Below are 72,089 nucleotides of genomic sequence, written 5' to 3'. Positions count from 1 at the left end.
TGTCGCCTTTTCGGTGCCTGTGAAGGTTTTCACCGATAAGACTCTCTCATTTTATTTCTTTCGAGGACTCGGGGTGTTGTCGACACGACCCCCTCTTCTGGAGATTCCTTTGACCATCAATTCACTCCCAGTCTTATGATCCTCTTCTTTGCTGGGGATCGGTGTGTTATTCTCTGCTTTATTTGCCTGACTTGGCATCTCTTGGATATTGATCGGGAGGTCTTTTGGACGTCGATGTTGGTTTTGGTGTGGGGCTAAAGAAAGGCTATCAAAAATGAAATAATTTGATGGGTGATCTGCTACAACTTTTGGAATCAAACCTTTGTTGGAACTTAAAACATAACCTCTGCCCCAGTTTTCTTGCTTGGGGAATTTTATTTTTTACACTTATGTTGAGCTACGTGCGTTACGCACACTGTGCCTATTATGCACACTATGTACATTATGCATCCTATATACACTATGATGCACACTATGACCGAGCCGTGAGGTGCCTACGTATCCTCTTCGAGGAATCAGGTCAAACGTAGTTCCCACGGTTTATGGTTTTTATCTTCTTCTTCTCTTTTTTTTTCATTTTTCCTTAAAAATTTTCTTTTCTTTTTTTTCTCTTTTCATATCTTTTCCTTTAGTGATTCCAAAAGAGGGGTATGAAAGAATAACTTAAGGCTCAAAAGGAGGAAACAAGGGTTAAAGTGTTTGGATAGAAGAAAGAATTGCCACCGTCATCTCATTATCCAATAAATACCAGATACAAACAAACGAACCAAAAATTGCCATAATTAAAGAAATTACGCATAATATCTCTTGACTACATCAGAATTGATAGCCATGTCGACACATCTCCCCTCGATATCTGTCAAACACAAAGCACCATTGGACAATACTCTGGTCACGATATAAGGCCCTTGCCAATTTGGGGCGAATTTGCCTTTTGCCTCGACCTGATGTGGGAGGATCTTCTTCAATACCTGCTGCCCTACTTCAAACTTCCTGGGGCGCACCTTCTTATTATATGTTCTTGCCATTCTCTTCTGGTACAGCTGACCATGGCACACTGCTGCCAATCTTTTCTCATCTATCAGGCTCAACTGTTCCAATCGAGCTTTGACCCATTCATCATCATCAATCCCGGCTTCAGCGACAATTCGGAGGGACGGAATTTCGACTTCCGCTGGTATTACGGCCTCAGTTCCGTACACCAACAAATAAGGAGTTGTACCTATGGAAGTCCGGACAGTAGTGCGGTAACCCAACAAAGCAAAGGGTAATCTCTCGTGCCATTGTCTGGATCCTTCCACCATCTTTCGCAGTATCTTCTTGATATTCTTATTGGCTGCTTCGACCGCTCCATTCGCCTTGGGACGATATGGGGTGGAATTGCGGTGGGTAATCTTGAATTGTTGGCATACCTCTCTCATCAGGCTGCTGTTAAGATTCGCACCGTTATCCGTGATGATCACTTTTGGGATTCCAAATCTGCAGATGATATGGGAGTGAACAAAGTCCACCACTGCCTTTTTGGTTACCGACTTGAAGGTTTTAGCCTCAACCCATTTGGTGAAGTAATCAATGGTCACTAGAATGAACCTATGACCGTTGGATGCTGCCGGCTCAATAAGTCCAATGACATCCATGCCCCATGCCACAAACGGCCAGGGTGCTGACATCGTATGTAACTCTGTTGGCGGAGAATGAATCAGATCTCCATGTATCTGGCACTGATGGCATTTCCTCACGAAAGTGATACAGTCGTGTTCCATGGTGAGCCAATAACACCCTGTTCGAAGGATCTTTCTTGCCAATACATATCCGCTCATGTGTGGCCCACAAACTCCAGCATGTACCTCTGCCATAACCGTCGTTGCTTGACTGGCATCTATGCATCTCAACAATCCCAAATCCGGGGTTCTTTTGTACAATACTCCTCCGCTGAGGAAGAAACCATTCGACAAACGCCGAAGGGCTCTTTTTGGTCTCTAGAGGCATGTTCTGGATATATCCCCATTCTGAGGTATTCCTTGATATCATGAAACCAGGGCTCGCCGTCTGCTTCTTCTTCTATGGCATTGCAGTAAGCGTGCTGATCACGGACCTGGATGTGTAGAGGATCAACATATATTTTGTCAGGGTGGTGTAGCATTGATGCTAAGGTGGCCAAGGCATCCGCAACCTCATTGTGAACTCTCGGGATATGTTTGAACTTCACCGATCGAAATCGCTTGCTCAGATCATGCAAGCATTGTCGGTATGGTATGAGCTTTAGATCTCGCGTTTCCCATTCACCCTGAATTTGATGTACCAAGAGGTCCGAGTCTCCCAAGACCAAGACGTCTTGGACATCCATGTCCGCAGCCAATTGTAGACCCGAAATGCAAGCTTCGTACTCGGCCATATTGTTGGTGCAATAGAAGCGTAGTTGAGCCGTAACAGGATAATGACGTCCTGTTTCAGAAATGAGTACTGTTCCTATTCCAACCCCTTTCGCATTTGCAGCTCCATCGAAGAAAAGCTTCCAACCCGGTTCTTCGGGTAACTCCAGCTCTTTTGTATGTATTACCTCTTCGTCGGGAAAATACGTTCTTAAGGGCTCGTATTTTTCATCAACGGGGTTCTCTGCCAGATGGTCGGCCAGCGCCTGGGCTTTCATGGTTGTCCTCGTCACATAGACGATATCAAACTCTGTGAGTAGAATTTGCCATTTTGCCAACCTTCATGTGGGCATAGGTTTCTGAAAGATATACTTCAATGGTCCAAACGGGATATGAGATAAGTAGTATACGAAGACAAGTAGTGCTTCAGCTTCTGAGCTACCCAAGTTAGGGCGCAACATGTTTTCTCGAGTTGAGTATACTTGACCTCATGTACTGTGAATTTCTTGCTAAGATAGTAGATGGCCCTGCTCCTTCCTTCCCGTGTCATCATGTTGCCCCAGTACACAACCAAATGAATTTTCCAGGACCGTCAGGTAAAGAATTAAGGGCTTCCCAGGCTTAGGCGGGACCAATACGGGTGGATTAGACAGATACCCTTTGATTTGGTCGAAGGCCTCCTGACACTCTGCCGTCCAACCTACCGGAGCATCCTTTCTCAGCAGCCGAAATATGGGCTCACAATTTTGGATGGGTCTAACTCAATCCCTCGTCGACTGACGATGAATCCTAGCAGCTTTCCTGATGGAACCCCGAATGCGCATTTGGCCGGGTTGAGCTTGATATCATACCTTCGGAGTCTTTGGAAAAATCTCCTTAGGTCTGCTACATGGTCCTCCTGACGCCAAGACTTTATGATCACATCATCGACGTACACCTCGATTTCTTTGTGTATCATGTCATGAAACACAGCAGTCATTGCTCGCATGTACGTTGCCCCGGCGTTCTTCAATCCGAACGGCATTACCCGATAGCAGTAAGTTCCCCATGGTGTAATAAATGCTGTTTTTTTCCGCATCCTCCTCGTCCATTAGGATCTGATGGTAACCCGCATAGCAATCCACAAAGGATCCGATCTCGCGCCCAGCGCAATTATCGATCAAGATATGAATGTTGGGTAACGGAAAATTGTCCTTGGGACTTGCTTTGTTGAGGTTGCGGTAGTCGACGCACACCCTGATTTTTCCATCCTTCTTTGGGACTGGTACCACATGGGCCAACCACTCGGGATATCAAGTGACCCGAATGACCTTCGCCTGCAATTGCTTAATCACCTCTTCTTTGATCTTTACACTCATTTCTGTTTTAAACTTCCTTAGCTTTTGCTTGACCGGAGGGTATGCCGGGTCAGTGGGCAATTTGTGAACCACTAAATTGGTGCTTAATCCAGGCATATCGTCATATGACCATGCAAAAACATCTTTGAATTCCATGAGGGTTTTGACCAATTCTTCCCTGACATTCGGCTCAATGTGGATGCTGATTTTGGTTTCTTGGACGTTATCAGCGTCTCCTAGATTCACAGCCTCAGTGTCATTTAGGTTGGGTTTGGGTTTTTCCTCAAATTGGCACAGTTCTCGGTTTATCTCTTCGAAGGCTTCACCTTCGTCACATTCAGATTCATCGTCACAAACGACCTCTTGCATTATTGAGTCGGATTCAGATTGATTTATTAGACTAGGTCGAAGATCCGCTGTGCATGCCATGTCATTAGAACCAGTAAAAAGAGAACTGTTCAGAAAGAAAAAGAACAAAACAAAAATTAAAATGGGATAAAAAGAGAGAACTTTATTAAACTTGCGGGATAAAAGGGTTCACACTTTTACAAGACAAAAGTAAAATTTGGATTACACCCTGGAATAATCCGAACAAAACATAAATCAAAGACTACTACCAAGACTCCCCTCGGACAGGAAGAGGATTAACAGTCCAATTGTTGGTTTTGGCCTAAGGTCCCACAAACTGTATCTCTGCTCTGCTGGAACCTTCTCTAGCCTCTATCATGCTGATATCAGCGAATAGCCTCTCGAAACTCTGATTCAGGTCTCCATCCATGCCAATCAATGGTCCTAGGATTTTCGGGACTGGCGACCCCTCGGCACTGGCTCTGACAAAATATCTTGAGAGACGTGGCACCGGTTTGGGCAGAAACCAAACCCTCTTCTTCATTTTCCGCGCCTGCTTCCTATCTGCTGCGGTTGGTTTGAACCCCAATCCGAAAGTTTCCAAATTTTTAGGCAGGAAGACGGGTTGGACAATCCCCTGAAGCTCGACTCCCAGGCCCTTTCCTGGCACAAATCCATTACCCAGCATTTCCGAGACCATCATGACTGTTGCGGCAGCTACCCTAGGGTGCGGGATGATTTCTCCTTCAGAAATTTTGTTGGCCGACACTGTATCGAAAATCTGATAGACCCCGGGACCTTTGCCATCATCGGTATCTATGAAAGGTACAATGACGCCACCCATGGTGCACGCTGTGTCCTCGCCGTGTAGCACGACCTCTTGCCTTTCCCACTAGAACTTCACCATCTGATGTAGGGTAGAGGGTACTGCTTTGGCTGCATGGATCCATGGTCGTCCTAACAGAAGGTTATAAGATACTGTGGCATCTAGCACCTGGAACTCCATGGTGAACAGGACTGGACCGATGGTCAATTCAAGTACAACATCCCCCACAGTGGCTGTTCCGTTTTCGTCGAAACCTCGGACACAGATGCTATTCTTGTGGATTCGTCCGTGGTCGATCTTTAGTTGGTTCAGGGTAGATAGTGGACAAATATTGGCACTTGAGCCGTTATCCACCAATATTCGAGTTACCACCGAGTCTTCACATTTGACAGCTAGGTATAGAGCTTTATTATGCTCCGTACCTTCCACCGGCAGATCATCATCTGAGAATGTCACCCTGTTCACCTCGAAAATCTTGTTGGCAATGGTTTCCAGGTGGTTTACAGAAATCCCGTTGGGTACATGAGCTTCGTTCAATATCTTCATCAAAGCCCGCGATGCTCCTCAGAATGGATCAGTAATGACAGCAGCGAGATCTGGGCCGGTGTTTTTCTCAGCTGTTCGACCACAGAATAGTCCTGTACTTTCATCTTCCTCAGGAACTCCTCAGCTTATTCTTCGGACACAGGTTTCTTGGTTGCAGTTGGGTTGGTTCTCCTTAGTTCCACCGGAGCGAAACATTGACCTGATCGAGTCAGCCCTTGCGCTTCACAACTAACTTCTTCCACATGTTTTCCTTTGTACATCACCACCGCCTTTTCATATTTCCAAGGCACAGCCTTGCTATCAATCATCGGCAGCTGGACCACAGGCTTTATGGTGACCAGTTCTCTACATACCCCTTTCAACACAACTACAGGTGTGGGCGGAATCCCTGATACTACTAACTTGTTTGGCTCGGGTTTGCTTGTTATGGCGGACGGGCTCTTTCCCAATATCACTACTGGCCTGACGCCTTCTCCCTGCGACTGTACCCTCGTTCTCCCACTGGTTGAGACTTCTTTCGGGGCAGCCTGGATCATCATCACTGTTTGTGAGGGTTTTCTCAATTCTCCTCCCTCATACACTAACTCAATCATATGAGTCTCGTGGTGCGCTGGCAGTGGGTTCTGGTTGATGTTAGGAGCCTCCGGTGTCTGGACCTCGATCTTATTGGTGTCAATAAGATCCTGTATAGCATGCCTCAATTTCCAACACTTCTCGGTATCATGCCCAAGCATCCCTGAGCAGTATTCACAACTTATTGATCGATCCAAATTCTGAGGTGGGGGATTTGGTTCTCGAGTCTAGACATGACTAACCAAACCCAATTACCTCAGCTTGTGGAACAAAGCGGTGTAGGTTTCTCCCAACTCCGTGAAAGTTCTTTGTTTCCGCAACCTGTCATTCCTAGCATCTGGATTTCCCCTAAAGCCTGCTCTTGAAGGGTTTCTATACACCCTCGGTGGAGGGTAGGTGTTTTGTGGTGGTGCATATATGTTCTGGGGAGCCAGCGCGCGCCATTGTGGGCGAACCGGAGGCGGAGTGTATGCCTGGGCCTGGTGTTCGGAACAATGTGGTTCTCGAGGTGGATAGAAATTTTGTGGTGGGTTGTATGGGTAGTTGGACCTGTGAGGTCTGGGTTGGTTGTAGTGTGGCTTGCCAGCCCTGGACCAACTGCCTGCCTCGATCGTGGCAACCTCTTCTTTCTTTCTTCTCAGCGCACCTCCCGTGCTGCTCTGAATAGCCTGGATCGTGGCCTTGAGGGCCGAGTAATTCAAGATTTTGTCAGACCTCAGACCCTCTTCTATCATGACCCCTATCTTGACCACCTCGTTGAAGGATTTTCCGACTGTTGTCACCAAGTGACCAAAGTAGGTTGGATCCAATGTTTGCAAGAAATAGTCCACCATCTATCCCTCTCTCATGGGAGGATCGACTCTGGCCGCTTGCTCTCTCCATCGGAACCCGAACTCGCAAAAACTTTCCCCGGGTTTCTTCCCAGTTCTTAATAATGTGAGACGGTCAGGGACTATCTCGAGATTGTACTGGAAATGACCTGCGAAAGCTTGCGCCAGATCGTCCCAAGTATACCACCTACTGGAATCCTGCCTGGTATACCATTCTAGTGCAGATCCGCTCAGACTTTGGATGAAATAAGCTATTAGCAGCTCATCCTTGCCGCCTGCCCCTCTCATTTTGCTACAGAATCCCCGCAAATGTGCCATGGGATCACCGTGCCCTTCATATAGATCAAACTTAGGCATCTTGAATCCAGCCGGGAGTTGGACATCTGGGAAAGGGCATAGATCTTTGTATGCTACGCTGACTTGGTTGCCCAGTCCGTGCAAGTTCCTGAAGGACTGCTCCAGGCTTTTGAACTTTCTCAATACCTCATCCTGTTCAGGGGCTTTAACCGGCTTTTCAATCTCTGCCAGCACTTCCAAGTGTGGATTGTAAGCCTGTGGCTCGGGGGCATGAAATGTAGGCTCAGGGGGATAGTATTGCGTATCGTGAGCCTGAAACAATGGCTCACTGGTCGTTCTTTGCAAGGGGGCTGATGTGGGTCCCACAAAAATGGGAATATTGGGTGTTGGGAGAGGTTGATGGGGTGGTGGAGCTTGGGAATCATGAGGGTTTCTTTCTTGATGATAACGGGGATTTGGGAGGCTTGTGGAAGGGCCGGAGTGAGGGTATTCCGGCGTGTGTCCCAGTGTTTCAGGGATCTTTTGTGTTTTGGCTATGGCTAGCTGCATTGCATGCATCTCTAGTCCCATCCTTTCAGTCTTTTCCATCTCTTCTTTTAACAACTGGCTCATCAGCCTACGTATCACGATGCTGCGTGAATTAGATCATTACGTAGTTCAAAACACAAACAAGCGTAAAAGCAAACAACCTTTTATTGTTGAAATGGTCTATTACAAACTACATTTTGCGAAAGAAAGAGCAAACTTTGAAAATAAGCCTAGACTAAAAAAAATAGACCATAAATCACCCTTATGAAAAAAACAGGCAGAAGGTGCTAAGATACAGACTTGACTTATGAGTACATTATGGTTTTGAAAATTGGTGTCCGCGGGGCATCGTTCGGCCTTGCCGCGGTCCTAGGTGCGAGATCCCTCTCAAGTTGCTCCAGCTCATGCATAGTCTGCTTGACATAACCCATCACTGCCGAGAGGACGGTAACGCTGGACATGTTCTCACATCGTAGACATCGTCTGGTGATGGCATGGGCAATGGCCTTGATCCTATCTCTGGTTTGCTTCTTCTCTACGAGTAGGCGTTTTATCTGATCGCTACATATCTTGAATACCTGAGCATCCTGAATATGCTGATGCTTCAGTTGCCGTACTTCTAACTTCATCTGGGCTAACAAGTCGTACCAGTATCTGCTCTCAATTTGGAAATCCTTGGCCTGATTAGCTACTTTGATCTCAAGTGTAGCCATCCCTCTCTTCATTTTAGCAACAGTTTTCTCGTGGTCGCCTTCCAATTGATTCAAATATCGGCGATGCTTATCTGCTCTTGTATCCCACTGTGCCATGAGCTCTGCTATGACGTTTCTAGATTTCTCTAAATCCTCTTGCCATTCCCTGACTTTGCCTTTTAGCCTTTTTATCAACTGCTCATCTGATCGACGCCTTGGCTGTTTATCCGCATCCGTCCTTATCTGTTTGATCTGGGCTCTGAGCATTTCGTTTTCCTGAATCAACCTGTTCCGTTCTCCCAGATTGGTAGCAACTTGCACGTTGTGATCATATTTCAGACTTTCCACTTGTTGCTTTAACCTGCTGATTTCGGCACAATAGCCTCTTTCTTTTGCTAGCCAATCCCACTGCTTTTGCGACGATTCGGCGAAATTCAGGATGTGGGGTCTCTTAGCCGGTCTTTCATGCTCAAGTTCCCTTCTATACCATGCAAGGTAACCTGGCGCCATCTCACCTTTGGCTCGATCCCGCACGCAAGTATCTGATTTCAAATATTGACACTCACTCCAGTTTTGGCGAATTTTTGCTTCTGGAAACTGTCCGTTAGGACTTATCTCAACTGCTTGAGCGCTAAGATCTTCCTCATGAGGTACTGTCTGGCATCTTCCGAGCTGTCTCAACACTCGGCAGGGCGCGTAAGGTTGAATGCTCTTAAGCCCCATTAGTAAGAAATGAGTTTTAGCTGCCGGCATATATATGACTTCATCAACAGGCAACCATCCCAGCGTCCATTGTATTTGGTTGGCAGTAAGAGCTTGAAAGAACAAGGTCCATGCCAGGACTCCTTTGGGCAAACTGATCTCTTTGGTTCTCGTGTAAAATTCTTCTATGCAAGTCTTTTCCGGGGAACCATGGCTCAAAATATCGAAACGATGGCAGAGGTGCTCGGACATCCACATTTGTAGGAGCAAGTTACAACCTTCGAAAAAATTTCCCCCAGCTTTACAAGCTGTGAGAGCTCGGACGATGTCAGATACCACCATAGGTACGAGAGTACTGTCACTTTGCGTGAGTAGGGTGCTGATGACCCCGGATATCTTCAAATCAATGTTTCCGTCTTTCCTTGGAAATACCAGAAGGCCCAGGAACATCATCATGAAGGCTACCCGTCTGTGTTTGTCCCACTTCTGACGAATACCTTGGCTGCACAGTTTGTTGATTGGATTATTGAATCCCTCTTCATGACCGTACCTATCATATATGAAGCATGGAGTGCAAAAACCGGCAGCCAGATCCGGGTTGTGGACCATTCTGGGTATCTACAGTGAATCTAGGAACCGATGTACCGTGACAGCTCTTGGGGCAACCAAGTATTTTTGCTTTAACGGAAGTTGAGCAATTCCGATGTACCCAGCCATTTCTTCCAAAGTCGGGGTGAGTTCAAAATCAGAGAAATGGAAAACATTGTGCGCCGGGTCCCAGTAGGTAACCAAAGCTCTTATGATATCTCCCCGAGGCTGGAATTTCCAACAAACCCACGAGACCTTTCAGATATTTCTTGACCTCATTTTGTCCTTCAGCACCTAGATCATTCCACCATAGCCGTAACTTGACAGGGATTTTGGTCATTATTGAAAAATGTTCATTTTGCATTGTGCTCATCCTGCACATTTATTAAGGTGTTCTTTAACAAAACTAACTTGACACAAAATATTTTACAAGGAGGATCAAGTTTCTGAACACAGCCTTTCAGCACTTCGGGGACGAAGATTTTAAGGCTGTGCGGGTCAATTGGATGAAAAATCCTAAAGAAATGACCCGAAGGTGGTTATTTACACAAAGTCAGCCTTCCGGCGTCCCTTTCGGGAATATTCGGCTATTTATGACAAAACAACATCTCCTGATTTATTCGTGACAGAATTAAAATTCGAAACACATTTTTTTTATTATTATTCGTTTTTTTTTCTTTTCTTTTTTTTTTCTTTTTTTTTTAGTAAAAGGTGGGGTTGAACCCGATGGGGGTTGCCTACGTATCTCACATCCGGTGAGAATCAAACCGGCGTAGTTTGGACATTATTTTCCCAAAATAAATAATTATCTCCCTACGCTGTTTTTTTTATTTTATTTTAGAAACCGGTCAGCATGCGGAACTGAAGCAAATAAATGTGCAAACAAGTAGGATGCAGCAGGATGGTCTTTTCATTTCAGGTTGCCTGTCCTAGACGGACCCAACCCCTGTGTTGAGTCCCCTAAGTCAAATGCAACATGATGCAAATAAGCGTTCCTACTAGGGATCCGGCATGAAGTTTCGTTATACTAGGTTTATAACCTGGGTATTTGTTCTAGACTGTGTACCCGAGCGGACAACTCGAGTCGAGGAGGGGGCTACGTACCGGGGACCCGCGAGATCGTCCGGCTTTGTAACTTGTCCGACCTCTTTCTTATTTCAGGGTAGGACACTAACAGAATGGGGAGTCTCGACCAGCGAGCTTCTCCCCGGAGGTAAGAAGAGAAGGATTTCGGCACAGTTTATATACAGTTAAGATAATATCAAAGCGGTAAAAGACAAAATTTAGCACGTTATGCAAAAACATGTAATAAAGATCAGATAATAAAGCCAAATATAACAATTATTCTAAGCTCGAATTCTTGAACCCTGAACCAGTGGTTCTGGGTTAAACCAATCCCCAGCAGAGTCGCCAGAGCTGTCGCACCTCCTTTTTCCGCACCCGATCGGGGTGCAAGGGAGTTTTTTTCCAATTAAAGGACAATCGAAACGGGATTTATTTGTTTGTTTCAGAGTCGCCACTTGGGAGATTTAGGGTGTCCCAAGTCACCAATTTTAATCCCGAATCAAGGAAAAGAATGACTCCATATTACAGTCTGCGCACCAGAAATCCGGATAAGGAATTTTGTTAACCCGGGAGAAGGTGTTAGGCATTCCCGAGTTCCGTGGTTCTAGCACGGTCGCTCAACTGTTATATTTGGCTTGATTATCTGATTTTAAATACAATATGAACTTATGTGGAAATTTTATCTTTCAACCGCTTTTATCATTTACGGTTATTTTTATCAAGAATTGCATCGTTATAAAAATGTATCTCGAACCACGTTACAATCAATGTACCCATGGTCGTCGACACACTTTGACTCCGTTGAGATTTGGATTTGGGTCACATAAATGTGCACCCGAATTACTGAAGATAAATTGTTAAAGGCGTGCCTAGAAGCAACTAGCGTCTTGTTATTTTGGGGAAGGTCGTAAAAATTCGTTAAACGGCACATCCCGAATTCTAAATACTTTAATATATACATACATTTAGAGGGCCCCGCAGCCTTTGTACATTTTGTTTGTCGAGGCTCGTCTCATTCTTGTTTTTAAAAGGAATTTGCGACGTCATGGACACGCATCTCGAACCACGTCACAATCAATGTACCCGTGATTAGAAACACATCTCGAATCCGTCGAGATTTGGATTTGAGTCACATAAATGTGCACCCGAATTTAAGAAGGTAAAATTATTAAATACGCGCTTAAAAGAGGCTATCGCGTTATTATTCCGGGAGGGCCGTGAGATTTGCTAAACGACTCGCCTTGGAAACTGAATGCTTTGATATATACATTTAACGAGGGCCTCGCAGCTTGTGCATTTTTATTTGTCGAGGCTCATCTCGTCCTTATTTTAAAAGGATATCCTATAGCAACTACGTTTCTTGTCGCGTTTGTCTCTACTAATTGAAAACAGAGATAGTCCTAGTTAATTAGATGCTTGCAAGTTATCTATAACAGAATTCCGAGTGCTTGCGCAAAATCATAAGCACGGCCACATACATAGCCAGCCGAGCAAATATTAAGGGCTCAAACCCAACCCACGCAGTAGCGGTTGGGCCTGTGCCACTGTTTTTCGATGAGAGCCTGCCTGGTTCGCTCGACTTGGGCTCAACCTTCGTGAGGTTGAGATGGTAAGCTCTGTGTTCTTTGTCTTAAAGCATGGTTTACCAGTTATATGAGGCAATTTATCAGAAGGGAAAGAACTTAACTAGTAGTGGATAGTTTTCATGCTTGGCCTACATTAGAGAATATACTACACAATTAAACTAAGTCTAAGATACAACTTATTGCATTGGGAATATTTTCACCTAAACAGCATACCTATATAAACTAACATTCAACTAATCTACATTGATATATACTAGACATGCAGGCTATTTCTATTATCCAAACAGGAATGAAAATTATTGTACAGTACATGACATTTAATGTAACAATCTATGTATAAAAGTCATTCTTCAAGTCTTTTCTTTTGCATTCATGCTCAATTTTCCAATTACATTGACAGTGTATTAGTCGTGTACCTGATATAGAGAACAAAAGAATGAAGAGGATCAGTTGAGTGATACACGGCAAGCACAGCAGCAGTAGGTAAACAGCACAACACAGCAGCAACCAAAACAACCACAATGACGAATCTCAACAAGTGACCGAGCAATAGACAGACAATCCCAGAAAACAGAGCAGAAAGACAGCAGGAAACCCAAGATATCGAATGTAACAGCAACAGAAAATCCAATAACCACAAAACTCAGCAAATAACCAGTGCAGTTCCGACAATCAGGGAGACTAAAACTCAATCCACAACACACAGAAAGCTCAGTGTAGTAACAATCACAGCAGAAGAACAAGACTTCTCTTAATGGAACAATAACAATCCCAGTTAGGATAACCAACTGGATTTATTATGCAGTTTTTGGACAGTGCTTAGTTAAAGTGTTCTGAAAATTTCTTTCTACTTTTCTCCCTTTTTTTTTTCTGAAGACTACAAGTCCAGCCTTTAAGAAAATCCTTTCCACAGGCTCCAAAATCTCTCCAAAAAAAATCTCCCTCTTCTAAATGGAAGGTCTGCCTCTTTTATAGCCTGAATTCAGCACTTTACAGTCTGTGTGACAACTCAAAATTCCCCCTCCCTGTTGTTTTTCCACTCAGTTATTTTAAATAACCAGACCTCCCATGAGATCCCTGACAGCCCCTCTCTATTTTTTTGTTGTTAAAGTGTCCTAATCTCTTGTTTATTTAGCCAAAGTATGGGCAGCAGGAATATAATCTGACAGCACATGCTGTCCAATTATTTAATTCCTTAACAGCTGACCATACACATGCTGCCCACAATCTGAACCAAGTAAACATGGTGTCACACCTCCTTTTTCCGCCCCCGCGAGGGTACAAGGAGTTTTTTCCAATTAAAGGACAGTCGAAACGGGATTTGTTTATTTATTTCAGAGTCGCCACTTGGGAGATTTAGGGTGTCCCAAGTCACCAGTTTAATCCCGAATCGAGGAAAAGAATGACTCCATATTACAGTCCGCGAACCAGAAATCCGGATAAGGAATTCTGTTAACCCGGGAGAAGGTGTTAGGCATTCCCGAGTTCCGTGGTTCTAGCACGGTCGCTCAATTGTCATATTTGGCTTATTTATCTGATTTTAATACAATTATGAACCGATGTGCCAATTTTAACTCTTTACCACTTTATTATTATTATTATTTTTTTAAAAAACAATTGTGAACATCGTTTAAAACATGTCTTTGGATTACGTCACATGAAATGCACCCGCAATCCGGAACACATTTTTATTCAATGTTTTAGGATTTAGATTTGGGTCGCATGAAATGCGCATCCGAGTTTAAGAAGGTAAAATTAATTAAATCGCGCCTAAAGAGTCTAGCGTATCATTATTTTGGGTAGGGCCGTGAAATTTGCTAAAACGGCTCCTCCCTAATTCTAAGCGATTAAATGTACATTTATTGAGGGCCCCGCAATCTATACATTTCATTAAGCGAGGCTCATCTCATTTATTTGGACAAATCTTAAAACGACTACATTTTTCTATAAAAATGAGTCTCTAAAATAAAGAAAGAAAATCCTAATTTATTACTAGCTTTTATTATTTTAAGAAGACATGACATGCTAATTGCTTGATTAATACAAATATTGATGAAAAAGGAATTTCACTCTTAATTTCGAAATTATAAATAAAATAAAAATTCAACAACTAATATTCAAAATAAACAAATATAGCTAGATTAAAACTCAGCATTGTTATTTTTTTAAAAAAAATTATTGAGATTAATTATTCACAATCATTTGAAACTAGATTTAACCATAATTACTAAAGCTTATTAGAAAGTTTATTAGACTTAAACGTTCTCTTAATCTTGCTTAAGCTCAAGTCATGCCTTAATGCCTAATTTACGATGTTTAATTTAAATTCGTGTCTTAGCTAAATTTAGCTACTTGTTCATGATCAACCTATAATCTTGAAGCCTTCATAACTAGTGAATTAACCTATTTTGCCGAACTGATTTATTACAGACTAACTTATGATATTATTTTCTTATTCCAGTTATTATTTAGTAATTCATGAAATAGCTTAAATACAATCAACAAAAGGAACAAAGAAAAAAAACGAAATTAAAACTTCAAATTTTCATTCTTCATATGTATTCACGCTTCATATTTCGGATTACAATAACCAGCTTTTCAGTTGTGTACCTGATATTGGAAGCAAAAGAAAATGAATATGAGAATCAGCAGCAGCAGTAAAATCAGTACAACACAGCAACAATAGCCCAGCAACAGTAACAACCCAGTAACGGACCGGTGGAGTAGTAATCCAAAAAAAACAAAAGCTTCCAGCTTTGATGAAACAACAATTAATTCTGATTTCAAACAACAAAAGAAAGCAGAATATTTTTTTAGTTTTTTTTTATATTTGAAAGCTTAAATATTTTTCGGAATTTTCTATCTCTTAAATGTTCAGCCCTTTTCTCTCTCTTATTTTCAGATTTGTTTCTCTCTCCCGTTTTTTTCCTGTCTGTGTATTTCTCTTGCCCTTTTTATTCTGATTTCAAGACTTCTTATAACCCATCCCATAAATCTTTTAATCAATTAAAATCAACCCATTTTCTCTACCAAACCCATTATCTTCCCACTCATCCCCATTATATTAAATAAACATATCACACCACCCCATTTCATTTTGTCCCCCATGCTTCATTTAAAATAATGCAAGATTCCCCTTTAAATTAAATCTTGTCCCCCCTTTATATTAAATAATCATATCACAACCCACCCCATTTCATTTTGTCCCCCATGCTTCAAATAAACAATTTCAAAATGTACAATTCCTAAACTACCCCCTCCGACCTTACTGAAATTACCAAACTACCCCTGAACGTACTACAAATTTACCAAACTACCCATCAGCTATAACACATCAATTAATCAAACTTAACCAAAATATAGACAATATGATCAATTTCTAACAATGTTCAAACAACAATATGAACACGGATGAACATCATAACAACAATATCACATGAACACGATTTTAACAACATTTCAACAACAAAGCACATGAACATGATTTCAACAACATTTCAACAACAAATCACATGAACACAAATTGAACAACAAAGAACAACTAAAATTTGATTGAACAATATTTTAGCAACAAACAATCCTATTTTCGGATTCAACAACAACAACAAACAAGTATATTTTGATTTCTAAATTCAATAATATTGAACTTAAAATCAACTACTCTAACAACATTACAACAACAATTCCTATATTAAACTTTATGAGACAAATTCAAGAAATAATCACAAATGGTAAACAAGAAATCAAACTATACAAAATTCGGATTCAAGATCATCCAAACAAAGTATGAACATGAATGAATCTATTTTAACACAACAAACATGACGGATTAAACGATTAAATCAATATATTTCCTTTAACACAACTAAATTCTTTTTAGACAAATAACAAGATTGACGAATAAACAATTATGAACTTAAGCTTGAACTTAACAATATTAACAATTTCCAACAATACATAAACACATGAAACAAATTGAAGAAATAGTTAATTAAATTTCAATTTGAATCTAACAAACATCAAACTAACAAATATTCACTTAAACAATAATACAAACATGAAATGAATATGAAAACAACTAATTAAACTTCTATTTTGAAATCTGAAAATTAATTTAACAAAGCACATGAACATGAACAAACTAGAAAAATGATTTCAACGATGAACAACGAACAAAACAAGAATTGAATTCTTTAACGATTTTAACTTCGAGAAATATAAAAACGAAATATGGACAAAATAAAACTCAAAAACAACTAACCGAAGATGAATCAACGAAGAACTTTGATTGTAAACAAATCTGTCCGAGCCTCGACCAAAGCTCGAACAAATGACGACGAAGACGAAGAGAAGATGAAGGCAAAAAAACAGCAGCAGCGGCAAGCATGTTTGGTGAAGGTCGACGAGCTGTTCGTCGTCGATGGAGCAGTGGAAACGCAGCAACAATGGAGGACAAAAAGCAGCAACAATGGAGGACAAAAAACAGCAGCAATGGAGGACAAAAACAGCAGCAATGGCGAAGAGAAAAAGGACGCAGCAGCGGCGACATGGATGACGCAGAAACAGCTGCGACGATGGTTGTTTGGACGCGACGAAGATGGTGTAGCTGCTGGGAGTCATTGCTGCTCGTCATGGCTGCTCGTTCATGGCTGCTTGGGGCTGTTTGAAGTCGTCCATGACTGGACGTGGTGAAGAAGACGACGAAGAAACAAGGGGGGGACAACCATGGATGTCGAAGTTTGAAGGTGGTCGTTTGGTTTTAATGGCGGACGGGGGTCGATTTGGGTGGTCCGACGAGGGGTTGTGCGTGTGTGAGTGTGACGTTGGGCAGCCATGGTTGAGCTTTGAGGGGGAAGTCATGGATGACCTTGGAGAAACTTGAGGAAGAAGAAGAAGATAGGAGGGGGGCGGATGACTTCTTAGTCTTTTTAGGGTTTTTTCTTCTTGTTTCTTTTGTTTTGTGTTGTAAAATGTAAGACAAAGGGGTTTGGGTCTTTTGGGTTATGGACTGGGTCGACCCAGTTCGAAATGGACTGGGTCGTAGGGAAGATTGGGCCATTTTTTGGGCCTATAGCTTGAAATTGAAGAAGAGGCCCAATTCCGACTTTCTTTATATTTTCGCTCTCTTTTCTTCTTTTATTTTTCTAAAACTAAATTATAAAAATACTTAAACTATTATTAAGAACTAAATTAAGTTATAAAGGCGCAAATTAACTCCCAATAACAATTAACGCACAATTAAGTATTAATTAAGCATAAAATTGTATATTTGGACATTAAATGCTAAAAATGCAAACGATGCCTATTTTTGTAATTTTTAATTTTTGTAAAACAATTTTAATTACTATCAATTGTAGAATTAAATCCTACATGCAAAATGCGACATATTTTTGTATTTTTTATTAATTTAGCGAATAAACACGCACAGACAAATACAAATAATTCTTCAAAATATCACAAAATATCACAAAATTGCACACCAAAGAAAAATCATTTTATTTTTGAATTTTTTGGGAGTAATTCTCATATAGGGCAAAAATCACGTGCTTACAGCTGCCCCTCTTTGCCCGAAGACACGAAGGGTTTTCGTGCAAAGATAAAGCGAGCGATTTTTGCCCATCCGAGTACTCCGTGTGAAGCATTTTTTGAAAAAGATTTGACCGAACCTTTGCTTCAAAGGTTTCCTACATATCCTGGGCTAAACAGGAATCAGGTCAATGTAGTTCGGGAAGTTTTTGGTAGCTGGGACTACCGTGGGACTGCGATGTTACTGCTGATCTAATTGACGATCATGTATATCACAGAACACATTCAGAACACACACAGACAAACCAACGACCAAATAAATCCTTACAAAGATGGAAGGAATTAAGAAAAATACCAGAAATAACAAGCAATCACAACAAAGCATGCTAACAACTTAATTACCACTCGAATAAAACAGAAAGGAAAAGAAAGACTTACTGAAAAATGTCCAAACAAAATTGACCCAAGTCTGACTCAACTTTGACCATTTGAGGCCGAACAAACTTTAATCAGGGTGTTCTCAAACGAGAACACCTTGATTAAGGTCTATTAGACCTCAAACCCTTGTTAAGACTAGCCGGATTCCCCAGGTTCTTGTGTTCTAGGGTCTGGATCTTCAGATCTGGTTTTTTAGGAGTTGTGGGTAGATTCGGACCAAACCAAGCCTGGTTTGGTCACGAGGGAGGTCATGGGAGTGTCTGGTACGAAGATGGTGAGGTTTGGTATAGGTCAGAGTTCGACTCGAATCTTCAAATGAAGATTCGAGACGAAGGAAGGTGATTCGAGGCTAAGGGGTTACAGATCCATGTTCAGGAGAGTGAGGTGGTCCTAGGGTGTTCAGGAGGTGGTCATCGGCATTCATGCCGCCGGGTTCTGGTGAAAGGGAAATCAGGGCGGCTGCTAGGGTTTGGGGGGTTTCAGTGTTTGGTGAAGACGATGAGTGGAGGGGGTTCTAATAGGGGGCGTGGGGTATGATAGAAAGCTTATATATGATCTAGGGGTTTAGATCCTGGCCGTTGGATCAAATGAGATCTATGGCCAGGATCTATTCACTCAGGGAAGACGGTGTCGTTTGGGTTTTGATAGTGGGTGAGACCAGGTAAGGCTGGATCGGGTCAAAATTGGACGGGTTTAGGGGGAAGGCCTGGGTCCGTTGGATCAAGGGGTTGGACGGCTCAGATCAATTGCCTAAGACGACGTCGTTTGGGGTTGAATGAGTGGCCTGATCGGGACTGTTAATTCGAATCAAATCAACGGCTCCAATAAGGACGCTGATACGGCGTCGTTTGAATTAGTGTTTGGGAAAGCTGGACTTGTGTGCCGGTTTTGGGCCTATTTTTGTTTTATTTCTTGGGCCCAAACCGATTTTCATCACTTCTTTTCTTTTGTTTTTTTCCTAATTTTAAAAATAAAAAAATGAAATAAAAATGAAAAAATGAAATTAAAATAAGCAACAATGTAACACTTTAACATAATTATCACACACAAAAGATATTTAAGTAAGTTAAATCACAACCTAGAACGAACGATGCATATATTTTTTTTTTTGAATTTTCTTTCAACGACCGAATTACGGTTTGATTACTATGACAGACATACTTTGTATTTTGATTGATGAGATAAAAAAAAATGCAAAAATGGGACGAACCACAAATGACTAGCAGCACATGTCATGAAAAAATTGAAAATTTGTACAGCGAGGTCACTGGTCACTATTTTTGTTTTCTTTTGGAGCGATTGTTCGTGAAGCAAAAATCACGTGCTTACACATATCTGCATCTCTTTTCACATGCATATTGTTGGGATATATAATATTAGCCATGGGTTTGGTTTAGGTATAGTATTTATTATGGAATAATTTTTTATTCAATTTTAATAAAGTTTTAAATTTATCATATATTAGTCTGTGTCCTTTGCTTATATAATAGATGATTTAGTGTATCGAGTTTAGCTTATACACGGAAGATTAAATCATCGGTTCTTATAAGTATAAAGTTTGAGTTCACAATCTAATGATGGAATGACAAACCATCATGGATGATTGTAGCACAAGATTAAATATAATTTATCTTGATTATGGGAATGGTTTAATTCCAACTTCTTGTGCTAGTACATTTTGTATGTATTGAACGGACCAAGTAGAGATAAGTATTTTATATTGACTTAATAAAATAAACTCTCTAGCCATTAAATGTACTTATACTCTTAATCTTGATATAATTATTATTAGCAGTGTACATTATTATTGTTTTGATTTATTAAAAGGCGAGATTCTTTCGTGGGTCAATATGCCTGATAAATTGGATAATAATAATGTACATTGGCAAAGTAATAGTTAGTTGATGGAATTCATGTCTCGGTTTAGAGATTGATGATACACCTTTATGAAAGCTTATAAGTTTTCATGTGTAAACCCGGCCGGTGAATTTTGTATCCGACACATGAAATAAGTTAAGCGAAAGTCTAAAGGAATTAATCAATAAATTAATTGTCAGTAATTTAATTTAATTGATTAGTATGTGAATCTTAACATGGGGAGTTAAATAAGATTTAATGGATGAATTTCGAAATTGAATAAGGAGTGCAATTACGGATTTTTAGTGGAATAATTCGTAATTAATTATGGTGGATATTAATTTCGAAAATTATAAATTAATTCCATAATTGGAAGCCTTGTTAATTAAATTCTGTGGTCCCTGTTGTGCCTAAATAATAGGAAATAAATGAATTCTTTTTCTGGTGGAAAAGAAAACCCAACAGGTTTTGGAAAAGGGTTTTAACCCTTATAACTTGTGCTATAAATAAATATGGTTTTCCACCTAGAGGGAGGACAGAGAGTGGCCAAATTTTTCAGCCTTTTTCTTAGAAAATTTCGCCCACACGAAATTACTATTTTCGGGTATTATTTGGGTAACACAGTAGAAGATCGTGGAACGTTTGACGATCACGATTATGAGTATGATGGAGATTCCATTGAGAAGTTATGGAACTGAAGTCTTACATGATAGAAGAGATATGTTCATGCTCCAAGAGGTAACCCGTGAAATCCCGTTTATGCTAGTTATCAAGATTACATGTGATTTTGATATTGGGATTTCTTCCAATGCTTATTATAATCCATCAGTTGGTATCAGAGCCCACTCACATCTAATTAGATAACTAAGTTTTTCATGAAACAAGAATATCGTGTTTATGTACGTTTTTGAAGTACATGCATATGTGGTTTTCTAAACAACTGCATTGTTGTTTTGTGAATTAACTGTGCAAAATTTTGAATTATTCTTGTAATCATGAGATATTTGTTTTCTTATTGATTTGATTGAGATTATCTGGATTTTTTTTTAAGTAAACCCTAGAAAAATACAAAACCTAATTTTGACCGAATAGCCGGTATTTTCGAAGGTCAGCAAATATGACGGACTCTGATTGAGCTTAAATTTGGTGGGTCCATCGAAATTGACGTGTTGAGAAAAACTCACTGCATTAGAAGTTAATCATGGTGTTTTTCGGCGTTTTGAGGTCATTTGGACTGTGTTTTGGACGTTTTTCTATTTTCTGAAAATTATTTCTTAATAATTTTAATTAGTTTTTAATTCAATAGTGGTGGGGTAACTCCCCATGGTCCCCATGATTAAATACTAGTCATATAATAGGTTTACACATTGGCTATTAGCAAATAGACGTGTTGTTGTATTAAATTCAATAATAGAGCTGCAGGATTTTATTGACTAGGTCTTACAAGGTATAATTGATATTGTGTGATGATATAATTATTTTGTAAGAAAGTAAAATCCTCTATTTGATATCCTGGATGACTAATGATTGGAGCGTTTGGCATATTTGTGCATAAAAAAAATTCTCAAATTTTAGTTTATGTTTTCACTTTTCATGCCTTACGTGATTACTAGTTTTGGATTTTCGATGAAGAATTTTGTTCTCTGATTGGAGGTTCTAATTAAGTGAAAGATGACGGTATTTTGTATGAATTTTATATTGTTGGTATGGCTTTTAAGCTATGGTCCATATTCTGCCATAAAATAATTTTATGAGCTACATATATATTCACTTTTAAATTGAGAATTTCATGAGTAATAAATAGTTACCACTGAAGTGGTTTGTTTATTTGAACTCATGAAAAATTCTTAGTAAATTTTTACATGTAAAATTATATCTATTCATGGATTGAGCATTGTGATTAATAAGTAGGATCCACAAAATGGTCTATTTATTTGAGTCATTGAAATCTACTTAATATACTATGTGAAAATTATCCTTGAGAAAACTACATTAATGGTGGAGGTTCTTAACTAGAAAAAGAGTTTTTATCTTTGGGTACTAGTGAAACTAATTTCACCCATGAGAAGAGATATTGGGGTTTTCATCGAACTGAAGAAAATATAATATCTTAGGTTCTTGTGTATTTAATAAAAAGATAATTTATTGCAAAAGGAGATATTATGTATCCTAGAAATAGGAAAAATATAATATATGTCTTGAGCTCATAGTATAATTATAAGGAGAATGAAAATCAATATAATATTTTTTTAAATTCATGAAATTGCTTAAAACGGTTATTCTCCAAGTTTGGTTACATGTTGGTGGTCATGAATTTGACGAACTCCAATTGACCTGAAATTTGGTAGGTTCATCGAAAACAATCTAGTGAGAAAAACTCACTGCTATGCGGTGAATCATGCTATTTTTCAGCATTTTGAGGTCGTTTAGATGGGTTTTCAAGCAGTTTATTAAATTGAATTTGTTATAAATACGAAAAATTATTCTTTATATATCGGAAATATTTGTGTTAAATTTGAAATATGATGATTTAACTTGATATGATATATAGCAAGAATGAAAATCATATGGATTTAATCCTAAATACGCCAAAAATAATTTATTCGAATTTGGTCAAGTTTTTGGCGATTGTTAATTTCACGATCTCCGAATGACCTGAAATTCGGTAAGATCATCGAAAACGATCAATTAAGAAGAACTCACTGCTAAGCAGCAAATCACATCGTATTTTGACGATTCGAGATCAGTTAGATGAGTTTTTTTTGGAGGTTTGGCGGATTAAAATGTGATTTACATACGAAAAGTAATTATTTCTATTGTTGACACCCAATTTTTCCCTATATATTTTTATAGACATATAGACTTTCAAAATAGCATATATATGCATATATAAGCATGCACAAGGTCTTTATAATTTTTCTATAATTTTAAAAAGGTTTTAAATTGATTGATTTATTCCTTTTTCACTTATAAAATTTCCAATAATTATCCTTCAAATTATTGTTGTGATAATTTAATCATCTAAATCCTATATTTATGCCAAAATATTGCTTAAATATTTTTTGTGCATTTTTTATAATTGCATTTATATTTTAAACTAATTTGCATATAATTACAATATTAGCCCTATGATTGTATAAATACATTTATATGCATAAAATTTATCTTCTATATTTTTAAAATATTAAATATCTATTTTAAATCATTTTAGTACACGAAATTATTTTTTAGAAATTATCTATTATTTATTATAAATTATATAGGGTTAAATTGGTTATTTAAAACCTAGCCAAATTGCATTTCAATTATAGCCTCAATTAAACCCAATATCCAGCCCAATTTCAGGCCAAATTACCCGACCCAGGCCCTAAATGCAATTACCCGACCCAGAACCTATCAGATCATGGCCAATGATCTGAAAGATCAACGGCTCGTATTGATTCTTTCCCTTTTTAATTCTAAACAACTCCTAACCCTAATCATTTTACACATACCTCCACCCTAAAATCCTCTCTACTCTCAGTACACTCTCAACCTAACCCTAGCCCTTCAACCGCCGACCTCCCATCTCCGGTCATCTCCATTGACCTCTCATCGTCTTCTACGCCTCCAATGGCTTCTCTCATGTCATGCTTGCCTTCTCTAAGGTCTTCAAGGGCCCAGGGCCATGCCGACTTGCATCTAGGGTTTGTCACTTGTCTATTCTTGGCTACTGCAGTGTGATTTCAAGCAAAATCATGTTGTATTTGCTACGATCCTGGGTTTCTAAGCAGGTTTCTTCATCTCTATGTAGATTTCTCTTGAAACCCTAATTTATTTTCTATACCTCCTAGATCTGTACAGATCTAGGACGATTTGAGTTTGTTCTTCAATTTTTTACACTGTCCTTGAGATTCCTTACAAGAATCATTGATTTTAAGTGTTTTTCACCTCCTTCTAATAGGGTTTTCGGAACTTCTTTTTAAAAAAAAAACTTGTTTAACTGATTCTTTGTGTAAAAACTTCTATTTCTTGCATTATTTTAACTGATTCTATGAGTTTATTACATATTTAACTCGTCTATGTTGAAAGCCCTAATTTTCTAGGTTTCTTCATTTGGTTCTGTGTTTCAGCATGACTGGCCGGTTCTCGTTTGAGTTTCTGTGACTATCTTTCCTCGAATATGTTTCTACTGAGTTTCTTAGCGTAACTTACATCAACTCTATGTGCTTGTGTTCATCATAACTGTTCAAGACCTGCCTCTTTCTATCAGTGCTATTTAACCTTCATGTTTGCTAGAGTTATGTGTCAACCTCTGGTTATTGTTATCTTTCTCTATTTATATGCTAAAACATTGACTCATGACTCTCTCTTTGATTGATTCTGAGTTCCCTGTTTCTTGGCTTGATTTGAAAACTTTCCTTTAGACCTTCGATTCTTCCTGTTTAAACTTTGCTTATTTGCTTATTCATGGGAACCTATGTTATTCTCCTTAAATCAGTATTATTTCGAGTTCTTGATTCATTGATTTGCTATATGCTGATTCTCGATTATTTTCATATTCTGCAACCTTATTTAGTTTTCTTACCTTATTTGGGTTAACCGTGTTATTTGCTGATTCTTCACTAACTGTTTTCTTAATTGAACCCTTGTGTATTTACCCCTAATTGTCTATTTTGTACCTAATGCCTTACTTGATTTCTTCCCTTAAACATTTTCTGCTCATTACCGTTGGTCAATTACCCCTTAATTAAGGGAGTACTTGCATTGATTCGATTCTAATTAGTACATGGTTCCATAATTATTGCTGAACTTTGATTCTTGCCTTATTTTCGGCCTATTTTCAAACTATAAATATCCTGCTCTTTCACTAACACAACACACGAACACATTGGTTCAAAAAACTCTCTCTCACACTCAAAGCTTTCTGCTCTCTCTTGTGTTACTTACTACTGTTCTAAGTTAGCCGGCTGCAAGTCAGGGCTAACTATTGGGTTCTCTTTCACTTTGTGTTTACTATCTCTTTACTGGTATGTTCTAATTTCAATTCAAGTCCCAAAACAATATGCTTCTCCTACTACTTTAATTTGTCATGTTTCTAATATGCTTTTATCTATGGTTTTGTTGTTCAACATGCAACTAACATGCCTACTTCACTGTCTTCTTTACTGCATGCTTCTGAATATATCCCCTTAGGATTAGCCTGCTCATGAATCCCTTTCTAGTATACCCCAATGTGACTATGTTTCTCTGATTTCTGGCATGCACCTTCCTATGTAAAGTAGTTGGCTATCCTAAGTTTGTTTGATTCTGTATTAACTTTGAAGTTCATGCTTTACCTTAAAATCCCTTAAACCCCTTTCCAGGCTTCTCTGATTCTGTACCTATGTGCATCTGTGATTACTATGTGCTCTATACTTACCCCAAATTCCCCATTACCCCTGAGTGAATGTGTGTACCTGTTTGATTCCATGTATTGAAGTGCTGGTGAACCTCTTCTGGTTCTGTATTTGGTTTGTTGTTTGTTAATCACCTTACCCTTTTCATATTGTCTTATTGAATAATTCCCTATTTGTTTTACAAAACTATTTCAAGCAAATATCTTTTAACAATGTTTTCCTACTAAAACCCCTTCCAAACTATGTCAAGCACTCTTACTCTACTCCTAAGTCCCTAGGTTTTGCCCCCTCCAGTGTGTGTACTGCCTTGGGATCCTTTTGAGCTCCCTCTGAACTCTAGCACAGTGAGGTTGACCCTTCCATACTGCACTTATTCAATTTGGTTACAAAGTCTAGGTGCGAGCACTGCCCGGGATCTTTGAGATCCTTAGGGAACTCTAACACACCTAGACAATGATATTGTCTATGAAATTGGCATTTGAGGCTATTGGAGGTTTGGGAAATCACTTGGGCTTGCTTCAGGCTCCCTATAGTGTAACTTATTCTTTTATTTTATCTATTTATGTAATTCATTCATCTGGTTTGTAATAATTATTTGTAAACGAATATTGGGGTAATTAGTGAAAAATGGGTGGGTAGTTACATATTTGTGGGGTAATGTGGGTAGAAACCATGCCTATAGGATTTTATATTTGCTATGTTTGCCTTACCATGTTAGAAATCATGCTTATAGGTTTCAAGTGGTTCCGATGATAGAAATCATACCTATAGGTTTTTAAAATCAACTTCACAAGTAGATACCATGTCTATAGAATGTGATCCAGTTCACCTTCTGTTATAATGAGTAATTACATTTGTTATCATGCCTACAAGTTTCTAACATCATCTCTTAACAACTAGATATCATGCTTATAGGGAACAACATCAGAAATTCTGCCTATAAATCTAAAACCAATTTAGTTTAAATAAGTCAGTTCAATACTGGTCTAATCAGTGGCTTGTTTTTCTGAAATGAATTCTTTCGAGTACTGCCTTAATTTACTATTAGAAAGCATGCCTATAGGAATTCAAGAGTCCATTTTTAAAATCTGCCCACTATTTTACTATATCGAACATAGTTATCATGCTCTTAGGACACCACTATTCAGTGTTTAGGCAAACCTATAGGGTGAGTTTAAATTTTGCAACTCTGAAGCTGTATTTCTACTACTTGAAGTTGTTCAGATTTAACAGGTTTAATCAGTAGGCAAGTTAAACAGGATCCTTCACATATTGGCCTAATTCAGTACTTTATAACATTTGTTCACTTAGATATCATGTTCTAGGATTTGTTTTCTTAAGTGTTTGAATGTTATTTGAAGATGTGCACTTATGTAATATGCTTGAGGAGGTAACCGTGAGACTCTAACTTGCTTTATATGCAGTCCTAAATTGTTCTTGCCTGTCGCCTAGAATTCTCTCCTTTTAAGCACCTTAGGGGTTGTCTAGAACTGCCCAGATTTAGAGGTCCTAAAATACCTCCAGGGCTACAAGGAAGGGACGGGTAGTGCACGCATAGGCATTGTCAAGGTTACTAGAACGCTTTAGGCTACGACCAAGGGAAGGGACTTGGGTAGAACAGGATATGATGACTACGCGCTAATGTTACGTGTAGCCCCTCATTGAGGAGTGTTTACCGTATATTGTGTGGGGTGATCCTGTAGGCTAACCAACCTAGGATCCCTCCTTTCCAAAATTCCTTTTGTTTAAAACTTTGTTTTATATGTACACAAATTGTTCAAATCTTTTGTTTATGATCTGACTAATACAAGGTACAACGTGCTTTCATTACAATTATTTGCTTCAACTACTTATTTGTTTAAAGGACTAATTCGTAAGTATAAGTTCGTCCGGGACCCACAATTGTGGACCAAGAGGGCTGCCTAACACCTTCCCCTTGAGGTCATTTCGAGCCCTTACCCTAAATTTCTGGTATTGCAAACCAATCCAAGAGTTAATCGCTCTAGGTGCCCTAACGCACCATAATCCGTTAGGTGGCGACTCTTCAAATTCCCAATTCCCAAAAGGAAATGAGTTATTACCCCCATAAATGTCGAAACCTGGACTTCTCTCTCCGCGGAGGAAAAAAGGGGGCGCGACATCTATCATTTTATTTATGTCTAATCTGGAACATGATAACACATGTTGATTTGGCATGAAATGGTATATGATAAGAATGTAGGTCATATTTTAAATTCTTAATAAATTCTTAAAATGGTAATTTTCCAAATTTGATCGCAATTTTTGGAGATTGTGATTTTAATGATCTCCGATTGATGTGAAATTTGGTAGGTTTATCGGAATTATCCCAATGAACAATACTCACTGCTTAGCAGTGAAAAACATTAATTTTAACATTTTAAGACTATTTAAATGGGGTATTGAGCATTTTTTTAATTATGGAACTTAATCCTCAGAGAAAAAATCGTGGTTGTGATAAAGTGGTGATAGGAATTAACCCCTATGCTCTCCATTTTTAGTTATAGTGAGATAATAAATGTACGCATTACATTAGGCCTTCCTCCATATCGGATAAATTTATTATGAATCACTGGATATAATTACCATTTATTGATAACCTATATTAACTCTCTATCTGAGTTTAAAGGGTTGAATCAATTTTGTACCTAAAATACAATCATGATTAAGTGGTGATAGAAATATATTTCTATGGTCTTCCACTATTAATTTCAAGTGAGTAATAAATTACGCGTTGACTTTAGGTCTTCCTCCATATCTAATAAATTCATCGTAAGCTCACTAGGTGAAATACTGGTAATTGATATCGTGGACTTACTCTCCATCTGAGTATACATGTTGGATCAATGGAACTAGAGCTATTAATTATGATGTTCACTTGACCTAAATTAACAGTATACTCTCCATTTGAGTTAGATCTGTTTTAATTATTGGAGTGAATAATTTGGCATTACATACATATGTTACATGAGTAGTTCTTTTCCCATTGAAATTGCTATTCAATATGCATGACATATATGTGTAGTGTGTTTAAAATTTTTGTACTAAAAGGTTATATACAATTGACTGAAAATAATAATATAGTCTCCATCTGAGTTGGTTCTATTTATTTTTGGATTGTATAATTCTTGCATTATATAATATACTTTGCATGAATGATTCTTTTCCCATCGAAATTTATTATTCGAGATGCATGTATGTATATAAATATTGAATGCAGTCTGAATTTTACTATTCAGTGTTTTAACTTATTGTGATCTATGTAATGTTTTTATCTCAACTCTACAATGACTTTATGCAATTTATCGTATTACTTGTTAAAATTTTCTTTTAGTGATAAGACATTAATTTAAATGATTCAATATATGTACTTTTTGTTAGAAGGAATTTAATTCCGGTTTCTGGGCAAAATAAGAGATGGATATTTGTTTTATTTTTTGAATAACTCTTGATTTATTGAACTTGATAAACATTTTATCTCTTGTGGTACATGAATGCATGACCTTGTTATTGTATATTAATGTCTCTCCTGAACATAACAATATAAGTCTACCTCATAAGAGAATATGTTCTTCAAAATTGAGTAAAACATATCTGTGCACTTTTGTCTAAGTCATATTAATCTGGATAGGATTTCAAGTTGGTCAAGGATGGACCTTAAGGTTCATTGAAAGTAGAGGCACTACCAACTTGTAGATCCTATTTGGAAGGAAATTTGACTAAACGTTGTTTCCCTTCAAAAGGAAATAAAGCTAGTGATAAGCTAGAATGAATCCCTTCTGATTTGTATGGTTAAATGAACATACTCGTAAGAGATATTTTTGAGCATTTTGTGGCGTTCATAAATGATTACTCAAAATATTAATATATTTATTTGATGCACCGTAAGTCTTAATGAATTAAGTAATTCAAGGTTTTTAAGACTTGAAATGGAGAAACACCAAGGAAATATATTAAGTTACTACAAATTGATTGTGGTGGTGAGCACCTCTCAAAAGACTTCTTTAGTTACATATCAGAATAAGGGATTACATCTCAATTGTCTACACCGTAAACTCCATAATAGAGTGGTGTAGTAGGAAAAAGAAATAAGTCACTTTTGAACATGGATAGATTAATGATGTGTTATTCAGATTTGCCTTATTTGTTTTTGGAATATTTCTTGGAAACTGCAAATTACATTCTGAATTTAGTTCCTTCTAAGTTAGTACATGGGACATCTATAGAACAATGGACTAAATGTAAGCTCAGTATGTGGCATGTTCAGATATAGGATTGTCCCGCATATGTGCTGAAAGGGAAAGCGGATATGTAAGTTGGAACTAAGAATGAATAGGTGCATGTTTATTAAATATCCAAGAAAACGAATGGAGTTTTATTTTATTGTCCTAAAGAAAATAAGGCAATTGTTAAAACAAATGCATTTTTCTAGATAAGGATTGTTTAATAAAACATATTCCTAGAAGTAAATTATTTTTACAGGAATTGGGCAAAGAAATAACTAGATGTTCAAGAACATCAAAACTCACACGTCGGAATTGACGTTCCATTGCATTTAAGTAGTGGGAGAACGTTAATAGACATGATATCCCTTTATCGAGTGGGAGTGATGTTTGAATAGTGAACACTACAGTAAGAAGTCACTAATATTTCAATGTCGTAAGGTAATGAAGGTAATATTAGTAGTACTTCGTCGTAGTGGCAGAATGCTAAAGAAAATCATAGTTCGGTGTACACTCTTGGGATAGTTTCGGTAACATGATCCTTTAAGAGTTTAATACCAAACTAGATAGTTACGACAAAGCACTATTGGACAAATATTGCGTCAGACATAACTTGACAAGATTCTTTAACAAAATCTTATTTTGGTGAAGACTTTTAATAGTCATGTAAAAGAATGCTTGAGAAAGTTGTAGATGCATGGTTATGAGTCTAAGTGGGAGATTGTTGGGGCATATACTATTAAACCATGCATTTGAATATAGTATATTCTAATAATTGTCATGGTTAAAAGTTTAAGTTGGAGATTGTCGGGATATATACATTAACCATGGGTTTGGTTTAGATATAGTATTTATTATAAAATAATTATTTATGCAATTTTAATAAAGTTTTAAATTTATCATATATTAGCATGTGTCATTTGCTTATATCGTAGATGATTTAGTGTATAGAGTTTAGCTTATACACGAAAAATTAAATCATCGGTTCTTATAAGCATAAAGTTTGAGTTCACAATCTAATGTTGGAATTGGACAAACCATCATGGATGATTGTAGCACAAGATTAAATATAATTTATCTTGATTATGGGAATGGTTTAATTCCAACTTCTTGTGCTAGTACATTTTGTATGTATTGAACGAACCAAGTAGAGATAAATATTTTATACTGACTTAATAAAATAAACTCTCTAACCATTAAATGTACTTATACTCTTAATCTTGATATAATTATTATTAGCAGTGTACATTATTATTGTTTTGATTTATTAAAAGGCGAGATTCTTTCGTGGGTCAATATGCCTGGTAAATTGGATAATAATAATAATGTACATTGGCAAAGTAATAGTTAGTTGATGGAATTCATGTCTCGGTTTAGAGATTGATGATACACCTTTATGAAAGCTTATAAGTTTTCATGTGTAAACCCGGCCGGTAAATTTTGTATCCGACACATAAAATAAGTTAAGCGAAAGTCTAAAGGAATTAATCAATAAATTAAATCGTCAGTAATTTAATTTAATTGATTAGTATCTGAATCTTAACATGGGGAGTTAAATAAGATTTAATGGATGAATTTCGAAATTGAATAAGGAGTGCAATTATGGATTTTTAGCAGAATAATTCGTAATTAATTATGGTGGATATTAATTTCGAAAATTATAAATTAATTCCATAATTGAAAGCCTTGTTAATTAAATTATGTGGTCCCTGCTGTGCCTATTTAATAGAAAATACATGAATTCTTTTTCTGGTGGAAAAGAAAACTCAACAGGTTTTGGAAAAGGATTTTAACCCTTAAAACGTGTGCTATAAATAAATATGGTTTTCCACTTAGAGGGAGGACAGAGAGTGGCCGAATTTTTCAGTCTTTTTCTTAGAAAATTTCGCCCACACGAAATTACTATTTCCGGGTATTATTTGGATAAAACAGTAGAAGACCGTGGAACGTTTGAAGATCACGATTGTGCGAGTGATGTAGATTCCATTGAGAAGTTATGGAACTGACGACTCACGTGATAGAAGAGATATGTTTACGCTGCAAGAGGTAACTCGTGAAATCCCGTTTATACTAGTTGTCTAGATTACATGTGATTTTGATACTGTGATTGCTTCCACTGCTTATTATAATCCATCAATACCATATAAGCCTCATTTTCTGCATCTTAAAATAGGTTCATTGAATATTTTGTCGAACTGTTTCAAAAAAATACTTATGTGATAACGGGTGTTCTTCTGAAATATTCGATATTTTAAATATCTCATTGATTAGTACTCAATAACTTAACTAGATAAGTTATTTGAAGAAAAAATACATAATATATGATCATATATTTTTCTAAAAACTCAAATATCTTGGAACAAAATCATTTTGCCATAAGGACTAACATTTGAGACAAGTTGTAGTATTAAAAATTTATAAAAAAGTTTCTCTTTTTCAATAATTTTATACGTCTACTAAGCTAGGATTACGAATTTGGGACTTTGTAATCACGGCACTAAAAAGGATTGAATTTTTTCCCTAGAGCTAGTTTGTCGCTGTTTTTCTGCCTTTGCCGGCAGTTGGAAGTGTTTTAAGTTCCAGTCGTTTGGGATCCTAACTCCAGTAATGGTCTCTTTTTTTACGTATCTTAATTATCTTATCGCCGTGTTGATGTCTAAAGTCAAAAGTTATGTATCCCTTTTCCCAAACAGGAATTTCTTGAGGAAATGTCATGTAGGATTTCTACAATTCAAACTCCATAATGGAGTTACTTTACAAGCCTAGAAGTTGCACACACTGTAATTGGGGGAAGGTCACCTATCGTTTTCTCTGTGTCCCGTCCAGTTCCCCTTTTCATATTGGACAAAAGTTACCCCTTCAACGCAATTGTAGTAATGCCGTTTGAGAGAAAGCTATAGTAATTTAGCTAACATTCACAAAAAGAATGTATTGTTTGAGTTACACCTCAAAATATTGTTAGTCATGATCTTAGGTACTGTTATCTCACACCTCAAAATAGTTCATATTTTGGTCTTCAGTATGCTAACATGTTTTAATTTTAAGGAACTAAGGACATAATTACAAACTGCAAAGGTGTAGACAATTTACAGGTGAAATTATTGAATGGGATGTTTGTTTCTTCAAATAAGTTAGTGCATCACAAAAGGTAAAGACCTCATTGCAAAACTAAACGGAAAATGTATTTGCTATGAGCCTATCTTAGTAGAAATCTATTAAATTCAGGAGCTAGATTTTCAGCCACGTTTTATATTAAACGAATGAAAAAGGAAACAAACAAATAAATAAATGAAGGGGATAGGCATCCACATCTAGATAGCTCACAATAGGCTATTGCTTTGTCTATACAAAACTAGTCTGTAATTCTCATCCATCCGTTCCTTTCAAATAATTCTAATATGATACACTTTGTTTAATCATTAAGTACTTCTTTTGATATTCCGTAGTAAACTTGTTAGCTAATTAATTTTGGTATTTGCAACAGTATATATACACAATTTACAATGTCAGTAAAATGCATTCCATTGGTGAAAAGGGGATTCCCCACCACTACGCACCATCGACCAATACCCCTACTTTTGTTGTTTATATATACAAAAAAACTCCATTTCTTATCTTTCAAAGATTCCTTCCTACACACCCTCAGTTGAGTCATTTCACACAACCACCTACCCTCCTTAATTTCCCCATTCATATTGCCAGGCCCCGTAGCTTCAATTTACAATTCGTTATGGCCTTGGTGTAGTAATTCATAGGTGGTCATCCCTTCTTTCTTCTGCATTTCTTTCTAATTACTCCACCATTTCTCATTATCTCCAATTAGTACTACTTATTATATCCCACCAACCAAGACACCACTATCACCATTGGCTCTTCGTTAATTCTCCAAATTAAGTTGCAAATTTATCAGTAAATTAGTTATACTACTAGAAATATAGTTACCAATTATGAAAATCCTTATGGCCATCTCCAGTGCTTTGATGATTCATAGCGTTATTGTGCTCATCTTCTGTGAAGGTAATGAAGGAATGCTCATACTTTTGCCATGTTTAATTTGTCTGTAACAGACATTTGTTTTATTTGGATTCGTATCACATGTATGGGCACTGAAAACAGGGTTTCACCATTTCTTGGTAAAAATTCATTCTTTATTCAAAGGATTATTAAGAATTTTCACATTTTTATTGGTCTTTCATTTGGTTCATGTTTTTTTATTTTCTTGTGTAGGTATATTGGGGGCTACGTTTACATTTGTGAACAAGTGTGACAAAACTGTGTGGCCTGGAATTTTGGGCACTCCAAAACTGGACAGTACTGGTTTCGAGCTTACCAAAGGCAGTTCTCGTTCATTTCAAGCACCGACCGGCTGGTCCGGTCGTTTTTGGGGCCGAACCGGCTGCAACTTCGACGACTCAGGAAGCGGTTCATGTGCCACAGCCGACTGCGGTTCCGGCCAAATGGAGTGTAACGGTGGAGGAGCCACACCTCCGGCGACACTAGCCGAATTCACACTCGGGTCGGGTTCGCAGGATTTCTATGATGTGAGCTTAGTGGACGGTTACAACTTACCCATGATGGTAGAAGTTAGTGGCGGGTCGGGTCCATGTGCCTCCACGGGTTGCAACGTGGACTTGAACCAAAAATGTCCGACGGAGCTGATGGTGGACGGCGGCGGCGCTTGTAGAAGCGCCTGTGATGCTTTCAGGACTCCACAATACTGTTGTGAAGGTGCTTATGCTTCGCCGGCGACGTGCTCGCCGTCGGTGTACTCGCAGATGTTCAAGTCGGCGTGTCCCAAATCCTATAGCTACGCGTACGACGATGCCACAAGTACATTCACATGTTCTAATGCCAATTACATCATCACATTTTGTCCCTCCTCTCTGCCAAGGTAAATAAAATCAAGTTATAATCATCAATATTATAAAATATTCTATATCATTAATGCAATTTAACAAATATAATAGCAAAATTATAATTCAATTCAAGGTAATTAATCATGTTCAATATTGGAAATCAAATTAATATGGAGGTACGAAAATTTTATGTATTGCCAATGTATATTTTAATTAATGTCAAAAAGAAAAGAGCGTAGATACCATTTTACAATTAGTAGTAAAATTTAGAAGGTGTATAAAATTTTAATGCATTATGAAATACATTAATAGTTCAGGAAAAAAAATAATACTTGAACATGACCTTTACCGAGGTTTAAAAGATCTAATGAATTTTCTTCTTTTCTTGCAGCAAAAAATCTTCAAAATCAGACGGGTCGACGGATGGGTCAGGTAGTGAGTCAGGATCCGGGTCATTTCCAGGTACTGAATCAGGCACAGGGTCAGAGACTGGAGCAGGATCCGGGTCACTTCCAGGTTCTGAATCAGGCGCAGGGTCAGGGTCAATGGGTCAGGCAATGTTAGCGGATGGATCTTGGTTAGCAAGTTTGGCTACGGGGAGCTCGGCTAGTAATCAACCGTCAAGGGTTATTCAATTTATACCACTAATAGTGGCTTTTGTATTATTTATAGGTTCACTTTTGAAATTATAGAGTTTAACATTAAAATATTTCATTAAGTAGAGTAGATAAGATTGTTAAATTGAAAAGAAGAAGAAAAAAGGAATAAAGTACCAACGTACCAGCTTCTGTTAGGCTCACATTGTAAACGATTCCATCAATTCCAATTTTCACAAAGTTCATTCCGTTTTTTTTCTTTTTAATAATTATTACTCGTAAATACGCATGAAAATGACTGGATATTCCTTTCTCTGTGCTTAAGACCCAAACAAAAAGATGAGAACACATAAAAAAGAAAACAGAAAATAAGTTGAAAAGGATTGAGAAGGAAACAAGTCTGATTTTTAATGCGACAAGTGGGAAAGTTCTATTTTTGTATGGCACCGTACATTTCATATTTTTGTAATAATATAAGTGTGTGAGGGGTCATAAAAATTGCAACTTTTGGTAGTCTCTGTATTTTATCCACAAACCTAATGTAAAATACTACAGGCATAATAATCCTTTTCCACAAAGTCCAAAAAGAGAAAAGTAACTGTTCAATAGTTTTTGGTGTTCACTGTGTATATATATCTTTCCAGAGGTCAAAATGTAACGTCCATTTCCTCTCTTATTGGTTCGTCAATATTATATCATTCATTGTGACATGATTGGAATTCCATTTACAACTTATAATCGGCAGGAAAATGCTTATTCGTTGGTGCTTTTTTTCTTCTTCAATTCAATATACTGAAATATAATCTGCTCTCTATATAATTAATAAAAAGAAAGCAAGTAAAGTAATCAAGTACGTAATTAACCAACTCTAGCGAAGGAATTTGTGGCTATAAGTTTATCGTGTATTATAATCGTCTAGACTCTAGTACACTCTATTCAATATATGTTAAGATAAGTGTTTTGTATTAAGATTTTAATTAATAAAAACGCTTTATAAACTTTCATCCAAAACGTAATTTACCAAACAAAAGATCTAGTGAAAAGAAATTCTATTTTACTCTTGATTAGTGATTACTCCACTCTAGGGGAATCTCTATGTTTTTTAGTGGGGAATATTTTTTTCATTTTCAGCTTTGAAGTTTTGCCTTCCTCGCTTTTCTTTTTACCTTTGTGCAATTTCCTACCAACGGCCAATTGAAAGGACAATATACTTGTGTTCATCATTCTTCCGTTGAAAGTATTTAACTAACATAATTATTATGAGTAGGGCAAAATAATTAGTGGACTTTGTCTTTACTTTCTCAACTATTTAGTACTGTTATCCTTCTTTGCGTGGCGGATAAACTTCGGGAGGGCATTGTTCTTTTTTTAATGTAATCAAAAGGGAATTTTTATCATGATAAGAAGATATTTTAGTTTTCAAAAACCTTTTTGACTGATCAAAACTCAAAAGAAAGACAATATATCGAACTGGTCGGTGAACTTTCGAAGATATTTCCATCTTTCACAATAACTATTTGTTAGATTTTTTTGTTGCTACAGGCTAGCAATTATTCTTCTTATATTGAAATTAAATTACATTAAAGGCAGCGAAAGATATTTTCATTTCCTCTCCAAGATTTTTCCCCTTTCCCAGATTTTTCCAAGCCTCAGAAAACAATTGGAGGAAGAAGAGAGGTCGGCCAATATGAATATTTCTTTCTGCTACAAGAAAATAGCAAATCAGATTTATCATATGTCAAATCTCTGGATATACTGGTTCTGCTATCTTCTTCCCACCTCCCTCCCCCTTCCCCCCCCCCCCCCCCAAAAAAAAGAAAAAAAAGGAATTGGGATTTTTTTTCTGCTAAGCAAGGAACTTCAAAATGTTAGAGAGGTTAAAAGGCGATGTTAAAAAAAGGTTTGGGCTGAAGCTGCCGGAAGTCGTGATTAGAGAAGGATTTAAGATTTTACATCATTACATGTACTGTTCTTTTGTCATAATAAGGGGTAACTTAAATAGTATACTCCAAAAAATTTCAACCATATAAATACAATTGCAAAAACTAGAATCTTGGCCCTTTGTTACATAATTTTCACAAATAATGCATCTTTCAACATGTAACAATCATTAACATTCCAACGTCTGAAAGTCATTAGTTAATGAAATCCGAGGGCCATTCATTTCAACTTGACTCTGTTCCTCCCCCACCCCCCCCAAAAAACTGTAATGAAAAGAAATTGTGCGGCTGCTCTTCTTTCAACACTCACATTGCACAAGAGTATTAGGCACTAAAAAACAACAATGATTGTCACTTAGAATCTGAAATGAAGCTCAATATACAAATACTTTGGGACAAGGATTAGCCATTGAAAGTTGACAGAAAAGATTGGAGGTAGTCTGATGTGCTGAGAAAATATTCTTTAGCCAATTTGGATACCTACAAATGTCAAGAAAAGAGAGAGTGCTCATCTTTTTTATGAAGATAAGGACCCTATCTATAGCTTCTTCATTCATTTTTCAACTGCATCACTCATTTCAACTTTCTATACATTCAAATGCCACCATGGTTTCATCAGTGGTCCATTGAGACCTTTTTCCTGTTAAATATCAATTAAAATATGATAACTTCAGAACCTTAACAAACACTCTCAAGGTCATTTATCAGTTTCTTTCTAACTAGTTCTTGTTCTTAGGTTAACTGCACATTCATCAGCAAGATACTGAACAAAAATAACATAGCAAAGAGAGGTTTTCTAATACTCCTGTATTGGACCCTAACTATGGAAGTAGCATAATTCAGGATATTAAACTCCTCTGCATATCGTAGCATATCGTATAGCTACAAGATACCTTAATAAACAATTGAGAACTGACGATACAAAAAATTAATCTGCAATTCCGTGGAAGGTAAGATATAAAACTGCTAGAGAAACTATGACATCCAACTATTTGCTGAAATATTATGGAGAAAAAAAGGAACTTGCTGAACTAAGTCGGCCTTCTTTTATTAAATCTAAGAAACTAAGTGATGCTTGTGTTCAAGCGAAGATGTGAAGTTCAACGGTCCTTCAATGCGAATCAGAAAGGTCTTCCAGAGTTAAACATTTCACTTGAATCAACTATTGAAACAGCATGTGACACAGTAAACCTGCACTGCGAATGTTCACCCCATAATTCTGACCAATAAAGGATAGCAATGATCCATCTCATAGTTAGGCCAGGAGTCATCACCATTAACGAATCCCTGATGACGTTTCCAAACTTCTGTATGATATATCTCTTCTACGCTGAAACGCAAGCCAATATCTTTCACTTTTAGTAGAAACTTGTCCAATGAATCACCTCTTTTGGGACTGAAAAGTATGGCTTCAGAGGAGACCTCCTTTTTCAGCAACAATTTGATGGTTTCGGCAAGTTCTTGATGGAATTCCTTAAAAAAAGTGCTGCAACATTATAAACGAAGTCAACATATAGCAGAAACTCCTCAACATAATGAAAGGTAAAGCTTTGGATCAGTTTTTTATTTATTATTATTATTATTATTATTTTGACAATAGTGGTGTTTGAGCTAGCTCTGATTTAGTTCTTGTAATAAATTAAAGGGTCCAGTTTAATGAATAACGAAAGAATTAAGAGCTCTAGCTCATTATAGATGGATGCAAAGAAGGAAATATCTTTGACCAATTACCTTATCTGTCAACAAAGATGCAATAAGGTTGTCTACACAATTAAATAAAAGTATACAGTACCATGGAAATTGTTAGACACGTAAGCCAGCAAAGGCACTGTTTGGACTAATATGTGCAACTATTGCGTGTCCTAAAAAGGAATTTCAGCATATGGCATATTATTTCGTTATGCTGTGGTTGACGTTGATTAGTATTGACGTGAAGATAGTGAAACAGAGAAACAAAACACTTCTTTCTGACCTTCATAGAGAATGGTCAATGAGGAAAATATATATATGTACTTTAGTAAGAAAAATAAAGAAGAGAACTACCAGTCACTTGCGATGATAATATCAAATTTGTTGGAGAAATTAGAGTCTTTATCCTGACCCCAATGTAGCATCAATGGCTTCACTTCTGTACTACCAAATCCACCAGAGTTGGCGTTTATATTATGCTGTATATCTGAACATTAAGAAAATGCCAACTAAAGATAATACATGGTAGGAACTGAAGATGACAATAAATTTCTGTAAAATAAATCGTTAGGAATTTCGCTGTTAGCTCTAAATCTAAGGCAGGAACTTTAAAGAAAATGAAAAAGAAAAACATCACCTCTGTCTACTTTCACAAACCCGTCATATGGTTTCGGTTATATTGGAGCCAACAAGTAAAGAACAGTTCAAAATATCAGTAAAAAGAAAAAGTTGATCATAAAAGGGCGTGATAGTCCATTCAGCTACCTCTAATAACAGATAATGATTCTACTCGAGACGCATACTAGGTCAACCAAATTGTATGTCTTCAGATATTGAGAGAATGGTTAGCAATCACAAGTCTTTGTGCTTGTTCCTCCTTACTCATATAAGGATGGTCCCCGGGAATATAAGAGCAACCACCCCAATGTAGGTTGGTACTGATGAATCTAAAAAGTTGAAGAGAGAAAAAGAAGCTTAAAAGCACAGCATCTTATCATCACGTATTTGTGTCAAAAAGTGGTCGGTGGCCAGTGGACAAACTAAGTGTTATTATTATGCTCATCTAGCCATTGGAGAAAAAGGATACAACCAACGACTTGAGGATTTCCATCTGATATGATAACTTCTAATGCTTCTGTTGTCATTGCAACAGCTAATCCAGCTAAGCCATATCCAGATCCAAGTTCAATGACTCTTTTCTGCCTAAAAAGACAAACAGATGTGTAACTCAGATCACTTTCAGGTGCAAGGAAAAACATTCAACTTGTCATAGAACACATATGAAACCTGAACATGTCTGGATGTGACAAACAGTAGTAAGCAAGGACTTCCTCAGACGGCCATTGACCTATTCAAAAAGAAAGTTTCTAAATTAGGACAGCTTAGCAGCACTACAACAACAACAACTATGTCTCAATATTGCGCCAGTTGAGGTCGGCTACATGAATCCTCTCTATCCTTTAGCAGTAATCAAAGAAAAAAGTAGATTGACCTTTTAGGTTGATTGAAACTGAATGCACAATCTCCTGTACAATTAGCAAAACATACTTCAATTTGATAGTAAAGGTACTAGAGGAAGCCTGTCCATTTAAACAAGTAGAGAAGACATTACAGCCTGAATTTTAGGCCCAAAAGCAGCTTATAAGCTCCACAGTTGAGCTTTTACCAACATATTTGTGCTGAAATTTAATAAAGTAAAAGTGCATTTACACATTTAAGAAACACTTTAAAAAACCATTTTTCATACGGTAAGTACCTTTTATCCTCAAATGCTTTGCAAAATCGAAGGGGAGCCTTGGCGTAACTGGTAAAGCTATTGCCATGTGACCAGGAGGCCACGGGTTCGAGCCGTGGAAACAGCCTCTTGCAGAAATGCAGGATAAGACTGTGTACAATAGACCTTTGTGGCCAGGCTCTTTCCTGAACCCTGTACAGAGCGGGAGCTTAGTTGATCGGACTGCCCATTTTACTTTGCAAAATCAAAGAGAGCCATCACATACTCTTTGCTCATTTGTCATCAAATCACAGGGACCTCAAAGTCCAATTTATGTCGTCTTCTCTATCATTTATTTGTCCACATCTTGTTTTGTCTCCTTTTTAGACATATTCTCTTATTCTTGAAATTTTGACTACAAAGTTCAAAAGGTGTATGTCAAAACTCTTGCCTTTACAAAATATCCTCTTTAAAACTTTTTCAACTTATTCTCTTATTCTCTTATTCTTTGAAAGTTCTGACTAAAAATTTCAAAAGGTCTATGTCTTCTTAAAACATTTGCCTTTAAAAAAAAAATGTCCACTTTTATAAGAATAGACAAGTTTCTCATACAATGTTTTATTTGAAAGAATAAGAGATCGTTTCAAATAACTCCGAGGCTAAAGAAAACTATTTTACGTAGAAAAAAAACAGGGTATTAAAACAAGGACAAGCTACTTCATTCAAATCTGGAAGCATTTGGCTTTTCTTATGGCATATGAAGAGGGATATTGCTGAAGCAAGTAGTCAGTCCTTCACTTCATCTGACAATAGTACGGAGTCATATATATTACTCTTTCTAAGCAATGAATCACTTCATTGATAAATTATCCAAGTGTTTGGGTGATATAAGATTAATTAGCTCTACTCCTCGCAAACTCAAAGAACAAATGACAACAAAGGCGCCTCAGTTTTACTTCACAAGGTTTCCTGCTAGCATTCAGTCAGACTTCAAATAAGGGAGAAAAATGGTTTCTCCATGGACACATTCTATTATACTACGCAAAGGTAAAAACTTTGGGATGTCCTTTTTTATGGGGGCACCCCTCTAGATGCATCTAATCATTATGCCTCTTCATTAGATGCATAATGATCTTTTCCGTAACCTGGAATTATAGATCCTTGAATAACTAAAGCTACCGCTGAGGATCATGAATTCTAGTGTTAATTAAAGATTTCTCATTTAACTAGAAACATAATGACTCAAATTGGAAAAAGAACAAATCAGCTGTTCCCGGAGTCTGTGAATTAGGATTCTGAGTTTACAAAATAACCAAAAAAGAAAGGAAAAAAAAAAGGTTAGATTTGGTAGATACTTACAGACAAGCCCAGTGTTGTCAATATCATATTTGTTACAGACCTCAAAGTCACTCAGATCTGCGATCTCATCCACTCTCTGACTGCATCAAGTTCTAAGCATTAGAAACCATCAGAGCAGATGCATAATCAACCAGGTTGTTATAAATTGTAACCATTAACGAAACAATTACTGTTGCTTAATTTTGCAAGGGAGAAAAACCACAACATTTGCACCAGGAAATGAAATGGATACAAACTTGATATACTTTTCAGTTATAACACAAAGCATTTGGCTTCCATGAGAATGAAACAAACCCAGAAAGAGTTAGAAACTTTGAAATGGAAACTCACCGGAGAAGAAGTTGAGGAGAATTAGCAACAGGCAATGTGTAGCAGAAAACAGCATCTCGCGAATTGTGCAGCTGATTATTTTCTGATAAAGAAGAATCCAAGATTTCATCAGGGGAATCTTTCATCACACGGCATGGTATCAAATTGAAGCTGTGGGTAGCCTTTCTTGATACTCGCTGAATACCCACTTCAGATTGATTATCTGAAAAAACACCCAATTCAGTTCAGATGATCAAAGATTAAAACTTTGACAAAAATGGGCTACACATATATGTTTTGCTAGACCTGAATTGGATGAAGGACCGCCAAGAATAGCACGTTTAAGAATCTTCCATCTAAGAGATGATGCATTACTTGTTGAAGTCGATCTACTATTTGCTTCCATCTTCCCAATCCTTGGCCTGCTATTGCCACGTCTTACAGTTTCTCCGTATTTCACGTCACAGTTCTTACTGCCGAAACTACGACATCGTATAGGGCGCATCCCCATATTTCACCAAATTCTTCAGAAATTTGAAGGAAAAATGTACTATTTGTTATTAAATAAAAGCAATTTAGTAAAACATGAACAAGAAATAGAGATAGAAAGAATGAAGAGATTTTTTTCTTCAATTGTGTATATTTTCCTATCTATTACAAGGCCTTTATATCGGCATAAAGTGAAGAAAATATGTCATGGAATATGTCATTGAACATACAAATTATGTCATTGAATATGTCATTAAGCATTTTAGATGAAGATCATGGAAGAAGAGTAGACATTCACCATAATGTGATATTCATCATAACACTCCCCCTTGGATGTCCATAGATAATGTGCCTCATTAAAAACTCTCTAAAAAAAAATATTGGGATGTACATAGTTATTTATGATATGCATTGTTTGTTGCCTCATTAAAAACCTTACCAGAAAAACCCAGTGGGACAAAACCTTGGTTAAGGAAAAGAGTGCAGCGTATAGTTACTCCCCCTGATGAAAAATCACTTAATGTCTCGAAGACGACGCATTCCAATCTTATATATCAGCTTTTCAAATATTGAGGTTGGTAATGCCTTAGTGAACAGATCAGCCAAATTATCACTTGAACGAACTTGTTGTACATCTATTTCACCATTCTTCTGAAGATCATGAGTGAAAAAGAATTTTGGTGAAATGTGTTTTGTTCTATCTCCTTTGATATATCCTCCTTTCAATTGAGCTATGCATGCAGCATTGTCTTCATACAATATTGTTGGAATATTCTCTTTCGAAGAAAAACCACATGTTTGCTGAATGTGTTGAGTTATAGATCTTAACCAAACGCATTCTCGACTTGCTTCGTGAATGGCTATTATCTCTGCATGATTTGAAGAAGTAGCAACCATAGTTTATTTTGTCGAACGCCATGATATGGCTGTACCTCCACTTGTAAATAAATAGCCTGTCTGAGATCGACCTTTGTGTGGATCAGACAAATATCCTGCATCTGCATAACCAATCAATGATGGCTTGGATTCGTTTGAATAAAATAAACCCATATCAATGGTCCCTTGGAGGTATCTGAATATATGTTTAATACCATTCCAGTGTCTTTGTGTTGGCGAAGTACTAAATCTTGCCAATAAACTTACTGAGAAAGCTATATCTGGTCGGGAATTATTGGCAAGATACATTAATGCCCCAATTGCACTAAGATATGGTACTTCGGCACCAAGAAGCTCTTCATCATTTTCATGAGGTCGGAATGGATCTTTCTTTATATCAAGTGATCTCACAACCATCGGGGTACTCAATGGATGTGCTTTATCCATATAGAATCGCTTTAAAATCTTTTCGGTGTATGTTGATTGATGGACAAATATTCCATCTTTCATATACTCAATTTGTAGACCAAGACAAAATTTTGTCTTTCCAAGATCTTTCATTTCAAATTCTTTCTTCAAACAGTCTACTGTTTTTGGAAGCTCCCCAGGAGTTCCAATGATATTTAAATCATCAACATACACAGCGATTATAACAAATTCAGATCCAGACCTTTTTATAAAGACACAAGGACAAATTGGATCATTCTTGTACCCTTCTTTCAACAGGTATTCACTCAGGCGATTGTACCACATACGACCTGATTGTTTCAATCCGTATAAAGATTTCTGAAGCTTTATTGAACAAGTTTCTCGAAAACTTTTATATGCTTCTGGCACTTTAAATCCCTCAGGTACTTTCATAAAAATTTCGTTGTCTAATGATCCATACAAATAGGCTGTAACAACATCCATTAGATGCATATCAAGTTTTTCTTGCACTGCCATATTTATGAGATACCTGAAGGTGATAGCATCCACTACAGGAGAATATGTCTCCATATAATCAATTCCAGGCCTTTGGGAAAACCCTTGTGCCACAAGTCGTGCTTTATATCTAACGACTTCATTTTTATCATTTCGTTTCCGCACAAAAACCCATTTATACCCTACTGGCTTTATGCCTTCAGGTGCTCGAACTATGGGTCCGAAGACTTCACGTTTTCCAAGTGAAGTTAACTCTGCCTGGATAGCGTCTTTCCATTTTGGCCAATCATTTCTCTGTCTACATTCATTGACAGATTTTGGTTCAAGATCCTCATCTTGTTGCATTATTTCAACAGCAACATTATAAGCAAAAATGTTATCGATAACAACATTATTGCGGTTCCATCTTTTCCCGGTTGAGACGTAACTTATTGATATCTCTTTATTTTCATTATTTTCAGGTACCTGGACCTCCCCTAAGGTCTTATCATTTGTTATATCTTGGGGCTATTCTTGAGCCACTACCTCCGTGTTATGTTCACTTTGATCATTTGCTCCTTTCTTCTTCGAGGATTTTTATCTTTAGAACTGATTGGTCTACTACGTTTCAAGCATGGCTTAGACTCATTTGCTTTAATTAATTGTCCTGCCGGGATATCAACTCGAATTGGTGCATTAGCAGCTAGAATATGTGACTTGGTCACCCTTGGTAGGTCAGTGAATGCATCTGGCAATTGATTTGCAATATTTTGCAAATGAATAATCTTTTGAACCTTTTGTTCACATTGATTTGTTCGAGGATCTAAATGAGACAGTGATAATGCATTCCAATCTATATTCTTTTTCAGCTGCTTATTTTCTCCCCCTAATGTTGGATATACTGATTCATCAAAATGGCAATCAGAAAATCTTGCCGTAAATAAATCTCCAGTCATCGGCTCTAGATATTTTATAATTGAAGCAGATTCATATCCAACATATATCCCCAACCTTCTTTGAGGACCCATCTTTGTGCGTTGTGGTGGAGCAATTGGAACATATATCGCACAACCAAAGATCCTAAGATGGGAAATATTTGGCTCCTGACCAAAAGCCAATTGCAATGGGGAGACTTTATGATAACTTGTGGGCCTTATCCGCACAAGTGCTGCTGCGTGCAAAATAGCATGACCCCATACTGAAATGAGAAGTTTTGTTCTCATAAGCATTGGTCTAGCAATTAATTGGAGGCGTTTGATCAATGATTCTGCTAGACCATTTTGTGTATGAACATGAGCAACCGGATGCTCAATTGTTATCCCAGTTGAAATACAATAATCATTAAAGGCTTGGGATGTAAACTCACCAGCATTATCAAGACGGATTGTCTTAATTGCATAATCTGGAAATTGTGCTCTTAGCTTTATTATTTGAGCCAACAATCTCGCAAATGCCATATTGCGAGTTGATAGTAAGCACACATGTGACCATCTTATAGATGCATCTATCAAAACCATATAATATTTGAATGGTCCACATGGAGGGTGAATGGGCCCACATATATCACCTTGTATACGTTCCAGAAATGCAGGGGATTCCATCCTAACTTTAATAGTTGATGGTCTAATAATTAATTTTCCTTGAGAACATGCAGCACAAGAGAATTCCTTAAATTGAAGAATTTTCTGATTCTTCATTGCATGTCCATGTGAATTCTCAATTATTTTACGCATCATATTAGAACCAGGATGGCCCAACCGGTCATGCCAAATAATAAAATTATCTTGATTAGTAAACTTCTTGTTTACCACGGCATGTGTTTCAATCTTGCTAATACTTGTGTAGTATAAGCCGGAGGAAAAAGCGGGTAACATTTCAAGCACATATTTCTTACCGGACGTTATTGTAGTAACATAAAGATATTCAATCTTTTCATCATTTGTAGTCTCAATATGATAGCCATTTTGGCGAATATCTTTGAAACTTAATAAGTTTCTTTGAGATTTACTACAATATAGTGCTTCATCAATAGCCAAATTTGTTTCTCCTGGTAGTAATAAATTGGCTCTTCCAGAACCTTCAATTAATCTTGTACTACCGGATATTGTATTAACATTTGCTTCTTTCATTACCAAATAAGAGAAATATCTCTTATCTTTTAAAATAGTGTGTGTTGTAGCACTATCCAGAAGACATATATCATCTTTATTAATCTTGAGTCCAACTGAAGACTGTGGAATTTTCATATTCTCAATAAAATATGGCTCAACTTAGCTGGAGTTAAGAATAAAATTAGAGCTTCGTGCTGATAACGTGTTATGAAATAAAAGCAATTTAGTAAAACATGAACAAGAAATAGAGATAGAGAGAATGAAGAGATTTTCTTCTTCAATTGTGTATATTTTCCTATCTATTACAAGGCCTTTATATAGGCATAAAAGTGAAGAAAATATGTCATGGAATATGTCATTGAATATGTCATTAAGCATTTTAGACGAAGATCATGGAAGAAGAGTAGACATCCACCATAATGTGATATTCATCATAACACTATTTTATAAGTATTGAGTTTTCTTTTAAGAACGTTACTGGTTATATTTCAAAGTTTTACCTTCGTGGTTAATTTAAACCGATTAATTAAATTTCCTCCCTACTAAACGTGCAACTCATCAAATAACATTTACCAAAAAAAAGAAAAAGAAAAAGAAAAAAAAACTCTTCAAATAATGGTAATTGCAATTTAGTAAATGGATATCTGTAACAATGTTGTCGAAGGCAAATAAATTTTTTACAGTATCAATCAATGCAATTTAGCGTACTACTAAGCCTCAATACCGAACACTATATCAAACATATGCAATTGAAAATGACGATACAGAGTAAAATGAGAAGCTAGCAGCAACCATTTAAAAAATTGGGCATCCATCAACCGTAATACCTTCAGCAGTTGGACAAGAAGCCAAAGGGCATATATCTGTATGACTTCCCCACCACTTAAGGCTAACATTCTCCTGTCCTAAGCACAAGTACAACAATACACCCATGAATGCTAATCCTGCATCTAATGCCCCAGATAAAACATAATTGTGACGACTCCACAAATTCTTGTAGTATCTATATACAACAAATCCTGAAATAAAAGCAATAATGATCCAACTGTTGTAGTTGACAGCAGTAGCAGGGGGCATTTTGATTATTCCAGCTAATACCACAGGCACTGAAATCAGTCTAATCCATTGATGGTTTGGGAAAGCTTTCTGTAATAACCAAACAAATGCAGGAGCTACAGCTCCAAGTAGAAAAAAACAATTTGTAGCAGAGTAATAACCAAGATTTCCATAAATCCTCTGTGACCCAATCAAACCCCAGATGACTGAGGCATCATAGAAAACATGATCAGTTGGACATGTCCATGGACTGTCTTGAGGAAGCAAAGCTCTATCACAAATATTTGGGACGGTGTCCATTAGCCACCATGCCGTTCCTAGATGTGCAAATGCTGATATTAGGGTTCCAACTACCTGAATAAGTAGTAAGAAAGCAGATTTGTGACAGGTCTTTATAAACCTAGGAACTATAAGTTTTTATGTCACTTTGCCAAAAGGTATAAAAACTAACCTGAGCCATGAACATTGCCCTAGGGGGGGTCTTCATATAATGTCCAAGTTTTAAGTCTTGTAGAAAGGTTAAACCTTGCTTCATACTGATATAGCCATACACCTTGAAGCACATATTAGCAGCTGGATATCCTGGATACAAGTATCCCATTATGTACTCCGTGATAATATTTAAACCAGGTGTCTGAGCGACAAAAATATTGGAACATCAGATTTGCCGAAGGAAGAAAACAATAAATTCACAACACTGACACAAAGCTATTATTGCAACTAATTTACCTAAATTGTGCAGTAACTATGTTACTGATGGACAAAATCAGACTATCTCAAGCTGCTATTATACTGAATGGTAAACATGGGCTTACTTGGTTTGTCGTAGCAGTTATGACTCCAATTGGGAGGGTGAAAAAGAAGGCAAGACCACACGCTAGCAAGACACCCCACCATGGTAATTGGAGCTGGTTTTTGTAAATTTCACATACAAATACAGTTGCTGCAATATTTATTACTAGAATAATTTGGAACCACCATTCAGGAACTTGCTTGTATTTCCTCATCAGCTTTGTGTGCACGTCCATTTTCTTCTCCTTTAACGCAGACTTGCTGAGCTGCCATAGTTCCCTGCACCTCAATAACTAGTCAACTGGTGTTTCCATTCTCTACATCAAGGCAACCGTTAATTTCGAGTGTAGTTACTAAACTTTACCCACTATAACACTAAAGTAACAAGGCATTAAAGTAAATGAACTTTACCACTACTACTATAACATCAAATTATGCAGCTTACTGTCCATGAAAGAGGAAAACATGAACAACTGTGGCAGTGAGGCAAGCAAAGCTGAATGCATAGGTCAATGAAAGGAAAATGCTGAGATAAAGGCGACCCTCGTGCTCATATTTCTCTAAATCAATGTGAAAGTTTTGGTCTATGATGCTTGAAATGTTGTAGTCTTGACCATTTTCTTTAAACAAGCCATCCGAGAATATTGGAAAGTTCTTGGCCTTGTAAACATTGGACCAATACATAAGAGGTGTAACAACATACAAAAGGAGAAAATAACCAACAGCAATATTTGCAGTAGCAAACCATGGGCTAGCTAGTGGGCTTCCAAGATAGGAGGATATACTAGACCAATCAAGCCCAATTGCACCTATCCCAAGACCATGCATCCCTGAACCCAACTGTTGGCCCAGGACAGAGGAAGGGAACAACCAACACAGCCAAGATATGGAACTTAGCACTGGGAAAAGGTAACCTGGAAAGACATAGTAAGCAAAGCTGCACACAAAGGCAATGAGGAAGAATTGGTTTCTTGTTAATCCATTCTTGGTTCTCTCTTCTTTATCATGATGAGCCCTGCCATTGGAAGGGAAAATCTTAAGGGAGTGGACACCTGTATATGTAAAAGTATTAAAAGTTCAACAAATATTAACTTTTGATATTATAATTCCAAAAATTCTATAGGTGCAATGGTGAATTTAAAAAGCCAAACCAATTAAGTTTAAATTATGAATCCGTCTTTGAATCAAATCAATTCTGTGTCTGAAACTGACTTGTACCTTCTTGATTTAATTTGGTGTTAAATGTTAAATGTTAAATGTTAAATGTTTTTCCTTTCATCCTCTTTTTGTAATGGTGTATCATATTCATGATAATTGCATAGAATGTCATCATGTTTATATGACTGTTCTGGAACATTCCCCCCCCCCCCCCCCACACACACACACCCCTTTTTTGTGTGTGTGCGTGTATTTTGGCTCTTGGTTTGAACTTTGTACTGTTAGACGTCTAGTACAGTTTGCACTTCTCTAAGATCAGTCATGTTGCTCCCAAAATATGTAAATACCTTCTCAATTTCGTAGTCAAATTATCACAGGCAATGTTGGCAAACCAACTCAAAAGGTCGATGCATCAAATTCTACTCTCTTGGGATTTCCTTTTTCTATTATATCATAAATTCATAATGATAGTCAGCTGATTCACAATTTTGTAATTTTTTTAATATCGGATATCCAAAAGAGGGACGATTCACTGTTTTGTATCAACATGGATATTTATATGCAGTATGCATATAATATAGCATTGTCTAAAGTTTCAACGGAATTACTTCAGAAAGAATACTGACGATGTCGTCATTTTGTCTGTTATCTTTAATAACTGGTTGAACAGAATTATATTTCCGTATCCACTGATAAAACCGAAAAAGAGAGCTAAAAACCCAAAACAAAACAACCCAACTTTACATTGATTCAATTTAGTGAGTCTATACATATATATACATAAACCAACATATATAGTGAATTATTTTTGGAAAAAACGTTGATCCAAATAGACCACGTATCACTTAGAATTCTTATCGAAAAGGCCTTGTTTCTTTTTCTTGCCTTTTTATGTTAAATACACTGATGTGCGTGTATCTGTATATGTCACGTATTTCTCTTTAACTCCATCATGGAAATGTTTATGCTCACCGGATATCTTGCTATAGTATATATAACATTATTATGTTTAAATAATGGAATGTCTTTTTGCAAAATGTTATTCATTAATCCAGACCGAACAAGACAGACAAAAGATGTCGACCATTAGTAATCTACTACCCCCTCCATATATCCCAAAAATATGTTGCGCTGAAAAATAAATGTTGCAGCTGAAAGAGTAAGCTGTTGAGCATATAAATCTTTTTTTATTTTTGTATAAATTAAAACACTGATTTCTGAAAACTTTAAGATATATAAGATCTAGAGATTCAAAATCACGGAAGAAGTATATCATACATCACAACATTTCATACTTAAGATATTTTGCTGTAGTAGCCATACCTGAATAGAGACACCTGGACAAGATTTTGGGGCCACCACATGGCCGCGGGCTCAACCAAATACCGGCGAAAAATCCCAGCCCAACCAAATCCCAAAACTTGCGTCGTAATAACGACGATCAACGCCACCCAAAAACTCAACTTTTGCTTGTAGAACAACTTCACGGCACTCACCACGTGAATCGCATAAGGATTCCCGGCGCCTGAGTTAGCAAAGATCGTGATAAGCACGTGTTCTTTCACGTTGAAGGGTCCGGGATTCAGTGTGAACTCCCACTTGCTTCCTTTGAAGAAAACTCGGTCCGTAATGGCCTTGGCCATGAGGTGACCCAACAGAACCACCGCAATTTGGGTGGAGATGGAGGTGATGGTGAGCGGCTCACGGCGGTACCAGAAGAACTGGTTGAGGAAAGAGAGGAGGAAACAAGCGATAGTGCCGAGAACCCACATGCGGAAAGTGACGACAAGAAAAGTGGGGTCGTCGGTGATGGGGACAGTGAGTGCCACCTGTTCAACCGGAGAGTTATCGTCATCTTCGCTTTGAACTGCAAATGTGTGATGTTTTCTTAAAGAGAAATGAAAGAATTAATAGGAGTAATTGGAAGATGAAATAGAGGGAGAATCAGTGAATGCTTACGAAGTGGAGCTGAGATTTCTGAGTGTTGCTCCGCAACATTCATCACTTCTTCTCGGTCTTCAAGTTTTTGCTAAGGTGGAATGATGAGTAAAGGGACGATGAAACTTAGCCAACCTTTTGACATAAAAATTGTACTCCTACTACTGTTTAAAAACATACTCCCTCCGTTCCAATTCATTTCAACGTGATTGACTCGACACTAAATTTTGTAAATTTGTGGCTCTATTCCATTCAAAGACGGGTCTAGAATATATGTGTAGTTATAAAAACTTTTAATTATTAGTAAAATTATAAGTTTAAGTTAAATTATTTTCAAATTTAAAAAGGGTTATTCTTTTTAGAACAGACAAAAAAGGAAATATGTTTACATAAACTGAAACGGAGGGAGTAGTATTAAGAGTTAAGTTGAAAAATGATATTTGAAATTACGTATAAACATGCATTTCATTTAAAAAATTACGAGTAGGCAATTGAAATAAAAAAAACTCTTTTTGAATTTTTTTAAAAACTTGCAAAATTTCATAGGTAAACATATTTGTTTTTATAAAATCGAAAGAAAACATTTATGGACAAACGGTCCTTACTATTGGTCTATCACTTTACATAAAAGTATAGGTGTCAAACGGGCCGGGTTGACCCGGGACCGACCCGGCCCAGACCGGCCCGGTACTTAGGGGCTGGGTTACTGGGTTAGGAGGTTGGTCCGTTCACTTTAATTTATCCGGTTAACCGGATCGATCAAACTCGGTCAACCAAAATCCCTGTAGAACCGGTTAACCGGCCCGGCCCGGCCTAGTTTAAAGGCTAGATTTCAATTTTTAAATATTTTTTTAAGGTTTTAGAGTCTAAGACAATGCAAAACCTTTAAATTTACTCTTTTTCGTTAATTTACTTGTTAAATGTAAACCTTTCAATTTGTAAGTTTGAATTTTGAAATAAATGTAGCACTTGTAATTTATAAGTGCAATTTTTTTTCATCTTCATTGTATTTTTTATATTTTTACTTTATATTAATATAAATTACAGTAGTTATACAAAAAAAAAAAAATTAACCCGACCCGGCTCCTTGTACCTGTAACCCTTACGGTTCATTTTTTATCCGGATGAACCCGAACCTGTTAAGTCCGATAACCCCAACCCGTAACCGGCCCGATTCCAAACCCGTACGATTCAAAATTTTCCCTGCCCAACCCAACCCGGCTCACCCATTAGACACCCTTAAAAGTCTCTCTCGGCTGAAAACGAATATAGCCAAAAAAAAAATATCAATGACCTGGAACGCACAAAGTGTAGTAATTTTCTGTTCTTTTTGGTTTTTAAGGAAAAAAATAGAGGCTTTAATGGTGTATAACCTATTTTTAAGTAATTTATGTTCTCACTATATTACTATTAGATGGATGGTAGAAACAATTTTAGGATTTATAAAGTCAAATAAAATTCAAGTTCAATAAATAATAGAATTTTCAAAACAAAATTCAAGTTCAGCAAAAACTTGACTTTTCGCAAGCACGTCTTTTCAGTTTTTAAATTAAAAGATAATAAGACGACTTAAGTACGGTTATAATCTTTTTTTTGGAACTTTTAATAAGTATTTATAACAATTTAGATGTATATGTTATGACCATCTGAAGAACACTTGTAATATTCATCAAATTTTATTTAAAAATTTAAAATTGTTAAAGAAAATAAAAGACACTTAAGTAAAAATATTTAAAAATTAGAATAAGCTAACTAATCTTCGAGCTACCTTTTAGGTCCAACAAGTCCCAACGTGTTCAAGTGTCATCATTTCCTCCATAATTTTCCACGAATAATTATCTTTAGGGTTGTATAAAGTATTTAAAAAACACTTTTCTCCTTTTATATTTTACCAATGAGGAGAACTTGTCTCTTTTCTTCCTAATTAGGGTTGTTTACGATTTGACGGAAAATCGATTCAAACCGAAAATCAAATCAAATTGATTAAGTAAACTGATATTTTTTTTGATTTGGATAGGTTTTGGTTTTAAATTTTAAAAATCGATAATATTTGATTTGGTTTTGGTTCTATTATAAAAAACCGAAAAATAAACCAAATTAAACCGATTAATTATATACAAAATTTAATAATTATTTATATACAATATAATATCTTTTTCTAAATAATTTTAAATATTTTATGCAATTTAATTGTTGTTTTGAATTTTGATTTATCCTACTTATATCTTAAAAGATTGCCTAAGCCCAAAACAATAGGAATCGGTTAATTTTCTTTTCCTTAAGAGACTTTAATTCTCTAACCCTCCGCACATACTTTTGCCTAACAGAAGAGTTAAAAAAAATCCTACCGTAAGAGTAAAGAAAGCAAACTCAAATTGCAGGACTACAGTGGCTAAAGCTTGAGAAAGCAAATATTTAGTTTGTTTTTTTGTTCATTCTTTTCATATAAAAAGGTAAATAAACTTTCAGTTCCAGAAAATATATACAAAAAATATAAATTTAGCAAATTATTTTCAGATTATTGTATATTGTTGTTTCACTATTATTGACTTATTATTAGCTTACTAAGAACCGAAAAACCGAACCAAACCGAACCAAACCAATAATAATCAAACCGATGGTTTGTATTTAATTTGGTTTGGTTTTGGTTTTAAAATTTTAAAAACCGATTAAATTAGTTTGATTTTGGTTTTAATTAAAAACCGATCAAACCAAACCGGGAACACCCCTATTCCTAATCACTGCCTAATACTAAAATAAATTGTTATACTTTTAGTTAATACGTTAGTTCGTATCATGTTCTTTCAGTTAACCGTTCAATTAATTTTCTGAAATAAAACAGTGGTGAAAAATTTGCAAAAGCGTGTTCTCGTTCTTTCTTTTTACAAACATAGGTGCCAAGTATGTGTAGTAATATAATAGATGAGATTGCACTTCTTTTTTAACTGTCTTGTTGGATTTATGAATTTGTGCCAAGATAATACTACCTCACTTTAAAAGTCTCTTTGGAAAGCCACCCTATAATTGAAATTGGTGTAACTAGTAGGGTAATAATTACAAAATTTAAACAGTTGTGTAATAACAACAATCTGTTTATTTGTTATAGTGCAATTACATATTTATTGTTTAGTTACACAAGTATAATTACGCAGTTAGATTAAATTTTAAACTAAGTAATTATCAAAACTTAAAAGTTAATATAATAAATATATGCCTATAAATTTTTATAAGTATAAATGATATTATATTTGGTATTTAAGATGTATATTTTTTTGTGAATATAAATTAATTTAGTAATCATATATTTATAACTAATATTGTAAAAATAATTTATATTTTTTTAAATTAATAATATTTAGTTTAGATACCTACAAAAATAAAAAAAATATACGTTTTATAAGAACATCATGGAATTCATGTTTGATAAAATAAATTAATATTTATAAATATAATGTCATAACATTATTCAAATGTTTCATAAAACTAATCTATCAATTCTAACTAAAAAATGAACAACATGTAATGTGAGCCAATATTATTAAAATAAATAAATTGGAACCATGAATATAACACAATTTCAAAATTCAAAATAAATAAATAAAATAGTTTAACATATGTCAAATTCCAACATAATAATAGTAAGTTCCACCACAACTTAAGATTAGGAAATATGGTAAGTTTATAACCATATTCAACAACGAATTTCACTTTAATTGTATCACTCATTATATGCCAAGTTTGTTAATGACTCATTACTTCAAATATTAGGAGGTGTAGTTTCAAAAATAAAATAATAAAATAAATAAAAAAATAAAATATAAGCAATTGCATGGAATCACAAGAAGTAAAGATAGAGAAATAAAAGATAAATAATGTACAAAGAAAAATATATTTTAAAATTTTAAAAGAAATTAAAAAGTAAAATAATAGAAATAAAAAGTTATAAAGCAAAAAATTAAAATAAAAACAAAATGGAAAGAAACTAAAAAGCAAACTTGTAATTACGCTGTGTAATTACCATAAATTCTCACCTCCCCCTTGAGAATTGGAGAGTGTAATTACACCCAATTCCATGCTGACCAAGTAATTACTTCGCCAAACAAGCATGCCAAACTGTGTAATTACACCCAATTACACCCAAAGTCATTTCCAAGGTGGCTTTCCAAACAGGCTCTAAGTATTTTTTGGCTTTTTTTTGTGGTCCATAATATCTGATTTTTTTCAAACATTAAGTAAGAATTAACTTTTTTTCTCCAAAGTTGACCTTGGAGTAAGGAGCCTAGCTGGAGTATTTGTGACGACCCAAAGGGTCACACCTGTTTTCTTACCCATTATGTGCTTTCGAGGTCTTGAAAACCTCATTTAGAGTCGCCTCAATTTGCGTGCGTAGTCCGGGCGGTAGCCGGAAAGCTTAAATATGAAATTTTGTGAAAAATGCTAAGTTTTGATGTTAAAATGAATAAATTTGACTTTGGTCAACATTTTGGGTAAACGGACCCAGACCCGTGATTTGACGGTCCCGGAGGTCCATAGAAAAATATGGGACTCCGGCGTATGGCCGGAATCGGAATCTGAGGTCCCTAGCCCGAGAAGTGAATTTTTTTAACGGAAATTGTTTTTCTGAAAATGTCTAAGGAAATTGAAATGAAATTTGATTAGAACGAGTTGGTATCAGGCCCGTATTTTGGTTCCAGCGCCCGATATATGTCTTATATATGACTTGAGTCATTCCTGTGAAATTTGGTTAAAAACGGACGTCGTTTGACGCGATCCGGACCTTAATTGAGAAATGTGATGTTTAAAAGAGTTTTGAGAAATTTCATTGATCTCGAGGTTTAATTCGATGCTCGTGATGTTATTTTGGTAATTTGATTATACGAATATGTCCATAGGATGTTTTTGAGGTTGCTTGTATACTTGGATTGGAGTTTCGAGGGCTCGGGTGAGTTCGAGTAGGTTCCGGGATGCCTTAGGCTTAGAAAATCAGATGTTGCAGGTTTAGGAAGTTGCAGGCCTCTGAACCCTTAAGTGTGGTCCGTGAGAAATTGCGTGCGACCGCGGAGGGGCCAGCGCGGCCGCGGTCGCCTTTGTGCGGGGCGCAGTGGAGGCTGTACAGCCGCAGTCGCCTTTGTGCGGTCCGCACAGGATGCTGAACTGCAGGTCTTCAGGGAGGCCTGTGCGGCCACAGTCCGTTTAATGCGGTCCGCTGTGGAGCTCCGCGGCTGCAGTCCTTTTTATGCGGTCCGCGGTGAGGGCCTGAGAGGGGTATAAATAGACGGAAATTTCAGTTATTTTTCACTTTTCAAAACCCCAAAAACATAAGAGGCGATTTTTCAAACAACCTTTCTTCTCCAAATCAATTGTGAGTCATTTTTAACTAGTTTTCTTCAATCATTAACATCTTTTAACATGATTTCAACTTAAAATCAAAGATTTTCATGGGGGAAATTGGGTGTTTGGGTAGAACCTAGGTTTTCCAAAAATTGGGGATTTGGACCTCAATTTGAGGTTCGATTTCAAAATAAATTATACATTTGGATTCGCGGGGGAATGGGTAATCGGGTTTTGGTCCGAACCTCGGGTTTTGACCACATGGGCCCGGGGGTGATTTTGACTTTTTGGGTAAAACTTTGGGAAAACTCATTTTCATGCATTGGGGTTGATTCATTTAGCACTTATTGATGTAATTAAGTAACTTGTGACTAGATTCGAGCTGATTGGTGGTGGAATCCAGGGGTAAAGCTATAATTGAGGCTTGAGTGGTGTTCAAAGCTTCGAGGTAAGTGTTTGGTCTAACCTTAGCTTGAGGGATTAGGAGTTGAGTCTTATTTGCTACGTGCTAATTGTCGAGTACGACGTAACGAGTATCTATACGTTGGTGACCGTGAGTCTTTATATTGCAGATATTCTGATTTTGTTATATCTTTCGTGCCTTAATGATGATTTCTATATGTTGTAAAAAGCATGTGAAAGAAATTGTGATCTTTGAACTTCGAGGATCATTGGCTCGAGTTATAATACGAATTGTGAAATTATATGAGATAATTGAACCTTTTGGAGCATTGACTCAAGTGGTAAAGTGAGTTATAAAGTAAGAAGTGAAAGAAAAAGAAAGAGTTATTGAATTGTTCCCTTGCCGAGATGTTTGTTGCTTTGTTGATTATCTCCCTTGCCGGGATGTTAAGATTTATTGATATTGTTCCCTTGCCGGGATTTAGCTGTATAATTGTAGATTTCTACCATTATTTGTCTACTCCCTTGGCCTTATTTGTGATTGTTGTTTGGGTGAGGAAGAGTGTCAAAGCACGAAGGGTGATGTCGTGCATTGTTTGCTATTGTGAGGAAAGAGTGTAAAGCACGAAGGGTGATGTCGTGCCATATGATGTACCATTCCGTACCGATATTCATTGACTATATGGTGAGGAAAGAGAGTAAAAGCACGAAGGGTGATGTCGTGCACATTATTATGATACGATTGATTTGGTGAGAACGAGAGTAAAATCACGAAGAGTGATGCTGTGCACATTTTTATTATTGATATTGTTTGTGTGAGGACGAGAGTAAAAGCACGAAGGGTGATGCCGTGCAAATTGTTGATTTCTGATTATTGTTGACATTCTGGTTTTGTTGTTTCCCATTTTTATTGAGGTTTTCTATTTGGAACTGTTACCTTCCCCAACATGTTTCCCCTTCCCACACTGACTTTTTATTTTCTATATTTCTTTTCTGTTGTACATGTATATATATTTGAACTGCACAGGTTATTTGGTAGTTTGGTCCTAGCCTCGTCACTACTTCGCCGAGGTTAGGCTAGGCACTTACCAGCACATGAGGTCGGTTGTGCTGATACTACACTCTGTGCTCTTTTCTACAGATCCAGGTATTGGACAGCAACAGTAGCGCGGGAGCCAGCCCTCACTCCACCGAGATACCGAGGTAGCCTTGCAGGCGTACGCAGGCCCGACGTCTCCTCTATCTTATATTCCATTCTGTTATCTCATGTATTCGAGACAAACAGTGTTATATTTCTTTCAAACAGTTGTATCTAGTACTCTTAGTAGTTCGTGAGTGACGTGACACCAGTTCTTGGGTAGAGGCATATGTGGATTTCCGCATTATTGTTTAGCTTATTTAATTTAAATATTCTTCTTTAATTCCATATTTCCGCTGTTATTTTAATATTTAACGCTTGATGTTATGCTCAATAAAAAGGATTAAAAATAAAGGAGTTAGGGACTTAGGATTTGTGGCTGCCTAGCTACTACGAGTAGGCGCCATCACGATTTTTGAGGGTGGGAATTCCGGATCGTGACAGTATTTGATGTATTTTCAATGAACAAATTAAAGTTAATTAATATGGTAAATTACATTATTAATTAATGCTAGAAGATGAATTTTTTAATGTATGAAAACATTCAAAAAAAATCACTTTATAAGTTGATGGCATTCTTCGAGATAGGGACGTTTCAAATATCTACTTCAATAATTGACACTTCCATCGTGCATGCTCGCCGACCACTGGCTATATATGTACTCCGTATTTTCTTTCTGCTTGAAGATGACAATTAATTTGAAATATATTGCTTTATGAGGTTGGTATAGTATATATTACTATTATTTTATTGGTATTATGTGAAATAATTAGAATATTTCAAGTTAATTTGACTTTGTCTGAGTAACATATTATACATTCTCATCGCCTTGTCAAGCTAATATTAGGTGGGAAAGTGGCACTTGTAATAAAATAAAAGTAATGCAGTAAAATGTAAATAAGAAGAGATAAAAAGAAAGGAGAAATGTTTTCTTCTTTCACTTTGGTGTATTCTTTCATTACAATTATATGGCCTTTATAGGCATAAAAAGTAAAGATAATGGACATAAAGTAGGAAATTTAATCTTTAAGTTATTTACAACATGGACATCCAATGTAGCATCCAATGTAGTATCCAAAGTAGTATCCAATATACAACTATTCATACCACTCCCCCTTGGATGTCCATGTAAGATAATGTGCCTCATTAAAAACTTACAAAAAAAATATTGGGATGTACATAGTTATTTATAATATGCATTGCTTGCTGCCTCATTAAAAACCTTACCAGGAAAATCCAGTGGGACAAAACCTTGGTTAAGGAAAAAAGTGCAGCCTGTAGTTACTCCCCCTGATGAAAAATTACTTAATGTCTCGAAGACGACGCATTCCAATCTTATATATTAGCTTTTCAAATATTGAGGTTGGTTAGTGAACAGATCAGCCAAATTATCACTTGAATGAACTTGTTGTACATCTATTTCACCATTCTTCTGAAGATCATGAGTGAAAAAGAATTTCGGTGAAATGTGTTTTGTTCTATCTCCTTTGATATATCCTCCTTTCAATTGAGCTATGCATGCAGCATTGTCTTCATACAATATTGTTGGAATATTCTCTTTCGAAGAAAGACCACATGTTTGCTGAATGTGTTGAGTTATAGATCTTAACCAAACGCATTCTCGACTTGCTTCGTGAATGGCTATTATCTCTGCATGATTTGAAGAAGTAGCAACCATAGTTTGTTTTGTCGAACGCCATGATATGGTTGTACCTCCACTTGTAAATAAATAGCCTGTCTGAGATCGACCTTTGTGTGGATCAGACAAATATCCTGCATCTGCATAACCAATCAATGATGGCTTGGATTCATTTGAATAAAATAAACTCATATCAATGGTCCCTTGGAGGTATCTGAATATATGTTTAATACCATTCCAGTGTCGTTGTGTTGGCGAAGTACTAAATCTTGCTAATAAGCTTACTGAGAAAGCTATATCTGGTCGGGAATTATTGGCAAGATACATTAATGCCCCAATTGCACTAAGATATGGTACTTCGGCACCAAGAAGCTCTTCACCATTTTCATGAGGTCGGAATGGATCTTTCTTTATATCAAGTGATCTCACAATCATCGGGGTACTCAATGGATGTGCTTTATCCATATAGAATCACTTTAAAATCTTTTCGGTGTATGTTGATTGATGGACAAATATTCCATCTTTCATATACTCAATTTGTAGACCAAGACAAAATTTTGTCTTTCCAAGATCTTTCATTTCAAATTCTTTCTTCAAACAGTCTACTATTTTTGGAAGCTCCCCAGGAGTTCCAATGATATTTAAATCATCAACATACACGGCGATTATAACAAATTCAGATCCAGACCTTTTTATAAAGACACAAGGACAAATTGGATCATTCTTGTACCCTTCTTTCAACAGGTATTCACTCAGGCGATTGTACCACATACGACCTGATTGTTTCAATCCGTATAAAGATTTCTGAAGCTTTATTGAACAAGTTTCTCGAAAACTTTTATATGCTTCTGGCACTTTAAATCCCTCAGGTACTTTCATAAAAATTTCGTTGTCTAATGATCCATACAAATAGGCTGTAACAACATCCATTAGATGCATATCAAGTTTTTCTTGCACTGCCATATTTATGAGATACCTGAAGGTGATAGCATCCACTACAGGAGAATATGTCTCCATATAATCAATTCCAGGCCTTTGGGAAAACCCTTGTGCCACAAGTCGTGCTTTATATCTAACGACTTCATTTTTATCATTTCGTTTTCGCACAAAAACCCATTTATACCCTACTGGCTTTATGCCTTCAGGTGTTCGAACTATGGGTCCGAAGACTTCACGTTTTCCAAGTGAAGTTAACTCTGCCTGGATAGCGTCTTTCCATTTTGGCCAATCATTTCTCTGTCTACATTCATTGATAGATTTTGGTTCAAGATCATCTTGTTGCATTATTTCAACAGCAACATTATAAGCAAAAATGTTATCGATAACAATATTATTTCGGTTCCATCTTTTCCCGGTTAAGACATAACTTATTGATATCTCTTCATTTTCATTATTTTCAATACCTCGACCTCTCCTAAGGTCTTATCATTTGTTACCTCTTGGTGCTCTTCTTGAGCCACTACCTCTGTGTTATGTTCACTTTGATCACTTGCTCATTTTCTTCTTCGAGGATTTTTATCTTTAGAACTGATTGGTCTACCACGTTTCAAGCATGGCTTAGACTCATTTGCTTTAATTAATTGTCCTGCCGGAATATCAACTCAAATTGGAGCATTAGCAGCTGGAATATGTGACTTAGTCACCCTTGGTAGGTCAGTGAATGCATCTGGCAATTGATTTGCAATATTTTATAAATGAATAATCTTTTGAACCTCTTGTTCACATTGATTTGTTCGAGGATCTAAATGAGACAGTGATAATGCATTCCAATCTATCTTCTTTTTCAGTTGCTTGTTTTCTCCCCCTAATGTTGGATATATTGATTCATCAAAATGGCAATCAGAAAATCTTGCTGTAAATAAATCTCCAGTCATCGGCTCTAGATATTTTATAATAGAAGGAGATTCATATCCAATATATATCCCCAACCTTCTTTGAGGACCCATCTTTGTGCGTTGTGGTGGAGCAATTGGAACATATATCGCACAACCAAAGATCCTAAGATGAGAAATATTTGGCTCCTGACCAAAAGCCAATTGCAATGGGGAGACTTTATGATAACTTGTGGGCCTTATCCGCACAAGTGTTGCTGCATGCAAAATAGCATGACCCCATACTGAAATGAGAAGTTTTGTTCTCATAAGCATTGGTTTTGCAATTAATTGGAGGCGTTTGATCAATGATTCTGCTAGACCATTTTGTGTATGAACATGAGCAACCGGATGCTCAATTGTTATCCCAGTTGAAATACAATAATCATTAAAGACTTGGGATGTAAACTCACCAGCATTATCAAGACGAATTTTCTTAATTGCATAATCTGAAAATTGTGCTCTTAGCTTTATTATTTGAGCCAACAATCTTGCAAATGCCATATTACGAGTTGATAGTAAGCACACATGTGACCATCTTGTAGATGCATCTACCAAAACCATATAATATTTGAATGGTCCACATGGAGGGTGAATGAGCCCACATATATCACCCTGTATACGTTCCAGAAATGCAGGGGATTCCATCCTAACTTTAATAGTTGATGGTCTAATAATTAATTTTCCTTGAGAACATGCAGCACAAGAGAATTCCTTAAATTGAAGAATCTTCTGATTCTTCATTGCATGTCCATGTGAATTCTCAATTATTTTACGCATCATATTAGAACCAGGATGGCCCAACCGGTCATGCCAAATAATAAAATTATCTTGATTAGTAAACTTCTCGTTTACTATGGCATGTGTTTCAATCCTGCTAATACTTGTGTAGTATAAGCCGGAGGAAAGAGCAGGTAACATTTCAAGCACATATTTCTTACCGGACATTATTGTAGTAATATAAAGATATTCAATCTTTTCATCATTTGTAGTCTCAATATGATAGCCATTTTGGCGAATATCTTTGAAACTTAATAAGTTTCTTTGAGATTTACTACAATATAGTGCTTCATCAATAGCCAAATTTGTTCCTCCTGGTAGTAATAAATTGGCTCTTCCAGAACCTTCAATTAATCTTGTACTACCGGATATTGTATTAACATTCGCTTCTTTCATTACCAAATAAGAGAAATATCTCTTATCTTTTAAAATAGTGTGTGTTGTAGCACTATCCAGAAGACATATATCATCTTTATTAATCTTGAGTCCAACTGAAGACTGGGGAATTTTCATATTCTTCATAAAAAAAACAAATAATACATCATAAGAAATATGAAAGACAAGCGGAAAAAAAACATTAAGAAATACATTAGGAATGTAGAAACTAGCAACACATGATGCATTAGGAAAATACACTCAAGAAAAATAAACTAGTTGCAAACATAAAAATAACAACTTTTATAGCTTCATTCCCTAGTAAGATGATTAGTTCTTCAGTCAATATCCTCAAAGAAGTCTCCAACTTCTAAATGAGTAATATTTGTAAGGCCTTCAAAATCATCATCTTTATATGCAAGATGTGCCTTAGAATCATATTTATTTGAGGGACCTGCTTCATCATCATTATTTTGATAGGTCAAGTGTGCCTCCACATTATTTTCTTTTTTCTTGAGGGAGGCCTGATAAAGTTTGACAAAATGTTCTGGCGTACGACAAATGCGTGTCCTATGACCCCTCATACCACATCGGTAACACATACTAGCTTTACCTTTTGAATGATTAATTTGAGAACCCTTATTGTTCTTCAATTTATTTCCACCATAATGACGATAATTGTTTCGCCCCTGCCACGTCCACGTTTACGACCATGTCCACGACCACGGTAATTATTTTGTTTTCTTTCAAACTTATCATACATTACTACAACATTCACTTCCGGAAATGGAGCTGACCCAGTGGGACAAGCTTCATGATTTTTCATTAATAGAGTATTATTCTGCTCAGTCACAAGTAGGCATGTGATTAACTCAAAATATTTCTTAAAACCTTTTTCACGGTATTGTTGTTGTAGCACCACATTTGAAGCGTGAAAAGTAGAAAATGTTTTTTCCAATAAGTCCTCATATGTGATAGTGTCTCCACATAATTTTAATAGAGAACTTACTTTAAAGATAGCAAAATTATACTCAGTTATGGTTTTAAAGTCTTGCAACCTTAAATGTATCCACTCATACCGAGCTTTTGGTAATACCGTAAGTTTTAGGTGGTCATATCGATCCTTAAAATTAATCCATAATTCAAGTGGATCTTTTACGGTTAAATATTCAGTTTTTAACCCTTCATGTAGATGATGACGAAGGAAAATCATGGTCTTCGCTTTATTCTGATTTGATGCTTCATTTCCTTGTATAATAGTATTTCCAAGACCTTTAGCGTCAAGGTGAATTTCAGCATCAATAACCCATGATAAATAGTTCCTTCCGGTGATGTCAAGTGCCACAAATTCAAGTTTTGATAAATTTGACATAGTGAAAACTATCATAAAAGATGAATAAGTTAGAGAAATAATTATAATAATAAACAATTAATGAAAACAAAACGATTAAGGTAAAAGAAATAAAATTAGAGCTATATCATGTTAACAATCTACTATTTCATTTTATTCTTGCCATAAAGTAGAAATTACATACTTGTTTCATTTCACTTTATATTATTGATATATATATATATATGTGTTAATAGAATTGAACGTGACTAACATTATTTATATGTTCCAATAAATATAAAGTAATTAAAAAATTATTGCTTGTCAATTCATTTCTCACAGTTCTTCAAAATGCCTTAAAGATATGTTTTGATCCAGGGAGTCCATGACATTAGTGCATAGCTAGTTTGATGACTTTGAGGTCCTCTAAGAGTTGAGCACGGAAGGAAATAGTTATTTAATCACTGCAATGTACTTAAACTATTTAAGATGCCCAAGCGCACAAGTAATCTGCAAACAGTGAGCATATGATATGTACTGCCATAAATGAGATGATTATAATGATACATACCTTAATAAAATATGGCTCAACTTTGCGGGAGTTAAGAATAAAATTAGAGCTTCGTGCTGATAACGTGTAATAAAATAAAAGTAATGCAGTAAAATATAAATAAGAAGAGATAAAAAGAAGGGAGAAGTGTTTTCTTCTTTCACTTTGGTGTATTTTTCCATTGCAATTATATGGCCTTTTATAGGCATAAAAAGTAAAGATAATGGACATAAAGTAGGAAATTTAATCTTTAAGTTATTCACAACATGAACATCAAATGTAGTATCCAAAGTAGTATCCAATATACAAACTATTCATAACAGACTAGATATTTTTGGGGGCTGCACATTATGCATAAAAAATAAAGAATATGTATGGCAGGCACACAATAGTTGTTCCAACAATAATGAGAATAATTCTGATTAGACTGTGTATACATACCCGGCCCCTTTATCCTACCGTAACGTGATTTGGGCACGGATATTAAGAGAGTTTTGTGTCAAGTTCTTTATTCTACTTACGTACAACCATGCAAATTAAATATACTATAATTTCACCAATTTGACCTTTTAATTTTTTATATTCTCATCTTGTAGTTGTTGGATTTTGAAAAATCTTCTATAACTCTCCACTCCTTATCATCTGGTTTATTGTGGCAAAAAAATTAAAAGAATATTGCGAGTCCGAAAGGGCACTAAAACAAGATTGACACTTAATTGATGCTCTTATGACCAAGGTTGATGGACCGAAGTGGTTTTTTACCCCAAAAACATAGAGATTACAAAATGAAGTGTAAATATGAACCATAAAGGTCATACATGAATGATGAATGATAAGTATCCATTCATTCTTGTAGAGAAAAATATAACATAATCAAGAAGAAAGGGTAGTTTGGTAATTTTATAAATGTTAGTTAGTTAGTTATTAACTACTAATCCTAGTTGTTAGAGTTAATTAAGTGGAGTATAATTCCCTCTCTCTCTCTCTATATATATATGTATGTATATATGTATGAATGTATGTATCTACACACACTGCCTACAACAGAAATGATGATTAAGTGAAATAAAAATTCATTCATTCTCTCCTAGCTCCTTTCTTCCTCTCTCTGCTTCTTCCCCTTCTCTCTAGTCTTCTACCTTCTTCAAATTGGATACAACCTAGCAATTACTTCATGGTATTAGAGCAATTCAAGCTAATTCACAAGCTTGAAACTCGATTCTGCATTTGTTTCCGCAAAATTGTTCAAATCCCTAAGTCAATTGTTGATTGTTTCAGTTTCTTGAAGAAATCTTGTTTGCTATGGCGCTGAATGAACAATCATTTGTTCCACCTGAAAATCACACTTCAAATTCCAGTCAAGGAGGATTGCATGCAATTGATTGTAATCATCCGATATTCTTGAGCCCATCAGATGTTAGTGGCATACAAATTATATCATTTAAGCTAACTGGGATTGAAAACTATTCTCTATGGTTTCGATCAATGAGAGTGGCATTGTTAGGAAGGAATAAGTTGGGGGTAGTTGATGGAACATATACAAAAGAAAGTTTCCCAGAGACTCTATTGAATCATTGGGAACGAGTGAATGCTATTGTGCTTTCTTGGTTGATGAATTCTGTTAGTAATGGGTTGCTTGGAGGTATAATGTATGCCTCAGGTACACATGCCGTGTGGAATGATTTGCATGAAAGATTTGACAAAGTAGAGGGTTCAAGGTCATACAATTTGCATAAATAAATTGCCACGCTTAGCCAAGGAACAACATCTGTTTCTGCATATTTCTCAAGGCTGAAGGACTTGTGGGAGGAGTTTGAAGCACTAGTTCCTATGCCTGGGTGTGATTGTCCAAAGTCAAGAGACTTTGTAGTTCATCTGCAAAAACTGAAATTGTTTTAGTTCTTGACGGGGTTGAATAATTCCTATGGTCAAGCTAGGAGTCAAATCTTGCTAATGAGTCCAATGCCAATAGTTAACCAGACATATGCCATGATGATCAGTTATGAGAGTCAAAAATCAGTTGCAGCCAATACTAGCTTACTAGGAGCAAATCCTACATCTGGGACTGGACAATATGATGTGGCAATGTACAACAAGACTGAGGGAAATTATCAGAAAGAATTTCCATCTGTTTTGTGAAGTGTGCAAAATGAAAGGTCATTCTAAAGAAAATTTCTAAAAGATTGTAGGTTATCCTCCAGAATACCAATAAAGAAGAGCACAAATACATATAGTGCATATAATGTGTTGTCTGATATCAATATACAGGGTGATCAGTTACATAGAGGGAATTGGAGTGAGAACAGTTCTCAGAATTCTCAGTTAACAAGCAGTGCTGTGAGTGCTAATAACTCTCAAAATATTGGGCAAGTGAATAGTACTCCTTGGATGGCAAATGGCACATTCACTAAAGAGCAGTATGATCATATTGTGCAACTGCTTAAAAAGACAATTCAAGTTCTGCTTCTACTACAACACCACCATAAGCTAATGCAGCAAGTATACATTGTGCCTTGTTAGCTTCTAATAATTTACAAGAATGGATAATAGACAAAGGGGCCACAAATCATATGGTAGTTGATTTAGAACTTTTGAATAAGGCTTCACTAGTGCAAACAAGTTAGCCAAAGAAAGTACATTTACCTAATGAAGAAACTACTCAAGTTACTCATATTGGAACTAGTAGTTTATCAGATCAAAACACAATAACTAATGTGTTCTATATTCCTCAATTCAAATATAATCTTTTATCTATCTCTAAAGTAACTAAGGAACTGAAATGTTCAGTTGCTTTCTTCCCTGATTTTTTTTATATTTCAGGAACTCTTCAGTGGGAGGGTGAAAGCGATTGGTAGAGAAGACAATAGTTTATACATTCTCAGTAGACAAAAAATTACCAGAAAATAATGTAATTAGTCTAAACACTAAGGAGACAAAAACCAGTAAAGAGATTAACTCAAATGATATTGATCTTTAGCATAAAAAACTTGGACATGTGTCTGCTACAGTACTCAAGAAGTTACTTTCTGCAAATGCACAAGATATATCTGCTAGAATAGACTTATGTACCGCATGCCCTTGTGCAAAGCAAACAAGATATCATTTTCCTGTCAGTAGTATAAGAACAACTACTAGTTTTGAGTTAGTTCATATGGATTTATGGGTTCCTTACAAAATTCCGACTATGGATGGTAATAGGTCCTTTCTAACTGTAGTAGATGATTTTTCTAGAATGACATGGATTTTTTTGTTGAAGTTGAAGTCTGATATGTGAGTGGTTATACAACAATTTTTTACCTTTGTGAAAACACAGTTTGGGACAATAGTAAAAACAGTTAGAACAGATAATGGTACAGAATTTGTTAATTCAGTTTGTGAGAATCTTTTTAACAATCTAGGAGTAATTCATCAGAAGACATGTCCTTATACTCCTCAGCAAAATGGAGTAGCTGAGAGAAAACATAGACATATCTTAAAACTCACTAGAGCTATCAAATTTCAAGCTGATATACCAATCAAACTTTGGGGATATTGTGTACTTCCTGTAGTCTATATTATTAACAGACTGCCTAGTTCTATCATTGATAGTAAGAGCCCATATGAAAGACTATATAACAGAAAACCTACATTATAACATCTCAAGGTTATAGGTGTCTATTTTATGCAAAGATAGTTAATCAAAGTGACAAACTAATGCCTAGAGCAAAACCTTCTATACACATGGGATATGCTACAGCTCAAAAAGGATATGTGCTATATGATTTAATAGATAGAATTTTCTTTGTGAGCAGAGATGTTCAGTTTAGAGAAGACATATTTCACTTTAAAAACAAACAAGACAACAACAAGTCTTTATTTGTTCATCCAAACATAACACAACATTTTCTTCCACACCACAGATTCAATCACACAAACTACAACTTTAGAAAATCACATGTACCCAACTCAATAAGAAGCTACTGTAATACCAGAAATTACACAAGCTTACACACAACACTCTGAACCTATTCCTACAGAAGCTGTACAGACTAACACTCAACAAATACCAATCATACAACCAATAGCTCAAGTCCCACAGTCTGCTCCAATCAATCTCCCTATTCAATCAGATAATAGAAAGTCAAGTAGAGGGAAGAAACCACCCATATGGATGAAATTTTTTATGTCATTAACTGCCCAACATGATGAACCATATGAAATATCAAAGTTCATAACCTATGAACACTTAACCTCCAAGTATCAAGCCTACTTGATAGCAGCTTCAAATATCATTGAACCAACTCTTTATTCAGAAGCTGTGAAAGATCCTAAATGGATAGATGCAATGAAGGTTGAGATTGAAGCTCTACAAAAACAATCACACATGGGACATAGTGACACCGCCTACTAGTAAGACTCCTATAGGATGCATGTGGATCTACAAGATCAAATACAAGGTATCAGGTAAAATAGAAAGGTTTAAAGCTAGGTTAGTAGCTAAAGGTTTCAACCAAAAAAAGCGAATAGACTATCAAGAAACTTTTTCTCCAGTCATAAAAATAAAAACTGTAAGAACTATACTAGCTATAGCTACTATAAGACACTACCATATACATCAAATGGATGTATATAATGCTTTCTTGTAGGGAGATTTACTAGATAAAATATACATGGGTCTGCCCCAAGGATTCAGAAGTCAGGGGGAGAATAAAGTATGTAGACTTGTCAAATCCTTATATGGTTTAAAACAAGCTCCTCGACAATGGAATGCTAAACTGATAGAAGCTCTACTGAGGTCTCAATTTCAGCAAAGTCAATATGATCAGTCCTTGTTCTTTAAGAAAATTGCAGAAGGTATTACAATGGTTTTATGCTTGTTACTGGTGATTCTCTGAAACTGATAGAGGAAACCAAAACACATCTGCAATAGTCTTTCAAAATGAACGACCTAGGAGAATTGAAGTACTTCCTAGGTATATAATTTGCCAGACCAAAACAAGGGATCCTTATGCACTAGAGGAAATATGCACTGGAGCTGATTTCTGAGACATGAGTCACAGCTGCTAAGCCAACAATTACACCTCTTGATGCAAATATGAAACTTACAACTACATAATATGATGAACATCTCAGGAAAACTAAGCCTACTATCTTGGTGGATGAAGAATTGGCAGATTCAACTTCTTATCAAAGACTGATAGGTAAACTCTTATATTTAACAATGACAAAGCCAGACATTTCATATAGTGTACAAACACTAAGTCAGTTCCTTTAAAGACCAAAAGAAATCTCACATGGATACAACTTTAAGAATTGTAAAGTACATCAAGAATAGTCGAGGATAAGGAATACTACTCTCCAGCAAATTCAACAGTACTATTTCAACATATTGTGATACAGACTGGGCTGCTTATCCATTTTCAAGGAAATCTATTTCAGGTTATTTAGTCAAGTTTGGAGACTCCTTAATATCGTGAAAATCAAAGAAACAAACTACAGTTTCTAGAAGCTTAGCAGAAGCTGAGTATAGAAGTCTTGCAACAGTTGTGGCAGAGCTTATTTGGTTAATTGGATTGCTAAAGGAAGTGGGAGTTGATATCAAGCTACTAGTTGAAGTGTTTAGTGATAGAAAAGCTGCAATACAGATTGCAGCCAATCCAGTTTATCACGAAAGAACAAAGCACATCGAGATTGACTGTCACTTCATCAGGGAAAAAAATTATGCAAGGGCTAATCAAAACAACATACATATCTACCAAATAGCAGCTATCTGATATTTTAACCAAAGGTCTTAACAAGGTGCAACATGAATATCTTTCTTCCAAGCTAGGTGTTCTCAATGTATTTTCAACACCTAGCTTGAGGGGGACTGTAGAGAAATATATAACATAATCAAGAAGAAATGGCAGATTGGTAATTTTATAAATGTTAGACTACTAATCCTAGTTGTTAGAGTCAGTTAAGTGGAGTATAATTATCTATCTATCTATCCATCTACCTATCTATCTATGATTAAGTGAAATAAAAATTCATTCATTCTCTCCTTGCTCCATTCTTCCTCTCTCTGCTTCTTTCCCTTCTCTCTCGTCTTCTACCTTCTTCAAATTGGGTACAACTTAGCAATTACTTCAATTCTTAATCAGATGTCTTGAGTTCGAATTTTGAAAATAGTCATCTTTTGGGAGGGTTCTACTCCAAAAGTGGGACTCATGTGAGACCAATTCGATCTCAATAGTCGTTTATGTTAAAGCTTTTGGTGACCAATGTAAGCCCAAGAGCTGAATTAGCAATTTTTTTTTTCTGAATATAGCAAATGGGAGTAGTACTTATTCAAGCTGAAGGACAGCTATAAAGAAAACTAAACTAAAATTTCAAAATGCATCCTGTTCAAATACCAGAGGTAGTTGGTTTATGTGTAGGGGCAACATTTTTTTTTGGCAGAATAAAAGATAAATTATTGTATTTGTCGACAGTCCGATACAAGCTACAAAACGGGGAAGATTTAGGACATACCTCATTGCCAAATGGCCAATTTGTGGCTTCAGCAACAAAGAGCCCAGTAGCACAGAGCATAGAGCCCGTTTACGTTCTGGGCTTTGTCCTATCCTAATATGGGCTATGAACATTTGATTAGTTACACTCCTAGTTACATATAGGGACATTTTCATATATACCCCACTTTTGGGGCCATCATTAAAGTTATATTCGAATTGTACAAAAAAAAAGTTAAAGTGTACCTGCTCGGATCTGAAATAGTTCAATCTCTTCAATGCAACTTTAGAAATTCGAATTTGAAGTAGTTCAATTTCTTCAATGCAACTTTAGAAATAAAAGGAAAAATGTCCAAATATACCCCTCTACTTTAATATATTGTTCACATGTATCGACCCATAACCCGTTTAACCAAAAAATCCATTATACAAATAGAATATACCCAAATTTTTGCACGGGAAACGCTCAAAACTCATCAGAGAGAAACCGAGAAGTGCCATGTCTTAGGGTTTTGCTGCCAAAATTTCTAAAAATCAATTGATAGCTCTATAATTTTCCTTTCCCTCTCATCTTTTCTCTGGTTTTCTTTCTAAGTTGAGTGCGATTAGCTTGTCAAATGTCACAAAATAGTTGTTCGTCAAGAGGAGGTGCCGTGTGTTCTGGTTGCCAACCACTTTACTTTCAG

At 36.4% G+C, this 72,089-nt stretch overlaps 3 protein-coding genes across 5 annotated transcripts; 1 reads left to right on the top strand and 2 right to left on the bottom strand.

The window, feature by feature from the left end:
* Positions 1-33,258: 33,258 nt before the first annotated feature.
* LOC104241888 (thaumatin-like protein 1) lies at positions 33,259-35,430 on the top strand. 2 transcript variants are annotated; one of them, XM_009796847.2, is made up of 3 exons: positions 33,259-33,747; positions 33,958-34,621; positions 34,978-35,430. In XM_009796847.2, exons 1-3 carry the CDS (start codon positions 33,678-33,680, stop codon positions 35,276-35,278), a joined length of 1,035 nt encoding a protein of 344 aa, XP_009795149.1. In that variant the 5' UTR covers positions 33,259-33,677; the 3' UTR covers positions 35,279-35,430. The 2 variants fall into 2 exon arrangements, with proteins under 2 accessions (XP_009795149.1, XP_070024110.1); XM_070168009.1 differs by lacking the exon at positions 33,259-33,747 and adding an exon at positions 33,762-33,863.
* A 2,516-nt stretch (positions 35,431-37,946) lies between these two features.
* Positions 37,947-42,727, bottom strand: LOC104241887 (calmodulin-lysine N-methyltransferase). Of its 2 annotated transcripts, XM_009796845.2 has the most exons (8): positions 42,500-42,727; positions 42,215-42,416; positions 41,885-41,964; positions 40,568-40,738; positions 40,099-40,159; positions 39,899-40,014; positions 39,166-39,298; positions 37,947-38,608 (listed from the first exon to the last, which is right to left on the bottom strand). In XM_009796845.2, exons 1-8 carry the CDS (start codon positions 42,702-42,704, stop codon positions 38,329-38,331), a joined length of 1,248 nt encoding a protein of 415 aa, XP_009795147.1. In that variant the 5' UTR covers positions 42,705-42,727; the 3' UTR covers positions 37,947-38,328. The 2 variants fall into 2 exon arrangements, with proteins under 2 accessions (XP_009795147.1, XP_009795148.1); XM_009796846.2 differs by lacking the exon at positions 40,568-40,738 and having other exon boundaries at positions 42,500-42,723.
* Positions 42,728-47,188: 4,461 nt separating this feature from the next.
* Positions 47,189-51,706, bottom strand: LOC104223864 (oligopeptide transporter 7-like). Its single transcript, XM_009775382.2, has 6 exons — positions 51,538-51,706; positions 50,902-51,445; positions 48,866-49,435; positions 48,444-48,699; positions 48,080-48,262; positions 47,189-47,982 (listed from the first exon to the last, which is right to left on the bottom strand). The coding sequence occupies exons 1-6, from the start codon at positions 51,578-51,580 to the stop codon at positions 47,368-47,370; spliced, it is 2,211 nt and encodes a 736-aa protein (XP_009773684.1). The 5' UTR covers positions 51,581-51,706; the 3' UTR covers positions 47,189-47,367.
* Between the last annotated feature and the right edge of the window lie 20,383 nt (positions 51,707-72,089).

Source organism: Nicotiana sylvestris, chromosome 2, assembly GCF_000393655.2.
Source record: "Nicotiana sylvestris chromosome 2, ASM39365v2, whole genome shotgun sequence".
NCBI classification, from domain to species: domain Eukaryota; kingdom Viridiplantae; phylum Streptophyta; class Magnoliopsida; order Solanales; family Solanaceae; genus Nicotiana; species Nicotiana sylvestris.
The sequence above is the reverse complement of the archived record's forward strand: the minus strand, read 5'-3'. Positions and strand labels throughout refer to the sequence as shown.

Bases quoted from the DNA above. Each gene is read 5' to 3' on its own strand.
- LOC104241887 (XM_009796845.2), bottom strand. From the start codon at position 42,704: ATGGGGATGCGCCCTATACGATGTCGTAGTTTCGGCAGTAAGAACTGT. The intron at 42,417-42,499 runs GTCTAGCAAAAC...GTGTTTTTTCAG, and splicing joins CGGTCCTTCATCCAATTCAG to ATAATCAATCTGAAGTGGGT. The intron at 40,015-40,098 runs GTTTCATATGTG...TTGTCTTTTTAG, and splicing joins TCACATCCAGACATGTTCAG to GCAGAAAAGAGTCATTGAAC.
- LOC104223864 (XM_009775382.2), bottom strand. From the start codon at position 51,580: ATGAATGTTGCGGAGCAACACTCAGAAATCTCAGCTCCACTTC. The intron at 48,700-48,865 runs GTAAGCTGCATA...ATTGAGGTGCAG, and splicing joins GTTTTCCTCTTTCATGGACA to GGAACTATGGCAGCTCAGCA. The intron at 48,263-48,443 runs GTAAGCCCATGT...TTTGTCGCTCAG, and splicing joins TAACTGCTACGACAAACCAA to ACACCTGGTTTAAATATTAT.
- LOC104241888 (XM_070168009.1), top strand. From the start codon at position 33,776: ATGTTTAATTTGTCTGTAACAGACATTTGTTTTATTTGGATTCGTATC. The intron at 33,864-33,957 runs GTAAAAATTCAT...TTTCTTGTGTAG, and splicing joins CAGGGTTTCACCATTTCTTG to GTATATTGGGGGCTACGTTT. The intron at 34,622-34,977 runs GTAAATAAAATC...CTTTTCTTGCAG, and splicing joins TGTCCCTCCTCTCTGCCAAG to CAAAAAATCTTCAAAATCAG.